The following is a 62,834-nucleotide window of genomic DNA, read 5'->3' as shown; positions in this document are numbered from 1 at the left end:
AACATCACCTCCCCAGAGATACTGCCTGGCCCACTGAGTCACTCCAGTATTTGTGTCTTTGGAATAAACCTGCATCTGCAGTTCCCTTTATTATACTTATTATATCAAATTCGCTGGCTTTCTCTCTGTCTGCATCGGAGGGGGTCATTTCTGCCCGTCGTCTACCGGTGATTTGGCCCAGGTTTTCACTCCATCACTGGGGGTGGCCTCGCCTGTTGGGAAAGTCCCACATCCCCACTCTCAGCACCACAGTATTTCCGTGATTGGTTCAGTGGTCAATCTGTTTCAGGTCAGGACTGGCTGTGTTACTCCAGCGCCAGTTGTAAATTTTTTGTAAACCGGTAAAAGCACTTAATTGTATCTACTAGGAAAATAACTGCAGATGCTGGTACGAATCGAAGGTATCACAAAATGCTGGAGTAACTCAGCAGGTCAGGCAGCATCTCTGAAGAGACGTACAAGATCTGGGTGTCCTAGTGCATCTGTCACTGAAAGGAAGCATGCATGTACAGAAGGCAGTGAAGAAAGCCAATGGAATGTTGGCCATCGTAACAAGAGGAGTTGAGTATAGGGGCAAAGAGGTCCTTCTGCAGCTGTACAGGAACAGCTGAATGGCGGGACTGTCATATGTTGAAAGCCTGGAGCGACTAGGCTTGTACACACTGGAATTTAGAAGGATGAGAGGGGATCTTATCGAAACATATAAGATTATTAAGGGGTTGGACATGTTAGACACAGGAAACATGTTCCCAATGTTGGGGGAGTCCAGAACCAGGGGCCACAGTTTAAGAATAAGGGGTAAGCTTTTTAAAACAGATGAGGAAAAACTTTTTCAGTCAGAGTTGTGAATCTGTGGAATTCTCTGCCTCAGAAGGCAGTGGAGGCCAATTCTCTGAATGCATTCAAGAGAGAGCTAGATAGAGCTCTTAAGGATAGCGGAGTCAGGGGGTATGGGGAGAAGGCAGGAACGGGGTACTGATTGGGAATGATCAGCTGTGATCACATTGAATGTGGGTGCTGGCTCGAAGGGCCTCCTCCTGCACCTATTGTCTATTGATCCGAAACGTCTCACATTCCTTCTCTCCAGAGATGCTGCCTGACCTGCTGAGTTACTCCGGCATTTTGTGATACCTTCCTTGTATCCACTGATCAGACTCTCCGGTGCGCAGTGAATCAAAGGTTATCCATGGCCGCCTCTTTACCCACAACCCGCCGCGAATCAGAAACCAGTCTGTTGAGCACGGTGCCGTCCATGCGCATGCGCCCCGCTCCTACCTGCAGCCGATCCTCCGGAGTCTTATCCGCGGGACGCATGCGCACCTTGGCCGTACCACTTCCGGGGCTCTTCGCGCCTGCGCGCTTGGTATCGCCAGCAACATAGGGCGAGTTCTGGTGCGCAGAGGTTTCTGGGTAAAAAGGGTGCCATGGAAATGAATCTGAAATCACCGGCTCAGCGTTCCCCATTGGACAATAACTTTGTCCTTCAGTGTGGAAAGTCTGCAGTCAATTTAACACAAACGATATGGTCGATTACTTGTCAATCACACTTACGAGTCTCGCTGAGTTACTCCAACATTTTGTGTCCATCTTCAATTTGAACCAGCTTCTGCAGTTCTTTCATAAACAATCTTTCCCAGAGCATTTTCAAAGATCAAGTTAGGAGGAGGGGGAGTTCAACGAGATCTGGGTGTCCTAGTGCATCAGTCAATGAAAGGAAGCATGCAGGTACAGCAGGCAGTGAAGAAAGCCAATGGAATGTTGGCCTTCGTAACAAGAGGAGTTGAGTATAGGAGCAAAGAGGTCCTTCTACAGTTGTACCGGGCCCTGGTGAGACCGCACCTGGAGTACTGTGTGCAGTTTTGGTCTCCAAATTTGAGGAAGGATATTCTTGCTATGGAGGGCGTGCAGCGTAGGTTCACTAGGTTAATTCCCGGAATGGCGGGACTGTCGTATGTTGAAAGGCTGGAGCGATTGGGCTTGTATACACTGGAATTTAGAAGGATGAGGGGGGATCTTATTAGAGGCAGGAAACATGTTCCCAATGTTGGGGGAGTCCAGAACAAGGGGCCACAGTTTAAGAATAAGGGGTAGGCCATTTAGAACGGAGATGAGGAAGAACTTTTTCAGTGTGAGAGTGGTGAAGGTGTGGAATTCTCTGCCTCAGAAGGCAGTGGAGGCCAGTTCGTTGGATGCTTTCAAGAGAGAGCTGGATAGAGCTCTTAAGGATAGCGGAGTGGGGGGGTATGGGGAGAAGGCAGGAACGGGGTACTGATTGAGTGATCAGCCATGATCGCATTGAATGGCGGTGCTGGCTCGAAGGGCTGAATGGCCTACTCCTGCACCTATTGTCTATTGTATTGTCTATTGTAATGGCTACACGTTTGTTTTTGTCAGTGTTGAACTACTATCTACCACCTTGGTGACCTTCGGACTATCGTTGATCGGACTTTGCTGGCTTTACCTTGCACTAAACGTCATTCTCTTATCATGTATCTATACACTGTAAAAAACTCGATTGTAATTATGTATTGTCTTTCTGCTGGCTGGATAGCACGCAACAAAAGCTTTAAACTGTACCTCAGTACACCTGACAATGAAAAAAAACGAACAAGCTCCCCATATCACTTGGTATCGCCTGCAATATAGGGTGAGTTCTGGGGTGCAGAGGTTTCTGAAATTACTGATCTGAAATCACAGGCTCAGCGTTCCCTAACATCTATTTGGTCCTTTAATGTGGGGAGTCTGCAGTTAATTTACCACATCTTCCAACCAAAGTCATAATTTCATAAGTGATTGGAGCATACTAATCAAGAATCTATCTATCTCTGCCGTAAAAATATTCTTTGACGGCCTCCTGAGCCTTCTGTGGCAATTAACCACCCTCCGACTAAATAAATTCCTCCTCTTAAACAAACATCCTTTAATCCACTGAGGCTGTGACCTCTGGTCCTAGACTTCCCCACTACTGGAAGCATCCTCCCCACGTCCACTCTATCCAGGCCTTGCACGAAAGAGAAAGGCTAAATAGAAGAAGAAATACAAGAACTTTCCAATGGAGCCATTAGAGGTGAAAGACTGGCAGCGAACTGATGGGCCGAATGCCCTCTGTAGGGAGATTGCATGCAGAGAGAGTCTCAGGTTTTACAACAGAATTCCTTTATTTGTCACATATCCAAGATATTAAACTCCAGTCCAGCTATTGAAGTTACTAACAACAGAAGAACGAACCCCATCTGCGCCCAGCAACCAGGGTCTTGCCCTGGGTGTGATGAACGTCAGCAGTAACCACAGAGACCAACATCAGCAGTCACCTGTGGGCTTGCAACTAGATCCAGCAAACGTAATGGTTAAACACTGAACCAAAAACTTACTTAAAATGCCCGTGCCCCCACCCAGTGTGAACGAGCTGGTGTGTCAACAGCTCAGATCATCAAGTGAATCCCTTCCCATTCACTAAACAGGGGAATGGCCTCTCCCCAGTGCGAATTCTCTGGTGGATCACCGGGTTAGATTTACCAGTGAAACACTACCCACAGTTGGGAGAGGCAAATGGTTTCACCACAGCGTGAACTCGCTGGTGAGTCATCAGGTGGGAAAACTGTGTGAATCCCTTCCCACACCCGGAGCAGATGAACGGCCTCTCCCCGGTGTGAACCCTCTGGTGCCTCATCAATGTGGACGAATGAGTAAATCGTTTCCCACATTCGGGGCAGTTGAAGGGCTTCTCCCCAGTGTGAATTCGCTGATGTGTTATCATGTTGGTCAAATGAGCGAATCCCTTGCCACAATCAGAGCAGGTGTAGGGCCTCTCCCCAGTGTGGATTCTCCGGTGTGCCTGCAACGCAGACGAGTCTATGAACCCCTTCCCACACTCGGAGCAGATGAACGGCCTCTTCCCAGTGTGAATTCTGCGGTGTCTCAGCAACGCGGATGAACGAGTGAACCCCTTCCCACACTCAGCGCAGGTGAACGGCCTCTCCCCGCTGTGAATTCTCTGGTGCGTCTGCAATGCAGACGAGTCAATGAACCCCTTCCCGCACTCGGAGCAGATGAACGGCCTCTTCCCGGTGTGAATTCTCTGGTGCGCCACTAACGCAAAGGAATGAACAAATCCCTTCCCGCACTCGGAGCAGGTGAACGGCTTCTCCCCGGTGTGAATTCTCTGGTGTCTCACTAACATATGTGATTGGGAGAATCCCTTCCCACACTCGGAGCAGGTGAACGGCCTTTCCCCCGTGTGAATTCGCTGGTGCCTCTTCAAGTGGCCCGCTTGAGTGAATCCCTTCCCACAATCGGGACAGGGAAATGGTTTCCCAACAGCGTGATCTTGCTGGTGGGGAGATTGAGTGAATCCCTGCTCACACTCAGAGCTGGTGAATAATTTATCCATGCTGTGAACTCCCCGGCGTCTCGTCAGCTCAGTGAATCCCTCCCAAGGTGCTGGTGAACTGAGCGACACGGCAGATCTGATGGGTTGAGTTTGAGATTGCCCAACGCAAATCTTCTGCCTGTTCCACCTTGAATAAAAGAGTTCACAGTAAACATTAATAGATTATGACGAGTGTGTCAGTGATAATTCAAGTTCTTTACCGTCAGTCTGAATAACACATATATACTGGATGAGTACATCAGATTTATTCCACAGTGGGGTTCTTCCCGTGAGGATCTCCAGACACAATACTAGTGTCTGAAAAGATCTCAACTGAGGAGGGGAAGAACAACATTTCCACGATTGTTTACTTTTTTTATACAGAAAGGAAAAAGGGGTGTGACAGAAAAGGAATCAATGACCAATTGCAATTCTAATACAATTCCCATGGTTACAGAGAAAACAAAATCATTAATACAGGTCACATGCTCAGAAACCAAACCATTAATATAAGTCACATGCTTTCGGGGAAACGCATCAATTTACCGAGTGGATTCAAAACTTTTCCTACTTTCTCACGCACCCATATAAGGAGATGTTATTGAGAAAGAAACTTTATCTGCACGACCTTGCTTCTTAACTGTTTTAATACACAGGCTCACACTGTCAGACAAGGGAGTAATTTAAGAACATAGAACCCCTATACTCCTCTGTCAACTCCCTATCAAATATAAAGGGACAAACACATTCCATTCCCAATGATAAAATTTCTGCCACAAGCATCCATCTTACTGCTTTCTACTGAAAATAACCATCCGTTTTATATTAGCTAAAACAACAAAAAAAACCATCTTCAACCATCTACAACAAAATATCAATATCTCTAATTAACTATATCAGCTAATAGCATAGATTCTCATCAGAAGAGGTGATTTTAGTGTCTATGGTGAGCCTTGTCACAAAGTGGTGGGTTGCGCATGGCATGCTCTTTGCACCTGGGCAGCACAGCGAATACAGCAATGGAGTGAAAGAGTTTCAGGACTGAAAGGGTTAAGTGTGAGTTTAACACGTGGGGCACATTGTTACAAGTATTGTTTAGTAATTGTAGATTTGTTTAGTCGGTGGATTGCAGCCTTGCCAACTACAGATGCGACAGCTGAGATTACGGTAGCACTTGTTTTAAAAGAGATTATACCTCGCTTGTGGCTACCTACTGTTATTAGTTCCGACTTTATCCCACTTTATCGTAAAGATTAATGAAGAGACACAGAAGCCACTATCAGTTAAACACAGGGACGAGTCCATGCTACCAGGAGACTACGCACTGATAAGGAACTGGGATTGGAAGAAATTGGGACCACGCTGGAAGGCGCTGTACCAGATGTTACTAACAACACCCACCAGCGTGAAGGTTGAAGACCACCCCCATTGGGTACATCTGACTGACTGCAAACGGATCAGAAAACCAAGAAAGGACAATGCGGTTATTGATCCTCCTTTTTGTCCTGGGGCTGGCCCTGGGGAAATAATCTGTTTCTGTCTATGAGCTATGAATTCGCCCTGCGCGGCAATGTGAGTGCATGCTGGGTGTGTACGCACATCCCACATAATGGTGGTGGAGGAACACCCCTCTTTGCAGTACCCCTTAGCAGTACTGAGATTCTGGCCTTACACTGCTTCCACAAAAGAACAGCAGGTAGCGGGTACAGCAAGAGCGGCAAAATCGAGGACAAATCCACGTTTAAAGGATGGTACATCCCCCCTTTCACACCAGGTTGGAAGGAAAATGTGACCAGGATTTTGGAAATAACACGGCTTAAATTAGAGGATCAGCCCTGTAGCCCAGTTAACACCGCCTGTCATTGTAGCACAAGAGGCAACGGGGTACGCTCAGGGAACAACACCTGCAGCGAGGTTAGTACCAAAGGCCCGCTGCATCCACTAAATGGGATGTATTTTGCGTGCGGATCCTGGGCATAGCCATGGTTGCCTGGTGTGCCGACCGGGGATGAGGAGTACCGGGAAAGATTGATTAACCCAAACCACAACTGGAGGGGATGCTGTTATCTGGCCTTTGTGGTCCCTCACATGCGAGCTTTGCAACATCTAACTGAATTGTCCACGCCCTTGAGGGCCAAGCGAAGTATATCTGAATCAGAGCCACTCTTGATGATCGCCTTCACATTCTATGGGACAGCCCGTACCCCACGGGAATTGATTAATATGGCCTCTGCAATGGAGTAACTGGCCATCGAAACTGTGGACGCCTTTACCGATAAGCAAAAGGCCCCCTCTCATCAATGGCAGCTGAAATGGTTGCACTCCGCACCATGGCCCTGGAAAATTATAGAGCCTTGGATTTCATTTTGGCCAAAAAAGGAGGGACCTGTGCTATAATAGGGCAGGAATGCTGCACTTATGTCCCCGATGAGTCCTCTAACATTACCAACCAAGCTGCCCACATATCCCAAGAAGTTAATAAAATCAGGGAAATTGGGAGCCAGATGTCATGGCTGCAATGAGCTGGTTTGGAGGTCTCTGGGGGCCCAGACTACATTACAGCTCTATTTTTCTATTTGTAATTGCATTAATATTTGTAATATAATGTATCCGACCAGTGCTACGCAGGGACTTTAATTATTATCATATAATGATAAAAGGAGGGAATGAAAGAGTTTTAGAAGGGCCTGTTTCCACACTGTATCACTCTATGACTGCATGCTGCCCGACCCTCTGAGTTACTCCAGATTTTTGTGTCTATCTCTGGAGAACATGGATAGACAATAGACAATAGGTGCAGGAGTAGGCCATTCAGCCCTTCGAGCCAGCACCGCCATTCAATGCGATCATGGCTGATCACTCTCAATCAGTACCCCGTTCCTGCCTTCTCCCCATACCCCCTCACTCCGCTATCCTTAAAAGCTCTATCCAGCTCTCTCTTGAAAGCATCCAACGAACTGGCCTCCACTGCCTTCTGAGGCAGAGAATTCCACACCTTCACCACTCTCACACTGAAAAAGTTCTTCCTCATCTCCGTTCTAAATGGCCTACCCCTTATTCTTAAACTGTGGCCCCTTGTTCTGGACTCCCCCAACATTGGGAACATGTTTCCTGCCTCTAATGTGTCCAATCCCCTAATTATCTTATATGTTTCAATAAGATCCCCCCATATCCTTCTAAATTCCAGTGTATACAAGCCCAATCGCTCCAGCCTTTCAACATACGACAGTCCCGCCATTCCGGGAATTAACTTAGTGAACCTACGCTGCACGCCCTCCATAGCAAGAACATCCTTCCTCAAATTTGGAGACCAAAACTGCACACAGTACTCCAGGTGCGGTCTCACCAGGGCCCGGTACAACTGTAGAAGGACTTCTTTGCTCCTATACTCAACTCCTCTTGTTATGAAGGCCAACATTCCATTGGCTTTCTTCACTGCCTGCTGTACCTGCATGCTTCCTTTCATTGACTGATGCATTAGGACACCCAGATCTCATTGAACTCCCCCTCCTCCTAACTTGACACCATTCAGATAATAATCTGCCTTTCTATTCTTACTTCCAAAGTGAATAACCTCACACTTATCTACATTAAACTGCCATGTATCCGCCCACTCACACAACCTGTCCAAGTCACCCTGCAGCCTTATTGCATCTTCCTCACAATTCACACTACCCCCCAGCTTAGTATCATCTGCAAATTTGCTAATGGTACTTTTAATCCCATCGTCTAAGTCATTAATGTATATCGTAAATAGCTGGGGTCCCAGCACCGAACCTTGCGGTACCCCACTGGTCACTGCCTCCCATTCTGAAAGGGACCCATTTATCCCCACTCTTTGCTTTCTGTCTGTCAACCAATTTTCAATCCATGTCAGTACCCTACCCCCAATACCATGTGCCCTAATTTTGCCCACTAATCTCCTATGTGGGACCTTGTCGAAGGCTTTCTGAAAGTCGAGGTACACCACATCCACTGACTCTCCCCTGTCAATTTTCCTAGTTACATCCTCAAAAAATTCCAGTAGATTTGTCAAGCATGATTTCCCCTTCGTAAATCCATGCTGACTCGGAATGATCCTGTTACTGCTATCCAAATGCTCAGCAATTTCGTCTTTTATAATTGACTCCAGCATCTTCCCCACCACTGATGTCAGACTAACTGGTCTATAATTACCCGTTTTCTCTCTCCCTCCTTTCTTAAAAAGCGGGATAACATTTGCTATCCTCCAATCCACAGGAACTGATCCTGAATCAATAGAACATTGAAAAATGATCTCCAATGCTTCCACTATTTCTAGAGCCACCTCCTTAAGTACCCTGGGATGCAGACCATCAGGCCCTGGGGATTTACCAGCCTTCAGTCCCATCAGTCTACCCAAAACCATTTCCTGCCTAATGTGGATTTCCTTCAGTTCCTCCATCACCCTAGGTTCTCCAGCCCCTAGAACATTTGGGAGATTGTGTGTATCTTCCTCAGTGAAGACAGATCCAAAGTAACGGTTTAACTCGTCTGCCATTTCTTTGTTCCCCATAATAAATTCCCCTGCTTCTGTCTTCAAGGCACCCACATTTGCCTTGACTATTTTTTTCCTCTACACGTACCTAAAAAAACTTTTGCTATCCTCCTTTATATTATTGGCTAGTTTACCCTCGTACCTCATCTTTTCTCCCCGTATTGCCTTTTTAGTTAACTTTTGTTGCTCTTTAAAAGAGTCCCAATCCTCTGTCTTCCCACTGGATAGGGGGTGACAATAAACAATAGGTGCAGGAGTAGGCCATTCGGCCCTTCAAGCCAGTACCACCATTCAATGTGATCATGGCTGATCAATAGACAATAGGTGCAGGAGTAGACCATTCGGCCCTTCAACCCAGCACCACCATTCAATGTGATCATGGCTGATCAATAGACAACAGGTGCAGGAGTAGGCCGTTCGGCCCTTCGAGCCAGCACCACCATTCAATGTGATCATGGCTGATCATTCTCCATCAGTACCCCGTTCCTGCCTTCTCCCCATACCCCCTGACTCCGCTATCCTTAAGAGCTCTATCTAGCTCTCTCTTGAATGCATTCAGAGAATTGGCCTCCACTGCCTTCTGAGGCAGAGAATTCCACAGATTCACAACTCTCTGACTGAAAAAGTTTTTTCTCATCTCCGTTCTAAATGGCCTACCCCTTATTCTTAAACTGGCCCCTGGTCCTGGACTCCCCCAACATTGGGAACATGTTTCCTGCCTCTAACGTGTCCAACCGCTTAATAATCTTAAACGTTTCGATAATATTCCCTCTCATCCTTCTACATTCCAGTGTATACAAGATCATTCTCCATCAGTACCCAGTTCCTGCCTTCTCCCCATACCCCCTGACTCCACTATCCTTAAGAGCAGGTGTTTCGAGTCAGGACCCTTTTTTCTGACCGGCTGCGTTACTCCAGCGCTTTATGTCCTTTTTTGTGACGCCGCATCCGCAGTTCCTTGTGTCTACTGACCAGACTATCTAGGGGGCAGGGAATCCATGTTTGCGCTTCCAAACGCGCTCTGCGGATCGGAAGTAACTCTCCGGTGTGTTACCCATGGCCGCACCGTCCCCAGGTCCCCGTGGGCCGCTCCGATTCTCCCCGCAGCCGGGGGGCCGCTCCTCAGGCCGGGCCTCGGTGCTGACTGACCCCGCGCCCGGCTCCCCACTCCTACCTGCCGCCGATCCTCCGGAGCCTTTTGTCCGCGGACCGCATGCGCGCCTTGGCCGCAGCACTTCCGGGGCTCTCCGCGCCTGCGCGCGCAACGTAGGGCGAGTTCTGGGGCGCGGAGGTTTCTGGGTAAACAGGGCGCCATGGACATGACCTGAAATCACCGGCTCAGCGTTCCCCAATGGACAGCAGCCACTTGGTTCTTGTATGTGGAGAGACCACGTATAAGCGACCTCTCTGGTCGATCACTTGTGAAAATCATTACACTTACAAGTGCCGAATATTGGAACTGTCAGACTCATAAAACAATGACAAGTTTCAACCACTCATCCTCCAGAGGGAGAGGAAACAGAGAGGAAGTACAAGAACATTCCATTGGAGTCATCCCAGGTGATCGAATGGCCTTGCTATATACATTGCATGCAAGAGTAACACACGGTTCACAATAGAACTCATTTATTTGTCAAATATCCAAGACATACAATTCTGAACAGTTATAGGATACTATAGATACTATCAGCCCGAAACGTCACCCATTCCTTCTCTCCTGAGATGCTGCCTGACCTGCTGAGTTACTCCAGCATCTTGTGAATAAATACCTTTCGATTTGTACCAGCATCTGCAGTTATTTTCTTATACTATAGATACTAACAACATCAAAACAAACTCCAACAAAACCCAGTGACCAGGGTTCAGTCCATTAAAAAAAAAATCAAAAATAATTTATTCAATTACAATAGACAATAGACAATAGACAATAGGTGCAGGAGTAGGCCATTCAGCCCTTCGAGCCAGCACCGCCATTCAATGCGATCATGGCTGATCACTATCAATCAGTACCCCGTTCCTGCCTTCTCCCCATACCCCCTCACTCCGCTATCCTTAAGAGCTCTATCCAGCTCTCTCTTGAAAGCATCCAACGAACTGGCCTCCACTGCCTTCTGAGGCAGAGAATTCCACACCTTCACCACCCTCTGACTGAAAAAGTTCTTCCTCATCTCCGTTCTAAATGGCCTACCCCTTATTCTCAAACTGTGGCCCCTTGTTCTGGACTCCCCCAACATTGGGAACATGTTATCTGCCTCTAATGTGTCCAATCCCCTAATTATCTTATATGTTTCAATAAGATCCCCCCTCATCCTTCTAAATTCCAGTGTATACAAGCCCAATCGCTCCAGCCTTTCAACATACGACAGTCCCGCCATTCCGGGAATTAATCTAGTGAACCTACGCTGCACGCCCTCCATAGCAAGAATATCCTTCCTCAAATTTGGAGACCAAAACTGCACACAGTACTCCAGGTGCGGTCTCACCAGGGCCCGGTACAACTGTAGAAGGACCTCTTTGCTCCTATACTCAACTCCTCTTGTTACGAAGGCCAACATTCCATTGGCTTTCTTCACTGCCTGCTGAACCTGCATGCTTCCTTTCATTGACTGATGCACTAGGACACCCAGATCTCGTTGAACTCCCCCTCCTCCTAACTTGACACCATTCAGATAATAATCTGCCTTTCTATTACGATACAAAATAATACTTACAAATCAAAACCGTGGTAATGCACTCACCAACATAGTACAAAATTAGCAAAATATCTAAGACACTGAATTTGCAAATAACTATAATACAATCCTTTTTGAGGATATGGCTTCAGTCCTGGGTGTGATGAACCGCAGCGGTAACTGCAGACTCCAACGACTGGTGGTCTCTTTGGCAGCTGTGCTCATCCTGGGTGGTCTCTCCGGCTGCCGCACCCGTTCTTGTTAGCAGCGACCGGCGACGGAGTCCGGACTTGACCGGCTCTGCGTCGGTGCCCGGGTCCGCTGCAGCGCGGTTGTGCGGCGCTCGGCACGAGTGCCCTGTCCAGGCGGGTTTCCGGCTCCGCGGAACGCGGCCGCGCCTCACCGCGATCCCTTCTACCGTGCGTGGCTCGCTGAGCCCCTCCACACGCCCAGGACCGGTTAACCGCCTCTCTCCGGTGTGAATCTGCCGGTGCTTCTTCAGATTGCCCGCTTGAGTGAATCCCTTGCCACAATCGGGACAGGCAAACGGTTTCTCGCCAGTGTGCACGCGCTGGTGGGTTCTTAGCTGAACAAAATGAGCAAAGCCCTTTCCACACTCTGAGCAGCTGTACGGCCTCTGCCCGGTGTGAATACTCTGGTGTCTTGCCAACGTCGATGAATGAGCAAATCCCTTCCCACACTCACTACAAGTGAACGGCCTCTCCCCGGTGTGAATTCTCTGGTGTGTCACCAATAGATATGATTGATTGAATCGCTTTCCACATTCAGAACAGGTGTACGGCCTCTGCCCGGTGTGTGTTCTGTGGTGTGTTGTCATGACAGAAAAACGAGTAAATCTCTTCCCGCACTCAGAGCAGGTGAACGGCCTCTCTCCGGTGTGAATCCTCTGGTGTATCTCTAACGCAGGTGATTCAATGAATCTCTTCCCGCACTCAGAGCAGACGAACGGCTTCTCTCCCGTGTGAATTCTGTGGTGTCTCAGCAACGCAGATGAACGAGTGAACCCCTTCCCACACTCAGTGCAAGTGAACGGCCTCTCCCCGCTGTGAATTCTCTGGTGCGCCTGCAATGCAGACGAGTCAATGAATCGCTTCCCGCACTTGGAGCAGATGAACGGCTTCTTCGCGGTGTGAATTCTCTGGTGCGCCACTAATGCAAAGGAATGAACGAATCCCTTCCCGCACTCGGAGCAGGTGAACGGCCTCTCCCCGGTGTGAATTCTCTGGTGTCTCACTAACATATTCGATTGACAGAATCGCTTCCCGCACACGGAGCAGCTGAACGGCCTCTCCCCCGTGTGAATTCGCTGGTGGCTCTTCAAGTGGCCCGCTTGAGTGAATCCCTTCCCACAATCGGGACAGGCAAATGGTTTCCCCATGGCGCGATCTTGCCGGTGGGGAGATTGAGCGAATCCCTGCTCACACTCAGAGCTGGTGAATAGTTTCTCCATGTTGTGAACTCCCTGGCGTCTCGTCAGCTCCCTTGAATCCCTCCCAAGGTGCTGGTGAGCTGAGCGACACGGCAGATCTGATGGGTTGAGTTTGAGATTCCCCAAAACAAATCTTCTGCTTGTTCCACCTTGAATAAAAGAGTTGACAATAAACATTAATAGATTAAGACGAGTGTGTCGGAAGGGGTGATTTTAGTGTCTACGGTGAGCCTTGTCACAAACAAATTTTGTTACGCAGGGCGTCCTCTTTACACCGGGAACACCTTGCGGTGAAGTGCCATCCCTCTTACCTCCCGAGAGAATTCACCTCCATCATTGCGAACATGGGCTACATCCAACCCAGGAAGACATCTATCTAGCACTGGAGGAGCTGCATGCCATGGCCAAGTCAGCAGACGCCTTTCCCGCCGTTGCAAGGGGCTTCAACAAAGCCAACCTGGAAGAAATCACTCCCTACCTAGCATCCCACACGTGTCCTGCAGCACCAGAGGAGCAAACATCCTCGACCACTACTTTGCGACTGTCAGAGATACCTATCACTCCATCTCTTGCCTTCACTCTGGGAAATCAGATCAGCCGTCACCCGCGTAAGTTCCGGAGGTCGCATGGGGTGGGGGTCGACGAGTAGGAAGAGGGACATGCAGGACCCTATCAGGACATCCAAGGTGTCCTCATTCTTTAGGGAACAGGGACATGACCATTGATGAGGCCCTCACACGTGTCTCCTCAGTACTCCGCAGCCGCGCCCTTGCTCCCCTCCTCCCCCAGTCGCAAGGAGAGTCCCCCTAGTCCTTACCTTTCACCCCATCACATACAGCACATAATCCTCCGACTTTTTCACCACCTCCCAACGGGATCCCAACACTCACCACATCTTCCCATCTCCACCCATTTCCGCAGGGACCGTTCCCTCCGCAACTCCTGGTTAACTCATCACTCCCCACCCAAACCACCCCCTCCCCAGGTACTTTTCCCTACAACCGCAGGAGATGCAACACCTGTCCCTATACCTCCTCCCTCAACTCTGTCCAGGGACATCAACAGACCTTTCAGCTGAGGGAGAGGTTCACTTCCACCTCCCCCACTCTCATCTACTGTATCCATTGTTCCAGGTGGGGACTCTTCAACATCAGCAAGACAAAACGTATAGACTAGGCGATCGTTTCACTGAACACCTTCACTCAGTCCATCTGGGCCTACCTGATCTCCTAGTTGCCAAACACTTTTACTCCCCCTCCTATTCCCACACTGACCTTTCTGCCCTGGGCCTCATCCGTTGTCAGATTGAGACCAAGTACAAATTGGAGGAACAGCACTTCATATTTCGCTTGGGCAGCTTACACCCCAGCGGTATGAACTTTGATTTCTCCAATGTCAAGTAACGCCGTCTCATCCTTCTAAATTCCAGTGTATACAATGTCACCATCAATCAACCAGGAACACACACACCACCCTGCCTGGCCACACTCTCATTTCACCCCTGCCATCGAGAAGACGGTAGAGGAGCCTGAAAACTGTAACGTCCTGTTTCAGGAGCGGCCTCTTCCCCACAACTATCAGGCTATTAAACACAACAACCTCCAAATAAGCTCCGAACTTGAAGACACCGTCCCCAGGTGGCGGGCACCGTGTGCCCGAGGGCTGCACTGATTGTCCCCGCAGCCGGGGGCCGCTCCTCGGTGCTGACTGATCCCGCGCCCGGTTCCCCGCTCCTACCTGCCGCCGATCCTCCGGAGTCTTTTGCCCGTGGACCGCATGCGCGCCGTGGCCGCACCACTTCCGGAGCTCCCCGCGCCTGCGCGCTTGGTACCGCCCGCAACATAGGGCGAGTTCTGGGACGCGGAGGTTTCTGGGAAAAGAAGCCGCCATTGGACATGACCTGAAATCACCGGCTCAGCGTTCCCTCATGTTCAGCAGCCACTTGGTCCTTGTTGCGACATCTCGCAACCGACGTTGCCGGGCGTCAAAGGTTTTGGGGAGAAGGTGGAAGCATGGGGTTAGGAGGAAGGGATAGAATGGAGGAGTAGACTTGATAGGCCAAATGGCCTCATTAGGCTCCTACATGACCTTATGAGTTGCGAAAAACATTACACTTACAAATGTCGGAAATTTGAACTAACAGACTCATGAACTAATGACCGTTTTTACCCACCCGGGATAAACAGAGGAAAAAAAACAAGAACATTCCAAAGGAGTCAACGAAGGATAAATACTGGCAGTGACCAGATGGGCCGAATGGCCTCCCGATGTATATTGCAAGTCGAGTCACAGAGGTTTTACCACAGAACTCCTTTATTTGTCACAAATCCAAGATATTATACTCCAGTCCAGTTGTAGGAAGTGCTAACAGAATAACCAAACCCACATGTGCCCAACGACCAAGGTTTCGTCCTGGTTGTGATGAACGTCAAGATTAAGCCACAGAGTATAAAACTGCAGTCGCTCGTGGAATTGCGAGACTTGTTACACACCGAACTAAAGTCTTATTTAGACTTTCTGCCGAGAGTGAACGAGCTGGTGTGCCATTACCTCAGATAATCAAGTGAATCCCTTCCCACACACTAAACAGGCGAATGCCCTCTCCCTGATGTGAATTTTCTGGTGGGTTACCAGGTTAGATTTACCAGTGAAACCCCACCCACAGTTGGAAGAGGCAAACGTTTTCTCCACAGTGTGAACTTGGTGGTAGGTCATCAGCTGAGCAAGTTGTGTAAATCTCTTCCCACACTAAGAGCAGGTTAACGGCCTCTCCCCAATGTGATATCTCCGGTGTGCCGGTAACACAGTTGGAAGAGTGAAAGCCATCCCGCACTCAAAGCTACAGTTGCCAACTATTCTCACTCCCAAATAAGGGACAAGCTGACGTCACTGCCCCGCGTGACCTCAACAAGCCAGCGGCCACATGCTCCCGCTCCACCAATGGTGGCCGCGCAGGCCACAGGGCGGGTTGCTACGCAACCTCCATTAGGTGGCGCCTGGGCCTCCGGACCTACACTGTCCAGACCTACACTGTCTGGGCCTACACTTTCCGGAACTACAGCATCCGGACCAACAGCACCCCCCCGGGCCTAATACGGGACAAGGGCGGTCCCGAATGGGACAAACCAATTTAGCCCAAAATACGGGATGTCCCGGCTAGTACGGGACAGTTGGCTACCCTACTCAAAGCACAGGAACGGCTTGTCCCCACTCTGACTTCTACGGTGAATGAATCCCTTCTCCCAATTGGGACAGACACATGATTTCTCCACATCTTGTCCTTGCTGGTGACGAGTTTGGTTTTTGCTGTGTAGGTTAGTGGAAAATTACAGGGTTGAGTGGGAAAATACTAGGTTCTGTTGAAGCTGTGATGACAAAGTTAGTCACTCATTTTGAGGAACCTGACTGCGATAGAGATCACTCGCTTGCGATTCACTGGTTCTTGAAGAACCCGACCTTTGTCTTGACACACATACTGGGTCATGATATAATTGGAGGACAAAGAAAGCGCACCAAATTGGCTTCTGCTTGCTACTGCTTATATACTTGTAGTACGCTTTTTAGTTTAGTTTAGAAATACAGCACGGAAACAGGCCCTTCGGCCAACCGGGTCTGCGCCGACCAGCGATCCCCGCACATTAACACTATCCTATACCTATTAGGGACAATTTTGACATTTACCAAACCAATTAACCTACAAACCTGCACGTCTTTGGAGTGTGGGAGGAAACCAAAAATCTTGGAGAAAACTCACGCAGGTCACGGGGAGAACGTGCAAACTCCGTAAAGACAGCACCCGTTGTCAGGATCGAAACCGGGTCTCGCGCGCTGCATTCGCTGTAAGGCAGCAAGTCTACCGCTGCGCCACCATGACTACCCTAAATGCCTGTTGTAAATCACTTACTCTGGGGAACTGCAAGAGAGTGACAGGTCGTGGACCAGAGTAAATCTGCCGGGGTGACAAATAAACTCGTTGGAGCAAGAACGGTGTGTTGGTTCAGTATATTTACTGAGGAAAGATCAAGGGGAAAATAATCCAGTTTAACATTGGTGGGAAGATTGAGTGAATCTCTGCCCACACTCAGAGAGCTGGTGAATCATGCCTCCATGCTGTGAATTCTCTGGCGTCTCATCGGCTCAGCTGACACAGCAAACCACTGCCACACGTTCAAGTGCTGGTGAACTGAAGGGCACTGCAAATCTGATGGGCCACACCGATTCTCTTCACAGCCGGTGGCCACTCCTCAGTGCTGATCGACCGGCTCTAAAAACCCGTGAACTTAGAAGAAAGTGGACCTCATAGAATATTAACATAGAACATAAAAAATAGGTGCAGGAGGAGGCTATTTGGCCTTTCGAGCCAGCACCGCCATTCATTGTGATCGTGGCAGATCATCCACAATCAGTAACCCGTACCTGCCTTCTCCTTTGATTCCTTGATTCATATCCCTTGATTCTGCTAGCCCCCAGAGCTGTATCTAACTCTCTTTTAAATTCATCCAGTGAATTGGCCCCCACTGCCTTCTGTGGCAGAGAATTCCGCAAATTCACAACGCTCTGGGTGAAAAGGTTTTTTCTCACCTCAGTTTTAAATGGCTTCCCCTTTATTCTTAGACTGTGTGGCCCCTGGTTCTGGACTCCCCCAACAAGGGGAACATTTTTCCTGCATCCAGCTTGTCCAGTCCTTTTATAATTTTATACGTTTCTATAAAATCCCCTCTCACCCGTCGAAATTCCAGTGAATACAAGTCCAGTCTTTCCAATTCCTCATATGACAGTCCCGCCACCCTGGGGATTAACCTCGTGAACCTACGCTGCACTGCCTCAATCCTCCTAGCTCACCCAAGGAACAGAAACAGTGGCAGGGAGCAGCTGTGGGAACGACCTCTCCGCCTACATTGAGTGCGTTGTAGAGAAGGAGGCAAGGACCTGAGACGCCGGGTTTGCTACAGAACTCATTTATTTATCTTTAAACGCAGACAATTAAATCCCAGCTCAGAAATGGCAATTACAATGACAATTGTAATCATGCATTGTCTTTCCGTTGACTGGTTAGCACACAACACGGGTTTTTTACTGCACCTCGGTACACGTGACAATAAACAGACACAGACACAGAACAGGTGAGCAGCCCCTACTCAGTGTAAATTCTCTGTTGGGCCCCCAGTTTACAAGTATCAGTGAAGCCCTATGCACAGGGCAGACACAAAATGCTGTAGCAATTCAGCGAGTCAGGCAGCATCTCGGGAGAGAAGGAATGGGTGACGCTTCGGGTCGAGGCCCTTCTCCCTTGACGTTTCGTTCCTTGACCCTATGCAGAGCTGGGAGAGGCAAGTGGTTTCTCCACCAGGTGAATTTGCTGGTGGGTCCTCAGGTTGGAAAATCGCGTGAATCCCTTCCCGCACTCAGAGCAGATAAACAGTCTCTCCCCGGTATGAACTTGCTCGTGTCTTTTCAGGTAGATCATCCGAGTGAACCCCTTGCCACACTCGGAGCAGACGAACGGCCTCTCCCCGGTGTGGGTCCGCTGGTGTAGCTGCAGCCGAGATACATCTAGAAATACTTTCCCGCACACAGAACAAGTGAACGGCGTTTCCGTGGTGTGAAGCCGCTCGTGTTTTTTCAGGTAGTTCAACCCGGTGAATCCCTTCCCACACTCAGAGCAGATGAACGGCCTCTCTCCAGTGTGAATTCGCTGGTGTGACCGCAGCCGATACAAATGTATAAACCCCTTCCCACACTCGGAACAAGTGAACGGCCTCTCCCCAGTGTGAATAGGCTGGTGTGTCTGCAGCTGAGATAACTGTACAAATCCCATCCCACACACGGAACAAGTGAACGGCCTCTCCCCAGTGTGAATCCGCCGATGGGTCAGCAAGCCGGAAGAATCAGTGAATCCCTTGCCACACTCAGAGCAGATGAACGGCTTCTCCCCGCTGTGAATCTGCTGGTGTCTCTGCAGCCCAGATAGGTCAGTGAATCCCTTCCCGCACACAGAGCAGGTGAACGGCCTCTCCCCGATGTGAATCCGCTGGTGTGACTGCAGGTGAGAGGACTGTATAAACCCCTTGCCACACTCATAGCAGGTGAACGGCCTCTCCCCGCTGTGAATCCGCTGGTGCTTCTGCAGCCCCGACAGCTGAGTAAATCCCTTCCCGCACTCAGAGCAGGCGAAGGGCTTCTCCCCGGTGTGAAGCTGGTAGTGTGTCCTGAGATTCGACAGTTGAACATACCCTTTCCCACACACAGAGCAGGTGAACGGCCTCTCTCCGGTGTGAATCTGCCGGTGCCTCTGCAACCCGGACAACGCAGTGAATTCCTTCCCGCACTCAGAGCAGGTGAACGGCCTCTCCCCGGAGTGAACCCGCTGGTGTCTCTTCAGGTAGCAGACTTGAGCGAATCCCTTCCCACAATCGGGACAGGCAAACGGTTTTTCCACAGCGTGATCCTGCTGGTGGGAAGATTGAGCGGGATCTTGCCCACACTCAGAGCTGCTGGACAATTTCTCCATGCTGCAAGCTCGCTGGCGTCTTGTCGGCTCAGCTGACACGGTGAACCCCTCCCACGCGCTCAGGCGCTGGTGAACCAAAGGAGTTTGAGATTCCTGAATGTCAATCCTCTGCTTGTTCTACCAGGAAAAAGAGTTTACAATAAATTAACAGGCAAAGATCAGTGTTTTCGTCTTCACCAGACCAAGTGGACCCGTTGGGCCTAAACCTCTCCTGCATTGGTGCACACCCTCTCCTCCCCCACTCCCCCCTCCCCCTCCCTTATCCTCCCCCCTCCCTCCCTCCGTAGGAGATAGATGTAAAAACTTAAAAATGTGAATAACCTTAAAAATATAACACCAATTTCAATGAAACTTCTTCCATTAGCACCAAAGGGAAGGGAGTAAGGTGGGCTTAAAATTGTCACGCTATCATGTACCGTTTCGGCTGCAGTTCAGGAACAAACAAACAAACAAACGAGAGTTTTAGTATATATATGGTGAGCAGTGCCATCTCGCCGTGACAGCGAGGCCAGCAGTAAGCTGGGGGAACAAGCCCTCGACTTCTGTCTCGGCTCAACATCAGATTCGCTGACTTTATTTGCAGCCCCGACAATGGTCCATCTGTTTTTTGGTTATTGTTAGTGTGTTTATAAAGTCCATGTTAATGTTCTCTGGTTTGTATTATGTGGGGGGGGGGGGTCAGGGGAAACTTTTTTTCATTCTCTTACCTTGCCGGAGATGCGATTGTTTTCCGGATCATATCTCCGGTCGCTTTGCGGCCTAACATCATGGAGCTGGCGGCCTTGCTCGAGACTGACTTTGAGTCCCACCGCGGGGCCGTGGACTTACCATCAGAGCGTGCGATCCCTTGCCTGGGAAATCCACAAACAGAGCTGTCCTGGCAGACCCATTGTTTCTGCCTATTCATGTCCCGCCGAATTACTTTCCACCTACCTCGACCTATCCCCCCCTGGTCTAATCCCTCCCTACTATGTCCAAGACACCTCACATGCTCTCCGTCTCGTCAACAACTTCCAGTCCCCACTCCCTCATCGTTACCATGGATGTCCAGTCACTCTACACCTCCATCCCCCACCATGAGGGTCTTAAAGCCCTCCGTTTCTCCCTTGGCCGCAGAACCAGTCAAAACTCTATCCCCTATTTCCAATTCCTCCGTCTACGCCGCATCTGCGCCCAGGATGAGGTGTTCCACACTAGGGCATCGGAGATGTCCTCATTCTTTAGGAAACGGGGGTTCCCCTCTTCCATTACAGATGAGGCTCTCACTAGGGTCTCCTCAATATCCCGCAGCTCTGCTCTTGCTCCTCCTCCCCCCATTCGTAACAAGGATAGAGTCCCCCCTGTCCTCACCTTCCACCCCATCAGCCATCGCATACAACAAATTATCTTCCAACATTTCCGCCACCTCCAATGGGATCCCACTACTGGCCACATCTTCCCATCTCCACCCCTTTCTGCTTTCCGCAGAGACCGTTCCCTCCAAAACTCCCTGGTCCACTCGTCCCTTCCCATCCAAACCACCCTCTCCCCAGGTACTTTCCCCTACAACCGCTGGAGATGCAACACCTGTCCCTTTACCTCCGCCCTCGACTCAATCCGAGGACCCAAACAGTCTTTCCAGGTGAGGCAGAGGTTCATCTGCTCCTCCTCCAATCTCATCTATTGTATCCACTGTTCCAGATGTCAACTTCTCTACATTGGCGAAACCAAGCGCTGGCTCGGCGATCGTTTCGCTGAACACCTTCGCTCAGTCCGACTCAACCAACCTGATCTCCCAGTGGCTCAGCACTTCAACTCCCCCTCCCATTCCCAACCTGACCTTTCTGTCCTGGGCGTCCTCCATTGTCAGAGTGAGGCCTAGCGCAAAGTGGTGGAACAGCACCTCATACTTCGCTTGGGCAGTTTACACCCCAGCGGTATGAACACTGACTTCTCTAACTTCAGGTAGTCCCTGCTTTCCCTCTCTACCCCCTCCCCCGTCCCAGTTCTACCACTAGTCTTCCTACATATAAAACTCTTAAACGACTGGACAGTCTAGATGCAGGAAAAGTGTTCCCCATGTTGGGCGAGTCTAGAACCAGGGGTCACAGTTTAAGAATAAGGGGTAGGCCATTTAGGAAAAACGTCTTCATCCAGGATGTTCATCAGTGGTCATCTCACACTGGTCGGAGTGAGTAGGGCAGTGATTAAATTTCGAAGTGGGCCTTTTTGACCAAGTTGAGATCTAGTTGCTCAATCCCCTTTTTAATTGACTCAACATCGGGTGTGTTGGGTGGTAACATATTCCATTCCCTTATCGTCTTTGGGTAAAGGAAATATTGGTAGCAATGTTTATTGAAATTCAGCAGAGAGGAGACCTCTTCGGCGGGTTGTCCATAGAGCTCAGAAGACTATCGTAACACAGCTACCAGCCTTGGAGGACATCTACAACACACGATGCCTGAGAAGAGCCACCAGCATTCACAAAAACTCCTCATAACAAGAGGAGTTGAGTATAGGAGCAAAGAGGTCCTACTGCAGTTGTACAGGGCCCTAGTGAGACCGCACCTGGAGTACTGTGTGCAGTTTTGGTCTCCAACTTTAAAGAAGGATATTCTTGCTGTTGAGGGTGTGCAGCGTAGGTTTACTAGGTTAATTCCCGGAAAGGCGGGTCTGTCGTATGTTGAAAGACTGGAGCGACTAGGCTTGTATACACTGGAATTTAGAAGGAAAAGAGGGGATCTTATCAAAACATATAAGATTATTAAGGGGTTGGACACGTTAGAGGCAGGAAACATGTTCCCAATTTTGGGGGAGTCCAGAACCAGGGGCCACAGTTTAAGAATAAGGGGTAGGCCATTTAGAACAGAGATGAGGAAAAACTTTTTCAGTCAGAGTTGTAAATCTGTGGAATTCTGTGCCTCAGAAGGCAGTGGAGGCCAATTCTCTGAATGCATTCAAGAGAGAGCTAGATCGAGCTCTTAAGGATAGTGGACTCAGGGGTATGGGGAGAAGGCAGGAACGGGGTACTGATTGTGAATGATCAGCCATGACCACATTGATTGGTAATGCTGGTTCCAAGGGCCGAATGGCCTACTCCTGCACCTATTGTCTATTGTCACCCCAGTCAAAATTCTACCATCTGGCAGACGCTACAAGGCCTTCTACGTTCGCACCTCCAGACTCAGGAACAGCTTCATCCCTAGGGCCATAGTTGCTATGAACCGGTCCTGCTGAGCCGGATAGTCACATCGCACAGCGAACCGGCACAGACCTACTTGAACTTTATACTGTCTTAAAACTGTATCTAATTTTGTTTCACTGGGTTGTATAAATTTATACTGATTAGCTAATTAATTTATTGCATCGTATGGAAGACGCATTCCCAATCTCGTTGTACCCCTGTACAATGACGATAAAGATATATAGGATTGTATTGTATTGTATTGCTGATATTGTAGGGACCGGTATATTGTCTTGTTCCATCGCACCTCCTCCTGCACCTATTGTCTTTGTTTCTATCCCGCGTCCGGCTCCCCGCTCCCACCGTGTCCCCCGAGGCCCGCACCGACTGTTCCCGCAGCCGGGGGGCCGCTCCTCGGTGCTGACTGATCCCGCGCCCGGCTCCCCGCTCCTACCTGCCGCCGATCCTCCGGAGTCTTTTGTCCGCCGGACCGCATGCGCGCCTTGGCCGCACCCACTTCCGGGGGCTCTCCGCGCCTGCGCGCTTGGTAGCGCCTAAAAACATAGGGCGAGTTCTAGGGCGCGGCGGTTTCTGGGTAAAGAGGTCGCCATTGGATATGACCTGAAATCACCGGTTCAGCGTTTCCCAATGGACAAAAACAACGTTGTCCTTTTGTGTGGAGAGTCCGTAGTCAATTTAACACAGCAACTTCGCACAAACGATACGGTCGATTACTCGTCAAAATCATTACACTTACGTGTCCAAAAATTCGAACTGTCAAAAACTCATGAACCAAATGTGTAGAAAGGACAGCTGGATAGACACAAAATGTTGGAGAAACCCATCGGGACAGGCAGCACCTCTGGAGAGAAGGAATGAGTGACGTTTCGGGTCGAGACCCTTCTTCAGACTGATGTCAGGGGAGTAGGCGGGACAAAAATCGAATGTAGTCAGAGACAGTAAGACTGGTGGGAGAACTGGGAAGGGGATGGATATTTGTCGACAATAATAGTAACTTATTAACTTTATTTATATGCTGTAACTGTAATTCTTTTTGTGCACAACCTGCAGGCATTGCCACTTTCATTTCACTGCACATCGTGTATGTGTATGTGACAAATAAATTTGACTTGACTTGATTTGAGAGAGGGAAAACAAGAGCTATTTGAAATTAGAAAGGTTAATGTTCGTCCTGCTGGGGTGTAAGCTACCCAGGCGAAATATGAGGTGCTGTTCCTCTAACTTGCGCTGGGCTTCACTCTGACAATGGAGGAGGCCCAGGACAGACAGGTCACATTCAGAATGGGAGGGGGAGTTAGCTGAGCAACCGCTTGCGCTTGGTCTCGCCGATGTACAGAAGTTGACACCTGGAACAGCGGATACAGTAGACTTACACCTGGTACAGCGGATACAGTAGATCATGAACCAAGTACCGTTTTTATCTGAAGATGGGTCTTGAGCCGAAACATCACCAATTCCTTCTCTCCAGAGATGCTGCCTGTCCCACTGAGTTACTCCAGCATTTTGTGTGAGTCTGAAGAAGGGTCTCGATCCGAAACATCACCCATTCCTTCTCTCCAGAGGAACAGCCTGTCCCCGCTGCGTTACTCCAGCATTTTGTGTCTACCATTTTCACCTTCCCAGAGTAAACAGTGAAAAAAGCATTCAATAATTTACCAGGGGAGAAAGTGTCAGAGTCCAGATAGGCTGAATGGCCCTGGATACATTGCACGCAGCGACACAGACATGGTTTATAGCAGATCTAATTTATTTGTTACAGATCCCAGATATTAAATTCCAGGCCAGTCCTTACAGCAGATGAAACCCCAACTGTACCTAATGACCAGGGTCTTGTCCTGGGTGTGATGAGCAACTGTAGTAACTGCAGAGCCCAACGCCAGGAGCCACCTGTGGACTTGCAACTGGATCCAGCAACTGGTTAAAGAGTGAAGAAACATCTTGTTTAAACCTTCCCCCCAGTGTGAACTCGCTGATGAGTCACCAGGTTGGAAGACTGGGTGAATCTTTTCCCACACACAGAACAGGTGAATGGCTTCTCCCTAGTGTGAATCCGCTGGTGTGACCTGAGGTGCGATAATTGAATGAACCTCTTCCCACACTCAGAGCAAGTGAACGGCCTCTCCCCGGTGTGAATCCGCTGGTGTGCCTGTAGGTGAGATAATTGAATAAATCCCTTTCCACACTCAGAACAGCTGAAAGGCCTCTCCCCAGTGTGAATCCGTTGGTGTGACTGTAGTTGAGATAACTGAATGAATGCCTTCCCACACTCAAAGCAGGGGAATGGCCTCTCGCCGGTGTGAACACGCTGGTGTGACTGCAGCTGAGATAACTGAATGAATCCCTTCCCACACTCAATGCAGGTGAATGGCCTCTCGCCGGTGTGAACACGCTGATGTGACTGCAGCTGAGATAACTGAATGAATCTTTTCCGGCACACTGAACAGGTGAATGGTCTCTCCCCGGTGTGAATCCGCTGGTGTATTAGCAGCCAGGATGTTTGAGTGAACCCCTTCCCACACTCAGAGCAGATGAATAATTTTTCCATGCCGTGAATTCCCTGGCATCTCACCCGGCAGACGACACACAGTGGCGCAGCGGTAGAGTTGTTGCCTTGGAGCGAATGCAGCACCGGAGACCCGGGTTTGATCCGACTTCGGGTGCTGTCTGTTCGGAGTTTGTACGTTTTCCCCCCGACTGCGTGGGTTTTCTCCGAGATCTTCGGTTTCCTCCCACACTCCAAAGATGTACAGCTTGGTAGGTTAATTGGCTTGGTAAATGTAAAAATTGTCCCTAGTGGGTAAAGGATAGTGTTAATGTGCGGGGATCGCTGGTCAGCGTGGACCCAGTGGGCCGAAAGGGCATGTTTCCACGCTGTAACTCTAAACTAAACTAAAAATGACACAGTGAATCCCTCCTACACTTGGAGTTAAATGACCGACCTTCAGAGGGGATGCACTGTTGTGTTCTTAGGCAACTGGATCAAGAGTGTGATCCAAATTTGTATTACAAATGAAAAATATCTGTTCACTTTGTCAATGACTTGAAGGTGCTGACAAAGTTTCACCCAATCACACTGCCACATTGTACGGGTGCTTAGTTTCTCTGCATCGTGACCAGCTTGTTACCTTCAACTGTGTTACAGGGCGAAGCTCCCTCCACAGTCGGTCGTCTCAACACACTCACTCAAGGATGGGAGAATCACTGCCCACGAGGTTACTGAACAGTATGTAATCCCTTTATTGAAATAAAGGAAACATGCATCCCCTCTTCCATAATACAAGGATCGGTGACATTCAGGACCGAAGAACTGAACAACACTACTGCAGATCAAATGTGACGTTGAGCTTGAGATTCACACTTACAAATTCTCCGCTTTTACCACCCTACAAAACAAGTTATAAAGGATACTAATTGGTTAAGGACAGTGTTTCAGAGGAAACCATTTTAGTCCCTACGGTGAGTCTACAAAAGTTAGATGCAAAGTGCGACAGTAACTCAGCGGACCAGACAGCATCTCTGGAGGAAAAAGATTGGTGGTGTTTCAGGTCGGTACCATTCTTGAGAATGAAAGCATGGGGTGGGGGTTGGGTGGTGTGAAGAGCTGGAGGTGAGAAAAGTCTAGGATCAATCAGGGCCGGCCACAGATGACCTCAGGCAGGGTGGTGCCTGGTAAACCCATTGTTGGCAGGGGAAGGTGTGATCTCGAGAAGGAAACAATGTGGAGAACTGTGGAACCGCCAAAACGCCTAGGATGTAGGAAGGGGGCAAGAGGGATAGGGAGTGTAAGCATAAGTTACTTAAAATAAGAGAATTCAATGGGCGGCACGGTAGCGCAGCGGTAGAGTTGCTGCTTTACAGCGAATGCAGCGCCTGAGACTCAGGTTCGATCCTGACTACGGGTGCTGCACTGTAAGGAGTTTGTACGTTCTCCCCGTGACCTGCGTGGGTTTTCTCCGAGATCTTCGGTTTCCTCCCACACTCCAAAGACGTACAGGTATGTAGGTTAATTGGCTGGGTAAATGTAAAAATTGTCCCTAGTGGGTGTAGGATAGTGTTAATGTACGGGGATCGCTGGGCGGCACGGACATGGAGGGCCGAAAAGGCCTGTTTCCGGCTGTATATATATGATATGATATGATAATATTCACAGCGCTGGGTTCTGCAAATCAGATGCGAGTCGTGCAATTTGAGTGCAGCCTCACTCAAGCAGTGGAAGGTAACGAGTATGTGATGATACGCTCGTTAAAAAAAGGACACGAAGCGAAGTTGTGTTTGCCCATGGCCGTCTCGATACCCACAACCGCCCGCGAGCTAGAAACTGGTCTATCCGTCACCGTGCAATCGATGCCGCCTGGTCCGTCCGCCACTGACGGGCGGGAAACTCCGCGGGGCCCGGTTGCGGAGGAAGGACCGGCATCGTCTCCAGGTGGCGGGCCACCGTGTCCCCGAGGGCCGCACCGATTCTCCCCTTAGCCCGGGCCTCGGTGCTGTCTGATCCCGCGCCCGGCTCCCCGCTCCTACCTGCCGCCGATCCTTCGGAGCCTTTTGCCGGCGGACCGCATGCGCGTCTTGGCCGCTCCACTTCCGGAGCTCTCCGCGCCTGCGCGCTTGGCATCGACTGCAACATAGGGTGAGTTCTGGGACGCGGAGCTTTTTGGGTAAAGCGGGCGCCATCGACATGACCTGAAATCACCGGCTCAACGTTCCGAAATGGTCAGCAGCCACTTTGTTCTAGCATGTGGAGAATAGTGACCTCTCAAGTCAAGTCGAGTTCATTTGTCAGAGGCACATACAAGATGTGCAGTGAAATGAAAGTTCACCCACAGTCCAGCAATAGAGCAATAAAAAGAAGCAATTTTACACACAATCACAACCAACACAACACAAAAAAAAAGAGAAACATCCATCACAGTGAGTCTCCTCCAGTCACCTCCTCACTGTGATGGAAGGCCAGAATGTATTTTCTCTTCCCCTGCCGTCTTCTTCCGCGGTCAGGCTGTTGAAGTTGCCACGTTCCAGGGCAGGACTGTGAAAGGTCCGCAGCGGGCTGACCCAAGCCCCCTGATCCGGGGCGGGTGAAGACGCTGCCGCTGTACGTCTGGGCGGTTGGAACCGATGTGTTCTTTTAGTTGTGAACATTACAAAACAAGTGTCGAAATTCAGACTTATGAACCAATAACCGTTTTACCCACAGGTAAAAGACTAACAGGAACATTCCAAAGGAGTCAACAGAGGAGAAAGACTGGCAAAAGGCCTCCCAAGGTATATTGTATGCAGAGAGTCACAGAATTTTAACAACTGAACTTTATTTGTTACATATCCAAGATATTAAAGTCCAGCACGGTTATATGAAGAGCTAACAACATAAGAACAAACCCCAAATTAGCCCTCGTTGTGATGAACATCAGGATTAACCACAGAGTCGCTTGAGGACTTGCGAGAGATGTTAAACACCAGGCCAAAATCTTATTTAAACCTTTTCTGAGTGTGAACAAGCTGATGTGGCATTACCTCAGTGAAACTCTTCCCACACACTAAACAGGTGAAGGCCCTCTCCCTGATGTGAATTATCTGGTGTGCCATTAATACAGATGACTGAGTGAATTCCCAGTCAAACTCCACCCAAACTCAAACCACCAAACGTGCCCAGTGAACAGTATTCAGTCCTAGATGTGATGAGTAGCAGCAGACACCGCAGACTCCAACACCAGCAAACACTTGTGGACTTGCAACCAGATTCAGCAACAATGAACAGAGCTTAGTTAAACAGCAAGCAGATGTAGCAACTGCGATGGCTAACCCCCCAGTGTGAACTCACCCATGGATCACTAGGTTGGAAGACTGAGTGAATCTCGTCCCACATACAGAACAGATGAACGGTCTCTACTCAGTGTGATTTTGCTGGTTGGTCACTAGGTCATCAGTGTTGACCTTCCCACAGTTGGGAGAGGCAAATGGTTTCCTCACAGCGTGAACTCGCTGGTGAGTCTTCAGCTGGGAAGACTGAATAAATCTCTTCCCACACTCAGAGCAGGTGAACGGCCTCTCCCCGGTGTGAATTCTCTGATGTCTCTGTAATGCTGCTAAGTTAGTAAACCCCTTCCCACACACAGAACAAATGAACGGCCTCTCCCCAGTGTGAATTCGCTGGTGTACTTGTAGCCCATATAATTTACCAAACCCCTTGTCACACACAGAGCAAATGAACGGCTTCTCCCCAGTGTGAATCCGCTGGTGTGACAGTAGGTGAGATGGCTGTATAAATCCCTTCCCACACTCAGAGCAGGTGAACGGCCTCTCTCCGCTGTGCATCTGCTGGTGTCTCTGTAGCCCAGATACGTCAATAAATCCCTTCCCACACTCAGAACAAGTGAACGGCTTCTCCCCAGTGTGAATCCGCTGGTGCGACTGTAGGTGAGATGACTGCATAAATCCCTTCCCACACTCAGAGCAGGTGAATGGCCTCTCCTTGGTGTGAATCCGCTGGTGTTTCTGCAGCCCGCATAATTGGGTAAATCCCTTCCCACACTCAGAGCAGATGAACGGCTTCTCCCCGGTGTGAATTTGATAGTGTGTCCTGAGGCCTGCCAGTTGAACAAACCCCTTCCCACACTCAGAACAGGTGAACAACCTCTCCCCGGAATGAATCAGCTGATGTGTCAGTAGCCCAGATGATGCAGTAAATCCCTTCCCACAAACAGAGCAGGCGAAGGGTTTCTCCCCTGTGTGAATTAACTGGTGTTTCTTCAGGTTGCCGGCTTGAGGGAACCCCTTCCCACACTCAGAACAGATGAACGGCCTCTCTCCAGTGTGAATCCGCAGGTGTGACTGTAGGTGAGATGACTGCATAAATCCCTTCCCACACTCAGAGCAGGTGAATGGCTTCTCCCCTGTGTGAATTCTCTGGTGTTTCTTTAGTTTGCAGGCCTGAGAGAATCCCTTCCCACAATCGGGACAGGGAAATAGTTTATCCTTAGCGTGAACTTGCTGTTGGTGTCTCTTCAGGTTGTTTGCTTGAGTGAATCCCTTCCCACAATTGGGACAGGCAAATGGTTTCTCCACGGCGTGATCTTGCTGGTGGGAAGATTGAGTGAATTTCAGCTCACTCTCAGAGCTGGTGAATAATGTCTCCATGCTGTGGAATCTATGGTGCCTCGGCAGCTCAGTTGACACAGTGAATCCCTCCAACGTGTTCAGGTGCTGGTTAACTGAAGGAGTTTGAGATTCCCGAGCATCAATTCTCAGCTTGTTCTATCCTGTGAAAAAAGGTTTACACTAAATTAACAGGCAAAGATCAGTGTTTCAGACAGTGATTTTAGTCTCCATGGTGAGCTGAGACATGAAACCGTGACAACGAGGCTGAAAGTAAACCGGCCAAGTGCTGAAATAATTCAGTGGGTCAGGCAGCATTTCTCGGGAATGTGGATAGGTGATACTTTGATTCAGGGCCCTTCTTCTGATTGGACTAGGTGAATAATTTTGTAAACCAGCACCTGTAGTTTCTTGCATCTACTGATCAGACTCCTTGGTGGACAGAGACCCATGCTTGCGTTTCCAAACACGCTCAGCGGTTTAGCAGCAAAGTGCTGGTATCTTATTCATGGCCGCTCTTTTACCTACAACCCCCCGCGAGCCAGAAACAGGTCTATCCATCATACGGTTGCGCCGACAGCCGCCAGCACCTCCACTGACTAGAGGGAGAGGAGGAAGGACCGGCACCGTCCCCCCCACCAGAATCAGTCCGGAGAAGGGCCCCAACCCGAAACCTGCCCCCGACCCACTGAGTTGCGTCGATCGTTGGAATAAACTTGCATCTGCGCTTCCTTTGTATTATATTTATTATATCAAATCCCGGTGACCCAGCGGTAGAGCTACTGCCTTCCAGCGGTAGAGTTGCTACCTTACACCGCATTCAGCGCCGGAGACTCGGGTTCGACCCCGACTAAGGGTTTCTTTCCACACATCAAAGACGTGCAGGTTTGCAGATTAATTGACTTGGTGCAAATGTACACAAACTGTGTCGGGTCGTGTTAACGTGCGGGGATCTTTCGAGTCGGGACCCTTTTTTTCTGACCGGCTGCGTTACTCCAGCGCTTTGTGTCCTTTTTTGTGAAGCCGCATCCGTAGTTTCCTGTGTCTACTGACCAGACTACCGTCCCCAGGTGGCGGGCCACCGTGTCCCCGAGGGCCGCACCGATTGTCCCCGCTTCCGGACAGCCGCTCCTCGGTGCTGAATGATCCCGCGCCCGGCTCCCCGCTCCTACCTGCCGCCGATCCTCCGGAGTCTTTAGTCCGCGGAACGCATGCGCGCCTTGACCTCACCTCATCCGGCGCTCTCCGCGTCTGCGCTCTTGGTATCGCCTGCAACATACGGCGAGTTCTGGGTCACGAAGGTTTCTGGGTAAAGAGGGCGCCATGGACATGACCTGAAATCACCGGCTCAGCGTTCCCCAATGGATAAGATCCACTTTGTCCTTTTGGGTGGAGAGTCTGCAGTCGATTTAACACAACGACCTCTCTGGTCGATCACTTGTGGAAATCACTACACTTACAAGTGCCGAATATTTGAACTCGTGCAGCATTGACAGGTGTCATCCCCCCCCACCCTTCCCGGAGGAAATACAAGATCATTTTATTGGAGTCATCCCAGGTGGCCGAATATGGGGGCGTGGCTGCGTTCTGCATCTGCGGCTCACCGGCAGTCTCTCTGTCCTTTTTTTGTTTTTGTCTTTGTTATCGTTTAAATGTTTCCTTTGATTTATTTTTTACTCTGTATATGTGGGGGGTGGTGGGAACCTTTTTTTCCAATCTCCTCCTCAACGGAGATGAGACCTTTACCGTGTTGTGTCTCCGTTCGTGCTACGGCCTAACACCGTGGAGTCGGCGGCCTCCAGCTGGGATCGACCTTGAAGACTCCGGTCGCAGGGCCTGGACTTACCATCTCGGAGGCTTCGGCCGTGGGCCCTGCAGACCGCAACATCGGGAGCTCGCAGGTCCCTGGCTGGCGACCGGCTTTCGGGAGCTTCAGCCGTAGCAGCTTCGACCGCCCGAAGCGCGAGGTTTGATCGACCCGCTCGCAGGCCCCTCATCGACTTGCGTGGCCTTGCCGCGGCACTTTCCATCGCCCGGTGGGGGCTCAGGACCTTCATCGGCCTGCTCGGCTCGGCCCTGGGACTTTCCATCGCCCGGTGGGGGCTTCAAAAGTCGGGAGCCTCAATCGCCTCGTGGCACCACGGGAGAAGAATGAGGAGGAGATAAGACTTTTCTTTGCCTTTCATCACAGTGAGGGTGTGCCTGGAGCAATCACTGTGATGGCTGTTTGTGTTAAAAATTGTAATTGTGTGTCTTGTGTTCTTTATTGTCTACTGCCGGACCCTGACGTGAGAGGACGCTGGCGCTGTTTGTTCGCCGCTTCTCCGTCAGGATAGTTTGTCTGTTTGTTTTTATGTCTTGACTGTTTTTGTAAAGCGTCTTTGAGCATTTGGAAAAACGTTATAAAAAATAAATGTTTATTATTATTATTATTATATACTTTGCATGCAAGAGAAACACAGGGTTCACAACAGACCTAATTTATTTGTCACATATCCAAGACATAAAATTCCAAACAGTAAAAGGATGCTATAGATACTCACAACATCAAAACAAACTCCAACAGTGGCCAGTGACCAGGTTTAAAAAATCAAAAATAATCTATTCGACTACGATACAAAATAATACTTAAAAATCAAAACCGTGGTAACGCACCCACCACTACAATACAAATTTACCAAATTATCTAAGACACTGAATTTTCAAATAACTATAATACAATCCTTGTGCGCAGTGGCAGAGTTGCTGCCTTACAGCGAATGTAGCGCCGGAGACCTGGGTTCGATCCCGACCACAGGTGCTCCCTGTACGGAGTTTGTACGTTCTCCCCATGACCTGCGTGGGTGTTCTCCGAGATCTTTGGTTTCCTCCCACACTCCAAAGACTGGCGGGTTTGTAGGCTAATTGGCTTGGTAAATGTAAAAACTGTCCCTAGTGGGTATAGGATAGTGTTAATGTGCGGGGATCGCTGGTCGGCGCGGACCAGGTGGGCCACAAAGGGCCTGTTTCTGCACTGTTACTCTAAACTAAAAACTAAACCAAACTAATTGAGAATATGGGCTCAGTCCTGGGTGTGATGAACAGCAGTGGTAACTGCAGACTCCAACGACAGGTGGTCTCTTTGGCTGCCGTGCTCGTCCTGGGTGGTCTCTCTGGCTGCCGCGCCCGTCTTTGTTCGTGGCGACCGGCGACGGGGTCCGGACTTGACCGGCTCTGCATCGGTGCCCGGGTCTGCTGCAGTGCGGCTGTGCGGCGCCCGGCGCGAGCTCCCTGCCCAGGCGGGTTTCCGTCTCTGCGGGACGCGCCCCCGCCTCACCACGATCCCTTCTACCGTGCGCGGCTCGCTGAGCCCCTCCACACACCCAGAACCGGTTAACGGCCTCTCCCCGGTGTGAATTTGCCGGTGCTTCTTCAGATTGCCCGCTTGAGTGAATCTCTTGCCACAATCAGGACAGGCAAACGGTTTCTCTCCAGTGTGCACGCGCTGGTGGATTCTCAGCTGATCAAAGTGAGCAAAGCCCTTCCCACACTCAGAGCAGCTGTATGGCCTCTGCCCGGTGTGAATACTCTGGTGTCTTGCCAACGTCGATGAATGAGCGAATCCCTTCCCACACTCACTACAGGTGAATGGCCTCTCCCCAGTGTGAACTCTCTGGTGTGTCACCAACAGATACGATTGATTGAATCCCTTCCCACACTCAGTACAGGTGAACGGCCTCTCACCGGTGTGAGTTCTCTGGTGTGTTGTCATGACAGAGAAACGAGTAAATCTTTTCCCACACTCAGAGCAGGTGAACGGCCTCTCTCCGGTGTGAATCCTCTGGTGTATCTCTAACGCAGCTGATTCAATGAATCTCTTCCCGCACTCAGAGCAGATGAACGGCTTCTCCCCCGTGTGAATTCTCTGGTGGATCAGCAACTGAGACGATCCAATGAACCCCTTCCCGCACTCGAGGCAGGCGAACGGCCTCTCGCCGCTGTGAATTTGCCGGTGCCTCTTCAGTTGGCACGACTGAGTGAATCCCTTCCCACAATCTGGACAGGTGAGCGGTTTCTCCGCGGCGTGAACCCGCTCGTGACTCCTCAGGTTGCGAGAATGTGTGAATCCCTTCCCACACTCAGAGCAGGTGAACGGCCTCTTGTCGGTCTGAACTCGCGAACGTGTTGGCAGCCGCTGCCCGGTGTGAATCTGCTGGTGCCACGTCAGCTGGCTTGCTCGAGAGAATCCCTTCCCACAATCGGGACAGGCAAACGGTTTCTCCACAGCGTGAACCTGCTGGTGTCTCTTCAGGTGAGAAGATTGGTTGAATCCCTTCCCACACTCGGAGCAGACGAAGGGCCTCTCCCCGGTGTGAGTTCTCCGGTGGATCTGCAACGCAGACGAACGAAAAAACCCCTTCCCACATTCAGCACAGGTGAGTGGCCTCTCCTTGGTGTGAATAAGCTGGTGCCTCTTCAGGTTGACTGCCTGATTGAATCCCTTCCCGCAAGCCGGACAGGGAAATGGTTTCTTCACAGCGTGAACTTGCCGGTGGGTCACCAGGTGGGAGGCTTGGTTGAACCCCTTCCCACACTCAGAGCAGATGAACGGCCTCTCGCCGGTGTGAATTCGCTGGTGCATCAACAACGAAAATGAACGAGCGAATCCCTTTCCACACACGGAGCAGACAAACGGCCTCTCCCCAGTGTGGATTTGTTGGTGCCTCCTCAGGCTGTCCGCTTCAGGGAATCCCTTCCCACAATCGGGACAGGCAAGTGGTTTGTCCACAGCGTGAACCTGCTGGTGGGTCACCAGGTGGGAAGCTTGGTTGAACCCCTTCCCACACTCAGAGCAGGTGAACGGCCTCTCCCTGGTGTGAATTCTCTGGTGCGTCAGCAATGAAAATGAACGCATGAACCCCTTGCCACACTCAGAGCAGACGTATGGCCTCTCCCCGGTGTGAGTCCTCCGGTGTACCTGTAACGCAGATAAACGAAAGAACCCCTTCCCACACTCAGAGCAGGTGAGTGGCCTCACCCCGGCATGAATTCGCTTGTGCCTCTTCAGGCTGTGTATTTGAGTGAATCCCTTCCCACAATCGGGGCAGGTAAATGGCTTCTCCACAGTGTTAACTTGCTGTTGGGTCACTAGGTGGGAAGATTGTTTTAATCCGTGCTCACACTCAGAGCTGGCGAGTAATTTCTCCATTCTGTGAACTCTCTGGCGTCTGGTCGGATCAACTGACACAGCGAATTCCTCCCATGCGTTCAGGTGCCGGTGAAATGAATGAATTTGAGATTCCCGGACATCAATCCTCTGCTTCTTCTACCCTGGAAAAAGCGTTTACCGTAAATTAGATTTCAAGATCAATTTATTATCACATGTACCAATTAACGTACAGTGAAATTTAAGTTACCATACAGCCATAGTAAGTGAAAAGCAACAAGACCGCATGCACATAAAATTTAACATAAACATCCACCACAGCAGATTCCATATTCCTCACTGAGCTGGAAGGTTCAATCAACTTCCTCTTTGTTCACTTCGGGCTGTATGACCATCCGCAGTCGCCTCTGTCTAAGCCCTCGCGTCGGGATGATCGAGACTCCCCGCGTCGGGACGGATTGAAACACTCTCCGCGGCATGGAGCTCCAGAGTCGGCCTCTTCTTACCTGAGACCGTGGGCTTCACGATGTTAAAGTCCACAGGCCCCACAGTTGGAGCTCTCCACAGTCAAACCCCGGACAGGTAAACGATTAACAGGTAAAGATCAGTGTTTCAGACAACTTCTATATCTGAATTGAAATGTGAAATCACACTGACAGTGAGCCTGAAAGTAAGGTGGAGAAACAAGCCCCCGTCTTCTGTCTGGGCTCAACAGCAAATTGGCTGACTTTTGCCAGTATGAATATTGACTTCTTTATCTTCAAGTCACCCTTGCTTTTCCCTCTTTCAACAACCCGCCCCCTTCCTTGTCTCTGACCAGTCTGACTGTCCCCGATTACATTTTATCTATGTTTGCTTTGTTGTGACCTACTCCTAGCTAACAATGATCTATTCTACATTTTCCTAGATCTCCATCACCTTTGCCTTGTTCACACACCTTACACTTCCTCATCTCCATATCTCCCTCTCCCCTGACTCTCAGCCTGAAGGACGGTCTCGACCCAAAATGTCACACCTTTCCTTCTATCCAGAGATGATGTCTGTCCAGCTGAGTTCCATCAGCATTTTGTGTCCAGCTGCCAAATTTCTTTCTGTCTGCACCACAGCGGTCCATTTCAGCCACTCCTCCATCCGGGATTTGGACCAGGTTTTCACTCCTCACCTGTTGGGCAAGTCCCATGTCCCCACAATGAGCAACACGGTGTATCTGTGGCTGGTCTAGTGGACATTCTGGTCCTTGGTGGCCCTGTTCCAGTGTAGATTGTCAGTGGTGAACGGCAATGTCATTGAACGTCACAGGTAGAGTTGAAAGGCTGGAGCAATTAGTCTTGTATACACTGGAATTTAGAAGAATGAGGGGGGATCTTATTGAAACATATAAGATAATTATGGGATTGGACACATTAGAGGCAGGAAACATGTTCCCAATGTTGGGGGAGACCAGAACAAGGGGCCACAGTTTCAGAATAAGGGGTAGGCCATTTAGAACGGAGATGAGGAAGAACTTTTTCAGTCAGAGAGTGGTGAAGGTGTGGCATTCTCTGCCTCAGAGGGCAGTGGAGGCCAGTTCGTTGGATGCTTTCAAGAGAGAGCTGGATAGAGCTCTTAAGGATAGCGGAGTGAGGGGGTATGGGGAGAAGGCAGGAACGGGGTACTGATTGAGAGTGATCAGCCATGATCGCATTGAATGGCGGTGCTGGCTCGAAGGGCTGAATGGCCTCCTCCTGCACCTATTGTCTATTGTCTAGAGACCCATCAGACTATCTTTAATCGGACTTTACCTTGCACTGAACGTTATTCCCTCCCTCCTGTTCCTCTCTACACTGTGGTCGGCCTGATTGTAATCATCTACAGACACAAAAAGCTGGAGTAACTCAGCGGGTCAGGCAGCATCTCTGGAGAGAAGGAGCGGGTGACATTTCGGGTCGAGACCCTTCCTACAGACTCATGGGTGGGTGGGGAAGGTGCGCGGGTCGTGGTCCGGGTCGGGACGCTTCCTCTCACCGCTCTGTCCGTGCATTCGATGCGCTCCCACCGTGTCCCCGAGGGCCGCACCGATTGTCCCCGCAGCCGAGGGGGCCGCGCCCAGCTCGCCGCTCCTCCCTGCCGCTGATCCTCCGGACTCTTTTGTCCGCGGACCGCATGGCCGCACCACTTCCGGGGCTCTCTGCGCCTGCGCGCTTTGTATCGCCTGCAACATAGGGCGAGTTCTGGGGCGCTGAGGTTTCGGGGTAAAGAGGACGCCATGGACATGGCCTGAAATCAACGGATCAGCGTTCCCCAAAGGGCAGCAGCCACTTGGTCCTTGTATGTGGAGAGCCTGGTCGATCACTTGTGAAAATCATTACACTTACAAGTGCCTCAGAAGGCAGTGGAGGCCAATTCTCTGAATGCATTCAAGAGAGAGCTAGATAGAGCTCTTAAGGATAGCGGAGTCAGGGGGTATGGGGAGAAGGCAGGAACGGGGTACTGATTGAGAATGATCAGCCATGATCACATTGAAGGGTGGTGCTGGCTCGAAGGGCCGAATGGCCTACTCCTGCACCTATTGTCTATTGCCGAATATTGAAACTGTCAGACTCATGAACCAAATACAAGTTTCACCCACTCACCCTCCCCGGACTAAACAGAGGGAGTACTAGAACATTCCATTGGAATCATCAGGGAAGCCGGGAAGCATTGTGAGAGTCATGTTTTTACTACTTCTCCAGTGCTTTTAACACCATTCGGCCTGCACTATTAGGGAGCTGGTGTCTGTTCAGTGAGAAGATTGTTTGCATCCTGTCCTACTCTCTGAACAGACGAACGGTCTCTCCCCAGTGTGAATTCTCCAGTGTATTTGTAATGCAGATGAATGAGTGAATCCCTTCCCACAGTGCAGGTGAGTGGCCTCTCCTTCGTTGTGAATAAGCTGGTGTTTCTCCAGGCTGTCTGCCTGAGTTTATCCCTTCCCACAATCGCGGCAGGGAAATGTTTCTTTCACAGCATGAACTTGCTAGTGGGTCACCAGTTGGAAAGCTCGGTTGAATCTCTTCTCACACTCAGAGCGGGTGAACGGTCTTTCCCCGGTATGAATTCTCTGGTGTACCTGTAACGCAGATGATTCAACGAATCTCTTCCCACAATGGGGACAGGCAAACGGTTTCTCCACAGCATGAACTTGCTGCTGGGTCACCAGGTGTGAAGATTGAGTGAATCCCTGCTCACACTCAGAGCTGGTGAGTAATTTTTCCATGCTGTGAACTCACTGGTATCTCGTACAGGTGCTGGATAAAATGTATGTGTTTGAGATTCCCGAACATCAATCCTCTGCTTGTTCTACCCTGGAAAAATAGTTTACAATAAATTAACAGGTAAAGACCAATGTATCAGACAAGGTAATTAATTTTGTCTCTACGGTGAAATACGACATCAACACTGTGACAGAGAGGCTGAGAGTACACTGGGGGAATAAACCATCATCTTCTATCTGGGCTCAATATCAAGTTCGCTGACTTTCTTTCTGTCTTCTTTAGAGTGGGCCATTTCTGCCACTCCTCCACCTGTGATTTGGGCCAGGTTTTCACTCCTCACCTGTTGGGCAAGTCCCACGTCCCCATTGTGAGCAACACGGTGTTTCCCTGGCTGGTCTGATGGACATTCTGCTCACGGGTCACCCATCCTGCGAGAGATTAATGGTGGTGAACTGAACGTTATTCGCTCTTCCCTGTTCCTCCACACTGTGGTTGGCCTGACATGTTTGGACACCAAATGAATGAATGAATGAATAAATTTATTGGCCAAGTATGTACACATACAAGGAATGTGCCTTGGTGCTCCACTCACAAGCAACAACATGAACACCCAGTAAACAATTAAGAATAAAGCAGAAAACATTAAGAATACAACATTTTAGTTTAAACATGTGAATGAAATAAACCAGAGCAAAAAGAGACTATGGACTTTTGGTTATTGAGTAGAGCTACTGCTCGCGGGAAAAAAACTGTTTTTATGTCTGGCTGTGGCGGCTTTGACAGCCAGGAGTCGCCTTCCAGAGGGAAGTGCTTCAAAGAGTTTGTGGCCAGGGTGAGAGGGGTCAGAGATGATCTTGCCCGCTCGCTTCCTGGCCCTTGCAGTGTACAGTTCGTTGATGGGGGGGAAGGTTGCCCCCCCCTCTGACCCTCTCCCCTACAGGGTGTCCAAACATGAGGATGGCAGGTGAGAAGTGCAGCCAGAAGGCAAGGAGCAGCCCCTTTAGATATTGGAACAGGGGCTGCAGCCTCACACACTCCATGTACACGTGGTACACAGACTCTTCCAGCCTGCAAATGTGGCGGGCAGCTGGCGAGTCTGTGAACCGCGAGAGAAACAGGTTGCAGGGGACTCCTCGGTGCAATACCCTCCTCCCCGATGGAGACGGGCAGAATCCCTGCATGGAGGGACCCCCGATGCTCTCCACATTGACAGGGTCGCTGCTTCACAGCGCCAGAGACCCAGGTTCACTCCCCTCCTGTGGTGCTCTCTGTGTGGAGTTTGCACAATCTCCCCGTGACCTTGTTGGTTTCCTCCGCATGCTCCTGTTTCCTCCCATATGCCAAAGAGGTACGTGCAGGTTTGTAGATTAATATGCCTCCATAATTCCCCCTGGCATGTGAGTGTTGTTGTGTTCGACAAACCACCGGGTTCAGACAACAGAGATTGATTCACCAAGCAATTTATTACACTCAGGTGTCCCTGCACGCGCTCACAAACCCTGAGTACGCAGCAGAGCAAGCCGCTGGATGTACCTGTCCTCGATCACCTGGCACCGTTCGCAACACAGTCCAAAGCTCTCTTGACCAAAAGGGCGCCTGAAACCATCCTTTATGGGATTTTATATCAGAGCAGAACATGCCACTGCCTGGGGTTACCAACTGTCCCGTATTAGCTGGGGCATCCCGTATTTTGGGCTAAATTGTTTTGTCCTGTACGGGACCCCCCTTGTCCCATATTAGGCCCAAGGAGGGGGGCTGTGGGCCCAGACGCTGTAGGCCCAAACACTGTAGGCCCGGACACTGTAGGTCCAGACGCCGTAGGCCCGGACTGTGTAGGTCCAGACACTGTAGTAGGAAAAAAAAATGCAGATGCTGGTTAAAATCTGTGTCTACCTTCCGGACAGTGTAGGCCTGGAGGCCCAGGCGCCGCCTGACGGAGGCAGCGTAGCAACCCGCCTCCCGGCCTGGGCGGCTACCATTGGTTAAGAAGGAGAACGTGGCCGCTGGCTGGGTGGGGTCACATGGGGCGCCGGGCGGTGACATCACCATGTCCCTTATTTGGGAGTGAGAAAGTTGGCAACTGCACTCTCGACCGAAGGGCACCCGGCACCATCCTTTATGGCATTTTGTATCAGAGCAGACCGCGCCACGGCCCCCTCTCCGAGCCCATCAGGAGCCCCCCTAGTCTGCAACGTTTCTCCGCTACCAGCGGCAGAGGGCACGGGTGGTCTACACAACTGTCGCTGTCGTGTAGGGAAGAAACTGCAGATGCTGGTTAAACTCAAAGGTAGACACAAAATGCTGGAGTAACTCAGCGGGTCAGGCAGCATCTCGGGAGAGAAGGAATGGGTGACGTTACAGGTCGAGACCCTTCTTCAGACTGATGCCAGGGAGGGGGGCGGGACAAAGATAGAATGTAGTCGGAGACAGGAAGACTAGTGGGAGAACGGGGAAGGGGATAGAGAGGGAAAGCTGCGACTATCTGAAGTTAGAGAAGTCAATGTTCATACCGCTGGGGTGTAGGCTGCCCAAGGAAAATAGGAGGTGCTGTTCCTCCAATTTGCGCTGGGCCTCACTCCGGCAATGGAGGAGGCCCAGGACAGAAAGGTCAGACTGGGAGTGGGAGGGTTGAAGTGCTGAGCCACCGGGAGATCAAGTAGGTTAAGACCGACTGAGCGGAGGTGTTCAGCGAAACGATCGCCGAGCCTGCGCCTGGTCTCGCCGATGTAGAGAAGTTGACACCTGGAAAAGCAGATACAGTAGATCCTGCTGTCTTGCTTTCCTCACCAATGCTATGCTTTCCCAGGGAATTCCGAGACACCCTGACCACAGCTGCAAGGTCAATTATCGGAGATAACGCGTCTGAATCTTGTTTACGATGCGCTTTGGAATGCAGAGCTGCTGATTTAGTTAATAACTCCATGTTGCGTTTACTACAGCTGAAATTGTCTGCTTAACCCTTACACCACACTCCACCCCTTGGAGTCATCAGCCAACATTAACAGCCAGGCAACATGTTACCGAGTGTGCAAACAATAATCATCAAAAGTTCAGTATAATAATTCTATCTCTAGGAATGTGTGGCGATTATGTGTTAAACTAACTATTCATGCCATAATGGCGTGAGTTGTTACAAAATCACGAGAGGAGCAGATCGGGTAGACGCACAGAGTCTCTTGCCCAGAGTAGGGGAATCGAGGACCAGAGGCTCAAGGTGAAGGGGGAAAAGATTTCATAGGAATCCGAGGGGTAACTTTTTCACACAGAGGGTGGTGGGTGTGTGGAACAAGCTACCAGAGGAGGGAGTTGAGGCAGGGACCAGCCCATCGTTTTAAGAAACAGTTGGACAGGTACATGGATAGGACAGGTTTAGACCATAGACAATAGGTGCAGGAGTAGGCCATTCAGCCCTTCGAGCCAGCACTGCCATTCAATGCGATCATGGCTGATCACTCTCAATCAGTACCCCGTTCCTGCCTTCTCCCCATACCCCCTCACTCCGCTATCCTTAAGACCTCTATCCAGCTCTCTCTTGAAAGCATCCAACGAACTGGCATCCACTGCCTTCTGAGGCAGAGAATGCCACACCTTCACCACTCTCTGACTGAAAAAGTTCTTCCTCATCTCCGTTCTAAGTGGCCTACCCATTATTCTTAAACTGTGGCCCCTTGTTCTGGACTCCCCCAACATTGGGAACATGGTTCCTGCCTCTAATGTGTTTGGAAGGATATGGACCAAGGTCAGGCAAGTGGGACTAGTGTAGCTGGGACATTGTTGGCCGGTGTGGGCGAGTTGGGCCGAAGGGCCTGTTTCCGCACTGTATCACTCTATGACTCTATGTGTTCGATCAGACACTGAGCTAGTCTCAGTATTTCTATGAAAGCAAAGCTTATTTTAACGACCACGCAGGCAAATTCATGATTTACTGGTCCCTTTGAATCAGCCCAAGCATGCAAAGTGGTGTTTTAAACATTATTTCACCTCACATTAACCCATATACAACCCAGGTCATGGAATTCGGCCCTCAGCTCCATACCACCCCACCACCGTCTTGGCACACCTCACGCGGCAGTAGGTGAGCACACAGTTGCAGAATATTATGCCCCCAACCTCCAAACTATAAGTATGTATGTAGCGTCCAGTTTAGTTTGTGTTGGAAGGAACTGCAGATGCTGTTTAAACCAAAGATAGACACAAAAAGCTGGAGTAACTCAGCGGGACGGGCAGCATCTCTGGAGATAAGGAATGGGTGACGCTTCGGGTCGAGACCCCACTATCTGAAGAAGGGTCTCGACCCGAAACATCACCCATTCCTCCTCTCCGGAGATGCTGCCTGTCCTGCTGGGTTACTCCAGCTTTTTGTGTCTGTGTAGTTTATTTTATTTGTCATGTGTACCGAGGTACACGGAAAAGCTTTTGTGTCGTGCCAACTAGTCAGCAGAGAGACAATACATGATTACAATCATTGGGCAGCCTCGGTGGCGCAGCGGTAGAGTTGCTGCCTCAGCTCCCGAGGCCCGGGTTCGATCCTGACTATGGGTGCTCTCTGTACAGAGTTTGTACCTTCTCCCCGTGACCGCATGGGTTTGCTACGAGATCTTCGGTTTCCTCCCACACTCCAAAGACGAGCAGGTATGTAGGTTAATTGGCTAGGTGTAAGTGTAAATTGTCGCTGGTTTGTGTTGTGTTAATGTGCAGGGATCTCTGGTCGGTGCGGACACGGTGGGCCGAAGGGCCTGTTTCCGCGCTGTATCTCTAAACTAAACGAAACTCAATCAATTTACAGTGTGTAGATACAGGATAAAGGAACAACGTTTAGTGCAAGGTAAAGCCAGCAAAGTCCAATCAAGGATAGTCCGAGGGTCACCAGAGAGGTAGATGGCAGTTCAGCACAGCTCTCTGGTTGCGGTAGGATGATTTAATGATTTGATAACAGCTGGGAAAGAAACTGTCCCCGAATCTGGTGGTGTGCGTTTCCACACTACTGTACCTTCTGCCCCATGAGAGAGGGGAGAAGAGGGAGTGGCCGGGGTGAGACTGGTCCTTGATGATGCTGCTGGCCTTGCCGAGGCAGCGTGAGGTGTACATGGTGTACATGGAAACAGTGCCCGTAGTCGGGATCGAACCCGGGTCTCCGGCGCTGCATTCGCTGTGAGGCAGCAACTCTACCGTTGCCTGATGGGTGAGCCGATAGCTCAAATATTCAAGTGAGTCCCAACCATCGCACTGAACAGGTGAATGCCCTCTCCCCAAGTGGGTATTCTCTGGTGGGTTAGTGAATCCCTTCCCACACTCAAGAGCAGGTGAACGGCCTCTCCCCGGTGCGAACGAGCTGGTGCCTCTTCAGGCTGCCCGCTTGAGCGTATCACTTCCCACAATTGGGCACGGCGTGAACTTGCTTGCGTTTCTTCAGGCGAGAGGGTTGGTTGAATCCCTTCCCCCACTCCGTAGCAGGTGAACGGCCTCTCCCCGGTGTGAATCTGCTGGTGTGCCTGTAACGCGGACGTCACGCGGATTCCCTTCCCCCACGCGGAACACGACGAGCGGACGCACCTTGAGTCGGCACGATCGAGTGAACCTCTTCCCGCGATCCGGACAGGGTGAGAGGTTGGCGCGGTAAATGGCCTCGCCCGTGAACCCTCATTGCGTGAGAACGCGCGACCACCCCCCACACTCGGAGCAGGTGAACGGCCTCTCCCCGGTCTGAACCCACGGACCTGTCGCTCACCTCTCCGGAGTCAACCTGCTGGTGCCACTTCGGCCGCCCAGCTCGAAGGAAACGCTTCCCGCCGACGGGACAGGCAAAAACGGCTTCTCCACCGCGTGAACTCGCCGGTGACTCTTCAGGTGAGAAGATTGGCTGAACCCCTTGCCGCACTCAGAGCAGACGAACGGCCGCTCCACGTTGTGGGTTCTCCGGTGTATCTGCAACGCGGACGAAGAAATGAGACCTTTCCCGCACTGGGGGCAGGTGAACGGCCTCTCCCCGGTGTGAGTTCTCCGGTGGATCTGCAGCTGAGACGACGCGTTGAACCCCTTCCCACAGTCAGAACAGGTGAACGGCTTCTCCCCAGTGTGAGTTCGCAGGTGTACCAGCAACATGGACGATCCACAGAACCCCTTGCCACACTCTGGGCAGGTGAACGGCTTCTGCCCGCTGTGAAGATGCTGGTGTTTCTTCAGTTGGCACGATTGAGTGAATATCTTCCCACAATCTGCAAAGCCGAACGGTTTCTCCCCGACGTGAAGCTGCTTGTGAACGCTCAGCGTGTCGGAACGCGTGAATCCCTTCCCGCAATCGGGGCAGGTAAACGGTTTCTCCCCGACGTGAACTTGCTGGAGAATCCTCAGTGCGTAAGAACACGAGAACCCCTTCCTGCACTCAGGGCAGATGAACGGCCTCTCCCCGGTGTGAGTTCGCTGGTGTCTCAGCAACGCGGATGAACAAATGAAGCCCTTCCCGCACTGAGAGCAGATGAACGGCCTCTCCCCAGTGTGAATTCTCCGGTGCGCCTCCAGATGAGATGACCCGATGAACCCCTTGCCACACTCTGGGCAGGTGAACGGCCTCCCCCCAGCGTGAACGTGCAGGTGCCTCTTCAGCTGGCACGGCTGAGCGAATCCCTTCCAGCAATCGGGGCAGGTAAACAGTTTCTCCCCGACGTGAACTTGCTGGTGAATCCTCAGTATGTAGGCACGCGTGAATCCCTTCCCACACTCAGGGCAGACGAACGGCCTCCCCTTAGTGTGAATCTGCTGGTGCCCCTTTAGCTGGCTAGCTTGAGAGAATCCCTTCCCACAATGGGGGCAGGCAAACGGTTTCTCCACAGCGTTAACTTGCTGCTGGGTCACCAGGTGTGAAGATTGAGTGAATCCCTGGCCACACTCAGAGCTGGTGAGTAATTTTTCCATGCTGTGAACTCACTGGCATCTCGTCAGATTAACTGATACAGTGAATCCCTCCCACGCGTTCAGGTGCTGGTGAAATGAATGAGTTTCAGATTCCTTTACATCGATCCTCTGCTTGTTCTACCCTGGAAAAAGAGTTTACAATAAATTAACAGGTAAAGACTAGTGTTACAGACGAGGTAATTTTTGTCTCTGCGGTGAAATACGTCACACTGTGACAGAGAGGCTGAAAGTAAATTGGGGGAACAAGCGCCTCATTTTCTGTCTGGGCTCAACATCAAGTTCACCAACTTAATTTCTGCCTTCGTTAGAGTGGGCCATTTCTGCCACTCCTTCTCCTGGAATTTGGCCCAGGTTTTCACTCCTCGCCTGTTGGACAAGTCCCAGGTTCCCACTGTGAGCAACACGGTGTTTCACTGGTCACCCACCCCCAGAGGATTGATGGTGATAAACATGACGATGGCAATGCCATGGGGTGCCACAGGGAGAGGACCCTTGGACTATCTTTAAACGGACCTTATCTTGCACTGAACGTCATTCCTTCTCTCCTGTTCCTCTGAGACTGTGGTCGGTCTGATTGTAATCGTGAGTGGCAAGGGTGTGGGGTAAAAATTGTGTGATTTGTATAAGCAGTATTGAATGTACGTGTAGCCTCCGGACGGAGTTTTGTAAGGATCATGCATTGTATATATTTATTTATCGAATAAAGTCTATTTTGATTTTTTTTTAAAAATCACGTGAAGACACAAACTAGATCTCCTCGACTTGGTCAAAAATTCAAGTCAATTTTATTTGTAGATATCACATTTAAAAACAACCCACGTTGACCAAAGTGCTGTACATCAGTTCAGGTACTAAGAATCACTTCAAAATTTAATCACTACACTACTCACTCCGACCTGTGCGAGATAACCATTTATCTCGGGCCGCTCCTCAGGCCGGGACTCGGTGTTGACTGACCCCGTGCCCGGCACCCCGCTCCTACCTGCCGCCGATCCTCCGGAGTCCCTTTGGCCGCACCACTTCCGGGGGGCTCTCCGCGCCTGGTATCGCCTGCAACATAGGGCGAGTTCTGGGCCTCTCCCCAGTGTGAATTCGCTGGTGTACTTGTAGCCCGTGTAATTTACCAAACCCCTTGTCACACACAGAACAAGTGAATGGCTTCTCCCCAGTGTGAAACCGCTGGTGTGACTGTAGGTGAGATGACTGCATAAATCCCTTCCCACATTCAGACCAGGTGAACGGCCTCTCCCCGGTGTGAATCCACTGGTGTGTCTGTAGCCCAGATGATGCAGTAAATACCTTCCCACGCACAGAGCAGGTGAATGGCTTCTCCACTGTGTAAATTCTCTAGTGCCTCTTCAGTTTGTAGGTCTGAGAGAATCCCTTCCCACAATCGGGACAGGGAAATGGTTTCTCTCCAGCGTGAATATGCTGTTGGTGTCTCTTCAGATTGTTTGCTTGAGTGAATTCCTTCCAACAATCAGGACAAGGAAATGGATTCTCCACAGCGTGATCTTGCTGCTGGGAAGATTGAGTGAATCCCAGCTCACTCTCAGAGCTAATGAATAATGCCTCCATGCTGCGGAATTTATGGAGCCTCATCGGCTCAGTTGACACAGTGAATCCCTCCCACACCTTCAGGTGCTGGTTAACTGAAGGAGTTTGAGATTCCCGAACATCAATTCTCTGCTTGTTCTATCCTGCAAAAAAAAAGATTACAGGTAAAGATCAGTGTTTCAGATGAGGTGATTTTAGTCTCCATCTTCCTCTTCTTCTTGCGTTTGAGGCAGCAGAAGTTATGAAGCTGCTTGTACTTCTGCAGTGTTTGTTGTCGTTCGCCTGACTGAGGTCAGTTGACAGGGCTCACCACGGGGAGGTCAACAACACGAGTCTCCATGATGAACTAAGACGTCAAACCGTGACAGCGAGGCTGAAAGTAAACTGGCCAAGTGCTGATATACCTCAGTGGGTCAGGCAGCATCCCTCAGGAACGTGGATAGGTAATACTTTGATTCAGGGCCCTTCAGATCTGATGCTTTACGATAACACGATGTGAATATTTTTGTAAACCAGCACCCGTAGTTTCTTGCATCTACTGATCAGACTCCATGGTGGGTAGGAACCCCTGCTTGTGTTTCCAAATACGTTCAGCGGTTCGGCAGCAAAGCGCTCGTGTGTTCCCCATGGCCGCCCTTTTACCCACAACCCCCCACCAAACTCGAAACAGGTCTATCCATCAAGGTGCAATCGATGCGCATGCGTTCACATGCTGCCAGCACCTACACTGACCGGAGGGAGAGGGGGAAGGACCGGCACCCTCCCCCCATCAGAATCAGTCCCAACCCGAAACATGCTCCCCGACCCACTGAGTTGCGTCGATCTTTGGAATAAACTTGCATCTGTGCTTCCTTTGTATTATATCAAATCGCGGTAGAGCTACTGCCTTCCAGCGGTAGAGTTGCTACCTTACACCGCATTCAGCGCCGGAGACTCAGGTTCGACCCCGACTGAGGGTTTCTTCCCACACACCAAAGACGTACAGGTTTGCAGGTTAATTGACTTGGTGCAAATGTACACAAACTATTTGTGGGTCGTGTTAACGTGCGGGGATCTTTCGAGTCGGGACCCTTTTTTTCTGACCGGCTGCGTTACTCCAGCGCTTTGTGTCCTTTTTTGTGAAGCCGCATCCGTAGTTCCCTGTGTCTACTGACCAGACTATCTAGGGGGCAGGGAATCCATGTTTGCGCTTCCAAACGCGCTCTGCGGATCGGAAGTAACTCTCCGGTGTGTTACCCACGGCCGCACCGTCCCCAGGTGGCGGGCCACCGTGTCCCCGAGGGCCGGCTCCCCGCTCCTACCTGCCGCCGATCCTCCGGAGTCTTTAGTCCGCGGACCGCATGCGCGCCTTGACCTCACCACATCCGGCGCTCACCGCGCCTGCGCTCTTGGTATCGCCTGCAACATAGGGCGAGTTCTGGGTCGCGAATGTTTCTGGGTAAAGAGAGCGCCATGGACATAACCTGAAATCACCGGCTCAGCGTTCCCCAATGGATAAGATCCACTTTGTCCTTTTGGGTGGAATCTGCAGTCGATTTAACACAACGACCTCTCTGGTCGATCATAGAAGCCTGCACCGCCATTCAATATGATCATGGCTGATCATCCAGCTCAGTAACCTGTATGTGCCTTCTCTCCATACCCCTTGATCCCTTTAGCAAAAAGGGCCACATCTAACTCCCTCTTAAATATAGCCAATGAACTGGCCTCAACTACCTTCTGTGGCAGAGAATTCCACAGACTCACCACTCTTTGAGTGAAGAAATGTTTTCTCATCTCGGTCCTAAAAGACTTCCCCCTTATCCTTAAGATGTGACCCCTGGTTCTGGACTCCCCCAACATCGGGAACAATCTTCCCGCATCTAGCCTCTCCAACCCCTTAAGAATTTTATATGTTTCTATAAGATCCCCCCTCAGTCTTCTAAATTCCAGCGAGTACAAGCCTAGTCTATCCAGTCTTTCTTCATATGAAAGTCCCGCCATCCCAGGGATCAATCTAGTGAACCTTCTCTGTACTCCCTCTAAGGCAAGAACGTCTTTCCTCTGATTAGGAGACCAAAACTGCACACAATACTCCAGGTGCGGTCTCACCAAGGCCCTGTACAACTGCAGTAGAACCTCCCTGCTCCTAAACTCAAATCCTCTTGCTATGAATGCCAACATACCATTCGCTTTCTTCACTGCCTGCTGCACCTGCACGCTTGCTTTCAATGACTGGTGCACCATGACACCCAGGTCACGTTGCATCTCCCCTTCTCCTAATCGTTCACCATTCAGGTAATACTCTGCTTTCCTGTTCTTGCCGCCAAAGTGGATAACCTCACATTTATCCACATTATATTGCATCTGCCATGCATTTGCCCACTCGCCTAATCTATCCAAGTCACTCTGCAGCCTCCTAGCATCCTCCTCGCAACTAACACTGCCACCCAGCTTCGAGTCATTCGCAAACTTAGAGATGTTGCATTCAATTCCCTCGTCCAAATCGTTAATATACACTGTAAATAACTGGGGTCCCAGCACTGAGCCTTGCGATACCCCACTAGTCACTGCCTGCCATTCCGAAAAGGACCCGTTTATTCCTACTCTTTGTTTCCTGTCCGCCAACCAATTTTCTATCCACCTTAACACTGAACCCTCAATACCGTGTGCTTTAAGTTTGTACACCAATCTCCTATGTGGGACCTTGTCGAAGGCCTTCTGAAAGTCCAGATATAACACATCGACCCTACTAGTTACATCCTCGAAAAATTCTATAAGATTCGTCAGACATGATTTGCCTTTTGTAAATCCATGCTGACTTTGTCCGATGATTTCACCACTTTCCAAATGTGATGCTATCACATCTTTAATAACTGACTCTAGCATTTTCCCCACTACCGATGTTAGGCTAACTGGTCTATAATTCCCCGTTTTCTCTCTCCCTCCCTTTTTCAAAAGTGGGGTTACATTAGCTAACCTCCAGTCCTCAGGAACTACTCCAGAATCTAAGGAGTTTTGAAAAATTATCACTAATGCATCCACTATTTCTGAGGCTACTTCCGTAAGCACTCTGGGATGCAGCCTATCTGGCCCTGGGGATTTATCTGCCTTTAATCCATTTAATTTACCTAACACCACTTCCCGACTAACCTGGATTTCCCTCAGTTCCTCCATCTCATTAGAGCCCCGGTCCCCCGCTATTTCCGGCAGACGGTTTATGTCTTCCTTAGTGGAAATCACTACACTTACAAGTGCCGAATATTTGAACTCATGCAGCATTGACAGGTGTCATCCCCCCCCCCCCCCCCCACCCTCCCCGGAGCGAACAGAGGAGAGGAAATACAAGATCATTTTATTGGAGTCATCCCAGGTGGCCAAATATACATTGCATGCAAGAGAACCACAGGGTTCACAACAGACCTAATTTATTTGTCACATATCCAAGACATAAAATTCCAAACAGTAAAAGGATGCTATAGATACTCACAACATCAAAACAAACTCCAACAGTGGCCAGTGACCAGGTTTAAAAAAACAAAAATAATCTATTCGACTACGATACAAAATAATACTTACAAATCAAAACCGTGGTAACGCACCCACCACCACAATACAAATGTACCAAATTATCTAAGACACTGAATTTTCAAATAACTATAATACAATCCTTGTGCGCCTTACAGCGAATGTAGCGCCGGAGACCTGGGTTCGATCCCGACCACAGGTGCTGCCTGTACGGAGTTTGTACGTTCTCCCCATGACCTGCGTGGGTGTTCTCCGAGATCTTTGGTTTCCCCCCACACTCCAAAGACTGGCGGGTTTGTAGGCTAATTGGCTTGGTAAATGTAAAAACTGTCCCTAGTGAGTATATGATAGTGTTAATGTGCGGGGATCGCTGGTCGGCGCGGACCAGGTGGGCCAAAAAGGGCGTTTCTGCACTGTTTCTCTAAACTAAAAACTAAACCAAACTAATTGAGAATATGGGCTCAGTCCTGGATGTGATGAACAGCAGTGGTAACTGCAGACTCCAACGACAGGTGGTCTCTTTGGCAGCCGTGCGCGTCCTGGGTGGTCTATCTGGCTGCCGCGCCCGTCTTTGTTCGTGGCGACCGGACTTGACCGGCTCTGCATCTGTGACCGGGTCTGCTGCAGCAAGGCTGTGCGGCGCCCGGCGCGAGCTCCCTGCCCAGGCGGGTTTCCGTCTCTGCGGGACGCGCCCCCGCCTCACCGCGATCCCTTCTACCGTGCGCGGCTCGCTGAACGCCTCCACTCACCCAGAACCGGTTAACGGCCTCTCCTCAGTGTGAATTTGCCAGTGCTTCTTCAGATTGCCCGCTTGAGTGAATCTCTTGCCACAATCAGGACAGGCAAACGGTTTCTCTCCAGTGTGCACGCACTGGTGGATTCTCAGCTGATCAAAGTGAGCAAAGCCCTTCGCACACTCAGAGCAGCTGTACGGCCTCTGCCCGGTGTGAATACTCTGGTGTCTTGCCAACGTCGATGAATGAGCGAATCCCTTCCCACACTCACTACAGGTGAATGGCCTCTCCCCAGTGTGAACTCTCTGGTGTGTTGTCATGACAGAGAAACGAGTAAATCTCTTCCCGCACTCAGAGCAGGTGAACGGCCTCTCTCCGGTGTGAATCCTCTGGTGTATCTCTAACGCAGCTGATTCAATGAATCTCTTCCCGCACTCAGAGCAGACGAACGGCTTCTCCCCCGTGTGAATTCTCTGGTGGATAAGCAACTGAGACGATCCAATGAACCCCTTTCCGCACTCGAGGCAGGCGAACGGCCTCTGGCCGGTGTGAATCTGCTGGTGCCACGTCAGCTGGGTCGCTCGAGAGAATTCCTTCCCACAATCGGGACAGGCATACGGTTTCTCCACAGCGTGAACTTGCCGGTGGTGTCTCTTCAGGTGAGAAGATTGGTTGAATCCCTTCCCACACTCGTAGCAGACGAAGGGCCTCTCCCCGGTGTGAGTTCTCCGGTGGATCTGCAACGCAGACGAATGAAAAAAACCCTTCCCACATTCAGCGCAGGTGTGTGGCCTCTCCTTGGTGTGAATAAGCTGGTGCTTCTCCAGGTTGACTGCCTGAGTGAATCCCTTCCCGCAAGCCGGACAGGGAAATGGTTTCTTCACAGCGTGAACTTGCCGGTGGGTCACCAGGTGGGAGGCTTGTTTGAACCCCTTCCCACACTCAGAGCAGATGAACGGCCTCGCGCCGGTGTGAATTCGCTGGTGCATCAACAATGAAAATGAACGAGCGAATCCCTTTCCACACACGGAGCAGACAAACGGCCTCTCCCCAGTGTGGATTTGTTGGTGCCTCCACAGGCTGTCCGCTTCAGGGAATCCCTTCCCACAATCGGGACAGGCAAGTGGTTTGTCCACAGCGTGAAGTTGCTGGTGGGTCACTAGGTGGGAAGCTTGGTTGAACCCCTTCCCACACTCAGAGCAGGTGAGTGGCCTCACCCCGGCATGAATTCGCTTGTGCCTCTTCAGGCTATGTATTTGAGTGAATACCTTCCCACAATCGGGGCAGGTAAATGGCTTCTCCACGGCGTGAACTTGCCGTTGGGTCACGAGGTGGGAAGATTGTTTTAATCCGTGCTCACACTCAGAGCCGGCGAGTAATTTCTCCATGCTGTGAACTCTCTGGCCTCTGGTCGGATCAACTGACACAGCAAATCCCTTCCACGCGTTCAGGTGCCGGTGAAATGAATGAGTTTGAGATTCCCGGACATCAATCCTCTGCTTCTTCTACCCTGGAAAAAGAGTTTAGAGTAAATTAGATTTCAAGATCAATTTATTATCACATGTACCAATTAAGGTGCAGTGAAATTTGAGTTACCATACAGCCATAGTAAGTGAAAAGCAACAAGACCGCATCCACATAAAATTTAACATAAACATCCACCACAGCAGATTCCATATTCCTCACTGAGATGGAAAGTAATAAGGTTCAATCATCTTTCTCTTTGTTCACTTCAGGGCTGTATGACCATCCGCAGTCATACCCAGGACAGGTAAACGATTATCAGGTAAAGATCAGTGTTTCAGACAACTTCTATATCTGAAGTGAACTGTGACATCACACTGTGACAGTGAGCCTGAAAGTAAGGTGGAGGAACAAGCCCCCATTTTCTGTCTGGGCTCTACAGTAAATTGGCTGACTTTTGCCAGTATGAATATTGACTTCTTTATCTTCAAGTCACCCTTGCTTTTCCCTCTTTCAACAACCCGCCCCCTTCCCTGTTCTCTGACCAGTCTGACTGTCCCCGATTACATTTTATCTATGTTTGCTTTGTTGTGACCTACTCCTAGCTAACAATGATCTATTGTACATTTTCCTAGATCTCCATTACCTTTGCCTCGTTCACACACCTTACACTTCCTCATCTCCATATCTCCCTCTCCCCTGACTCTTAGCCTGAAGGACGGTCTCGACCCAAAATGTCACACCTTTCCTTCTATCCAGAGATAGACAATAGACAATAGACAATAGGTGCAGGAGTAGGCCATTCAGCCCTTCGAGGCAGCACCGCCATTCAATGCGATCATGGCTGATCACTCTCAATCAGTACCCCGTTCCTGCCTTCTCCCCATACCCCCTCACTCCGCTATCCTTAAGAGCTCTATCCAGCTCTCTCTTGAAAGCATCCAACGAACTGGCCTCCACTGCCTTCTGAGGCAGAGAATTCCACACCTTCACCACCCTCTGACTGAAAAAGTTCTTCCTCATCTCCGTTCTAAATGGGTCATCTCCGTTCTGTCCAGCTGAGTTCCTCCAGCATTTTGTGTCCAGCTGCCAAATTTATTTCTGTCTGCACCACAGCGGTCCATTTCAGCCACTCCTCCATCCGTGATTTGGCCCAGGTTTTCACTCCTCACCTGTTGGGCAAGTCCCATGTCCCCACAATGAGCAACACGGTGTATCTGTGGCTGGTCTAATGGACATTCTGGTCCTTGGTGGCCCTGTCCCAGTGTGGATTGTCGGTGGTGAACATGACAACGGCAATGTCATTGAACGTCACAGGTAGAGACCCATCAGACTATCTTTAATCGGACTTTACCTTGCACTGAACGTTATTCCCTCCCTCCTGTTCCTCTCTACACTGTGGTCGACCTGATTGTAATCATCTACAGACACAAAAAGATGGAGTAACTAAGCGGGTCAGGCAGCATCTCTGGGGCGAAGGAATAGGGTGAAGTTCAGTCTGAAGAAGGGCATCCATTCCTGTATAGGAAGGAACTGCAGATGGTGTTTAAACCGAAGATAATTTAACACAAATTGCTGGAGTAACTCAGCGGGTCAGGCCAGGTCCGTCTTAACGCATGGGCCTGGTGGGCACTTGCCCGGGGCCCCACGAGCATAGGGGCCCCATGCTGATCTGTGTATGTTAAGTGACTTGCAATAAATAAATACTACTTTAAAAATGCTTTTTTCGCAAATTTTCCATCGCTAAGTGTTTTTTTTGCAACATTTTCCATCCCTGAGTGCCTCTCACAGCGATCTGTTTCGCAACAATTAGCTCCCTAAGTGCTTTACTTTTCCATCCCTAAGTGCTTCTCACAGCGATCTGTTTCGCAACAATTAGCTCCCTAAGTGCTTTGCTTTTCCATCCCTAAGTGCTTCTCACAGCGATCTGTAAGTGCTTTTCGCCACAATGTAGCACCCTGTCCATCGCTAAGTGCTTTTCGCCGGCACGACAGGGGGGGCTGGTAGGGAAAGGGGGTGGGGGAGAGTAACGGTGGGGGCGACGGGGTGGGTGGGAGGAGGAGGAGGGGCCCCAGTACACTGCTTTGCCCGGGGCCCATAATGCTGTAAAGACGGCCCTGGGTCAGGCAGCATCTCTGGAGAGAAGGAGCGGGTGACATTTCGGGTCGAGACCCTTCCGACAGACTCATGGGTGGGTGGGGAAGGTGCGCGGGTCGTGGTCCGGGTCGGGACGCTTCCTCTCACCGCTCTGTCCGTGCATTCAATGCGCTCCCACCGTGTCCCCGAGGGCCGCACCGATTGTCCCCGCAGCCGGGGGGCCGCTCCTCGGTGCTAACTGACCCCCGCGCCCGGCTCCCCGCTCCTCCCTGCCGCCGATCCCCCGGAGTCTTTTGTCCGCGGACCGCATGGCCGCACCACTTCTGGGGCTCTCTGCGCCTGCGCGCTTGGTATCGCCTGCAACATAGGGCGAGTTCTGGGGCGCGGAGCTTTCTGGGTAAAGAGGGCGCCATGGACATGAGCTGAAATTACCGGATCAGCGTCCCCTAAAGGGCAGCAGCCACTTGGTCCTTGTATGTGGAGAGCCTGGTCGATCACTTGTGAAAATCATTACACTTACAAGCGCCTCAAAAGGCAGTGGAGGCCAATTCTCTGAATGCATTCAAGAGAGAGCTAGATAGAGCTCTTAAGGATAGCGGAGTCAGTGGGTATGGGGAGAAGGCAGGAACGGGGTACTGATTGAGAATGATCAGCCATGATGACATTGAATGGTGGTGCTGGCTCGAAGGGCCGAATGGCCTACTCCTCCCCCTATTGTCTATTGCCGAATATTGAAACTGTCAGACTCATGAACCAAATACAAGTTTCACCCACTCACCCTCCCCGGACTAAACAGAGGAAGAGGGAGTACTAGAATATTCCATTGGAGTCATCAGGGAAGCCGGGAAGCATTGTGAGAGTCATGTTTTTACTACTTCTCCAGTGCTTTTAACACCATTCGGCCTGCACTACTAGGGCGCTGGTGTCTGTTCAGTGAGAAGATTGTTTGCATCCTGTCCTACACTCTGAACAGACGAACGGCCTCTCCCCAGTGTGAATTATCCAGTGTATTTGTAACGCAGATGAATGAGTGAATCCTTTCCCACACTCAGTGCAGGTGAGTGGCCTCTCCTTCGTTGTGAATAAGCTGGTGTTTCTCCAGGCTGTCTGCCTGAGTTTATCCCTTCCCACAATCGGGGCAGGGAAATGTTTATTTCACAGCATGAACTTGCTAATGGATCACCAGTTGGAAAGCTCGGTTGAATCCCTTCTCACACTCAGAGACGGTGAACGGCCTCTCCCCGGTGTGAATTCTCTGGTGTACCTGTAACGCAGATGATTCAATGAATCTCTTCCCACAATGGGGACAGGCAAACGGTTTCTCCACAGCGTGAACTTGCTGCTGGGTCACCAGGTGTGAAGATTGAGTGAATCCCTGCTCACACTCAGAGCTGGTGAGTAATTTTTCCATGCTGTGAACTCACTGGTATCTCGTACAGGTGCTGGATAAAATATATGTGTTTGAGATTCCCGAACATCAATCCTCTGCTTGTTCTACCCTGGAAAAAGAGTTTACAATAAATTAACAGGTAAAGACCAATGTATCAGACAAGGTAATTAATTTTGTCTCTACGGTGAAATACGACATCAACACTGTGACATAGAGGCTGAGAGTAAATTGGGGGAACAAGCTCTCATCTTCTATCTGGACTCAACATCAAGTTCACCGACTTTCTTTCTGTATTCTTTAGAGTGGGCCATTTCTGCCACTCCTCCACCTGTGATTTGGGCCAGGTTTTCACTCCTCACCTGTTGGGCAAGTCCCACGTCCCCATTGTGAGCAACACGGTGTTTCCGTGGCTGGTCTGATGGACATTCTGCTCACGGGTCACCCACCCTGCGAGAGATTAATGGTGGTGAACTGAACGTTATTCCCTCTTCCCTGTTCCTCTACACTGTGGTTTGCCTGATTGTAATCATGTTTGGACACCAAATGAATGAATAAATGAATAAATTTATTGGCCAAGTATGTACACATACAAAGAATGTGCCTTGGTGCTCCACTCGTAAGTAACAACATGAACACCCAGTAAACAATGAAGAATAAAGCAGAAAACATTAAAAATACAACATTTTAGTTTAAACATGTGAATGAAATAAACCAGAGCGAAAAGAGACTACGGACTTTTGGTTATTGAGTAGAGCTACTACTAGCGGGGAAAAAACTGTTTTTATGTCTGTGGCGGCTTTGACAGTCCGGAGTCGCCTTCCAGAGGGTAGAGCTTCAAAGAGTTTGGGTGGCCAGGGTGAGAGGGGTCAGAGTTGATCTTGCCCGCTCGCTTCCTGGCCCTTGCAGTGCACAGTTCGTCGATGGGGGGGAAGGTTGCCCCCCCCCCTCCGACCCTCTCCCCTACAGGGTGTCCAAAGATGAGGATGGCAGGTGAGAAGTGCAGCCAGAAGGCAAGTAGCAGCCCCTTTAGATATTGGAACAGGGGGCTGCAGCCTCACACACTCCATGTACACGTGGTACACAGACCCTTCCAGCCTACAAAAGTGGCGGGTGGCTGGCGAGTCTGTGAACCGCGAGAGAAACAGGATGCAGGGGACTCCTCGGTGCAATACCCTCCTCCCCGATGGGCAGAATCCCTGCGTAGAGGGACCCCTGATGTTCTCCACAATGGCAGGGTCCGCTGCCTGACAGTACCAGAGACCCAGGTTCACTCCCCTCCTGTGGTGCTCTCTGCGTGGAGTTTGCACAATCTCCCCGTGACCTTGTTGGTTTCCTCCGCATGCTCCTGTTTCCTCCCACATCCCAAAGAGGTACGTGCAGGTTTGTAGATTAATATGCCTCCGTAATTCCCCCTGGCATGTGAGTATTTTTGTGTTCGACAAATCACTGGGTTCAGACAACAGAGTTTGATTTACCAAGCAATTTATTACATTGCTAAATAAGGCACATAAACTCAGGTGTCTCTGCACGCGCTCACAAACCCTGAGTACGCAGCAGAGCACGCTGCTGGATGTTCCTGTCCTCGATCACCTGGCACCGTTCGCAACACAGTCCAAAGCTGGGGCTCTCTTGACCGAAAGGGCGCCTGACACCATCCTTTATGGCATTTCATATCAGACCATGCCACTGCCTGGGGTTACCAACTGTCCCGAATTAGCTGGGGCATCCCGTATTTTGGGCTAAATTGGTTTGTCCTGTACGGGACCGCCCTTGTCCCGTATTAGGCAATGTCCATACCGCTGAGATGCAGGCTGCCTAAGCGAAATAGGAGGTGCTGTTCTTCCAATTTGCGCTGGGCCTCACTCTGGCAATAGAGGAGGTCAGATTGGGAGTGGGAGTGGGGGGGGGGGGGGGGGGGGGTTTGAAGTGCTGAGCCACCGGGAGATCAAGTAGGTTAAGACCGACTGAGCGGAGGTGTTCAGCGAAACGATCGCCAAGCCTGCGCCTGGTCTCGCCGATGTAGAGAAGTTGACACCTGGAAAAGCAGATACAGTAGATCCTGCTGTCTTGCTTTCCTCACCAATGCTATGCTTTCCCAGGGAATTCCGAGACACCCTGACCACAGCTGCAAGGTCAATTCTCGGAGATAACGCGTCTGAATCTTGTTTGCGAGGCGCTTTGGAATGCAGAGCTGCTGATTTAGTTAATAACTCCATGTTGCGTTTACTACAGCTGAAATTGTCTGCTTAACCCTTACACCACACTCCACCCCTTGGAGTCATTCACCTGTTCAGTGCGAGCGAGGGGTGGGACTCACTTGAATATTTGAGCTATCGGCTCACCCATCAGGTAGCGCACTAACACTATCCTACACAAACCAGGGACATTTTATACATTTACCCCAGTGTGAACCCTCAGTGCTTGAGAACGCGCGACCCCCCCCACACTCGGAGCAGGTGAACGGCCTCTTCCCGGTCTGAACCCGCGGACCTGTCGGTCACCTCTCCCCGGAGTCAACCTGCTGTTGCCACTTCGGCCGCCCAGCTCGAAGGAATCGCTTCCCGCCGACGGGACAGGCAAACGGCTTCTCCACCGCGTGAACTCGCCGGTGACTCTTCAGGTGAGAAGATTGGCTGAACCCCTTGCCGCATTCAGAACAGACGAACGGCCGCTCCACGTTGTGGGTTCTCCGGTGTATCTGCAACGCGGACGAAGAAATGAGACCTTTCCCGCACTCGGGGCAGGTGAACGGCCTCTCCCCGGTGTGAGTTCCCCGGTGGATCTGCAGCTGAGACGACACATTAAACCCCTTCCCACAGGGAACAAGCGCCTCATTTTCTGTCTGGGCTCAACATCAAGTTCACCAATTTAATTTCTGCCTTCGTTAAGAGTGGGCCGTTTCTGCCACTCCTTCACCTGGAATTTGGCCCAGGTTTTCACTCCTCCCCTGGTGGACAAGTCCCAGGTACCCACTGTGAGCAACACGGTGTTTCACTGGCTGGTCCAGTGAACATTCTGCTCACTGGTCACCCACCCCCAGAGGATTGATGGTGATAAACATGACGATGGCAATGCCATGGGGTGCCACAGGGAGAGGACCCTCGGACTATCTTTAAACGGACCTTATCTTGCACTGAACGTCATTCCTTCTCTCCTGAAGGGTCTCGACCCGAAACGTCACCCATTCCTTCTCTCCCGAGATGCTGCCTGACCTGCTGAGTTACTCCAGCTTTTTGAGAATAATTCCTTCTCTCCTGTTCCTCTGAGACTGTGGTCGGCCTGATTGTAATCGTGAGTGGCAAGGGTTTGGGGTAAAAATTGTGTGATTTGTGTAAGCAGTATTGAATGTACGTGTAGCCTCCGGACGGAGTTTTGTAAGGATCATGCATTGTATATATTTATTTCTCGAATAAAGCCTATTTTGATTTTTTTTTTAAAATCACGTGAAGACACAAAATAGATCTCCTCGACTTGGTCAAAAATTCAAGTCAATTTTATTTGTAGATATCACATTTAAAAACAACCCACGTCGACCAAAGTGCTCCTCAGGCCGGGACTCGGTGTTGACTGACCCCGTGCCCGGCACCCCGCTCCTACCTGCCGCAGATCCTCCGGAGTCTTTTGTCCGCGGACCGTAAGCGTCCCTTTGGCCGCACCACTTCCGGGGGGCTCTCGCGCCTGCGCGCTTGGTATCGCCTGCAACATAGGGCGAGTTCTGGGGCGCGGAGGTTTCTGGGTAAAGAGGGCGCCATGGACATGGACCTGAAATCACCAGCTCAGCGTTCCCCAGTAGACAACAGACACTTGGTCCTTGTATCTGGAGAACAGTGACCTCCCGCAAACGACGTAGTCGTTTAGTTTTGAAAACTATTACGTTTACAAGTGTCGCAATTCAGACTTATGAACCAATAACCGTTTTACCTTCCCCGAATAAACAGGTAAAAGACGAACAAGTACATTCCAAAGAAGATAACAGAGGAGAAAGACTGAGTGATCAGATGCGCCAAATGACCTGCCTAGGTATATTGTTTGCAGAGAGAGTCACAGAGGTTTTACAACAGAACTTTATTTGCTACATATCCAAGATATTAAAATCCAGCCCGGTTATATGAAGTACTAACAACATAAGAATAAACTCTAAATGTAACCCAAATTAGCCCTGGTTGTGATGAACATCAGGAATAACCACAGAGACAAAAAATGCAGTCGCTTGTGGACTTGCGAGAGGTGTTAAACACTGAACCAAGATCTGAGTTAAACCTTCTCCGAGTGTGAACGAGCTGGTGTGCCATTATCTCAGTGAAACCCTTCCCGCACACTAAACTGGTGAATGTCCTCTCCTTGATGTGAATTCTATGGTGGGTCACCAGGTTAGATTTACCAGTGAAACCCGACCCTCAGCAGGGAGAAGCAAATGTTTTCCACACAGCATGAATTCGTTGTTGGATCTTCAGCTGAGCAAGTTGTATGAATCTCTTCTCACACTAAGAGTAGATGAGTGGCCTCTCCCCAGTGGGAATTCTCTGGTGTGTGAGTAACGCAGATGACTGAGTGAATTCTCAGTCAAAATCCACCCAAACTCAAACCCCCAATGGTGCCCAGTGAACAGTATTCAGTCCTAGATGTGATGAGCAGCAGCAGATACCGCAGACTCCAACACCAGTAGACACTTGTGGACTTGCAGCCAGATTCAGCAACTGTGAACAGCAAACAGATTCAGCAACTGTGATGGTTAAACTCCACCCCTCCCCTCCCCTCCCCCCAGTGTAAACTCACTCATGGGTTACTCGGTTGGAAGACTGAGTGAAACACTTCCCACACACAGAACAGGTGAACGGCCTCTACTCAGTGTGAATTTGCTGGTTGGTCACCAGGTCATCAGTGTTGACCTGCCCACAGTTGGGAGAGGCAAATGGTTTCCTCACAGTGTGAAGTCGCTGGTGGGTCTTCAGCTGGGAAGACTGAATGAATCTCTTCCCACACTCAGAGCAGGTGAACGGCCTCTCCCCGGTGTGAATTCTCTGGTGTCTCTGTAATGCACCTATGTTAGTAAACCCCTTCCCACACAGAACAAATGAACGGCCTCTCCCCAGTGTGAATTCGCTGGTGTACTTGTAGCCCGTGTAATTTACCAAACCCCTTGTCACACACAGAACAAGTGAACGGCTTCTCCCCAGTGTGAAACCGCTGGTGTGACTGTAGGTGAGATGACTGCATAAATCCCTTCCCACATTCAGACCAGGTGAACGGCCTCTCCCCGGTGTGAATCCACTGGTGTGTCTGTAGCCCAGATGATGCAGTAAATCCCTTCTCCACTGAAAGTAAACTGGCCAAGTGCTGATATACCTCAGTGGGTCAGGCAGCATCCCTCAGGAACGTGGATAGGTGATACTTTGATTCAGGGCCCTTCAGATCTGATGCTTTACGATAACACGATGTGAATATTTTTGTAAACCAGCACCCGTAGTTTCTTGCATCTACTGATCAGACTCCTTGGTGGGCAGGAACCCCTGCTTGTGTTTCCAAATGCGTTCAGCGGTTCAGCAGCAAAGCGCTCGTGTGTTCCCCATGGCCGCCCTTTTACCCACAACCCCCCACCAAACTAGAAACAGGTCTATCCATCACGGTGCAATCGATGCGCATGCGTCCACATGCTGCCAGCACCTACACTGACCGGAGGGAGAAGGACCGGCACCCTCCCCCCATCAGAATCAGTCCCAACCCGAAACATGCTCCCCGACCCACTGAGTTGCGTTCGATCTTTGGAATAAACTTGCATCTGCGCTTCCTTTGTATTATATTTATTATATCAAATCCCGGTAGAGCTACTGCCTTCCAGCGGTAGAGTTGCTACCTTACACCGCATTCAGCGCCGGAGACTCGGATTCCACCCCCACTGAGGGTTTCTTCCCACACACCAAAGACGTACAGGTGTGCAGGTTAATTGACTTGGTGCAAATGTACACAAACTGTGTGTCGGGTCGTGTTAACGTGCGGCGATCTTTCGAGTCAGGACCCTTTTTTTCTGACCGGCTGCGTTACTCCAGCGCTTTGTGTCCTTTTTTGTGAAGCCGTATCCGTAGTTCCCTGTGTCTACTGACCAGACTATCTAGGGGGCAGGGAATCCATGTTTGCGCTTCCAAACGCGCTCTGCGGATCGGAAGTAACTCTCCGGTGTGTTACCCACGGCCGCACCGTCCCCAGGTGGCGGGCCACCGTGTCCCCGAGGGCCGGCTCCTTGCTCCTACCTGCCGCCGATGCTCCGGAGTCTTTAGTCCGCGGACCGCATGCGCGCCTTGACCTCACCACATCCTGTGCTCTTCGCGCCTGCGCTTCTAGGTATCGCCTGCAACATCGGGCGAATTCTGGGACGCGAAGGTTTCTGGGTAAAGAGAGCGCCATGGACATGACCTGAAATCACCGGCTCAGCGTTCCCCAATGGATAAGATCCACTTTGTCCTTTTGGGTGGAGAGTCTGCAGTCGATTTAACACAACGACCTCTCTGATCATAGAAACATAGAAAATAGGTGCAGGAGTAGGCCATTCGGCCCTTCGAGCCTGCACCACCATTCAATATGATCATGGCTGATCATCCAGCTCAGTAACCTGTACCTGCCTTCTCTCCATACCCCCTGATCCCTTTAGCAAAAAGGGCCACATCTAACTCCCTCTTAAATATAACCAATGAACTGGCCTCAACTACTTTCTGTGGCAGAGAATTCCACAGACTCACCACTCTCTGTGTGAAGAAATATTTTCTCATCTCGGTCCTAAAAGACTTCCCCCTTATCCTTAAGTTGTGAACCCTGGTTCTGGACTCCCCCAACATCGGGAACAATCTTCCCGCATCTAGCCTCTCTAACCCCTTAAGAATTTTATATGTTTCTATAAGATCCCCCCTCAGTCTTCTAAATTCCAGCAAGTACAAGCCTAGTCTTGGGGGCGTGGCTGTGTTCTGCAGCTGCGGCTCACCGGCAGTCTCTCTGTTTTTTTTGTTGT

General features: G+C 50.4%; 5 protein-coding genes and 1 pseudogene across 8 annotated transcripts; all 6 read right to left on the bottom strand.

The window, feature by feature from the left end:
- Window positions 1–3,161: 3,161 nt before the first annotated feature.
- On the bottom strand, window positions 3,162–10,069 carry LOC144601123 (uncharacterized). The gene is made up of 2 exons (XM_078413076.1): window positions 9,858–10,069; window positions 3,162–4,517 (listed from the first exon to the last, which is right to left on the bottom strand). Exon 2 carries the CDS (start codon window positions 4,388–4,390, stop codon window positions 3,527–3,529), a length of 864 nt encoding a protein of 287 aa, XP_078269202.1. The 5' UTR covers window positions 4,391–4,517; window positions 9,858–10,069; the 3' UTR covers window positions 3,162–3,526.
- A 1,352-nt stretch (window positions 10,070–11,421) lies between these two features.
- On the bottom strand, window positions 11,422–27,223 carry LOC144601426 (uncharacterized). Its single transcript, XM_078413525.1, has 9 exons — window positions 27,037–27,223; window positions 24,651–25,492; window positions 24,518–24,603; window positions 23,136–23,235; window positions 18,325–19,635; window positions 18,146–18,195; window positions 14,607–14,877; window positions 13,581–13,704; window positions 11,422–13,156 (listed from the first exon to the last, which is right to left on the bottom strand). Exons 2-9 carry the CDS (start codon window positions 25,245–25,247, stop codon window positions 11,706–11,708), a joined length of 3,990 nt encoding a protein of 1,329 aa, XP_078269651.1. The 5' UTR covers window positions 25,248–25,492; window positions 27,037–27,223; the 3' UTR covers window positions 11,422–11,705.
- An 824-nt stretch (window positions 27,224–28,047) lies between these two features.
- Window positions 28,048–30,924, bottom strand: LOC144601106 (uncharacterized). The gene is made up of 2 exons (XM_078413048.1): window positions 30,848–30,924; window positions 28,048–29,958 (listed from the first exon to the last, which is right to left on the bottom strand). The coding sequence occupies exon 2, from the start codon at window positions 29,834–29,836 to the stop codon at window positions 28,586–28,588; it is 1,251 nt and encodes a 416-aa protein (XP_078269174.1). The 5' UTR covers window positions 29,837–29,958; window positions 30,848–30,924; the 3' UTR covers window positions 28,048–28,585.
- A 1,347-nt stretch (window positions 30,925–32,271) lies between these two features.
- LOC144601088 (uncharacterized) lies at window positions 32,272–37,060 on the bottom strand. 3 transcript variants are annotated; one of them, XM_078413020.1, is made up of 2 exons: window positions 36,945–37,055; window positions 32,272–35,104 (listed from the first exon to the last, which is right to left on the bottom strand). In XM_078413020.1, the coding sequence occupies exon 2, from the start codon at window positions 34,980–34,982 to the stop codon at window positions 32,856–32,858; it is 2,127 nt and encodes a 708-aa protein (XP_078269146.1). In that variant the 5' UTR covers window positions 34,983–35,104; window positions 36,945–37,055; the 3' UTR covers window positions 32,272–32,855. The 3 variants fall into 3 exon arrangements, 2 of the variants coding, with proteins under 2 accessions (XP_078269146.1, XP_078269147.1); XM_078413021.1 differs by having other exon boundaries at window positions 32,272–35,099; window positions 36,945–37,054; XR_013548237.1 differs by lacking the exon at window positions 32,272–35,104 and adding an exon at window positions 35,763–36,277 and having other exon boundaries at window positions 36,945–37,060.
- Window positions 37,061–42,491: 5,431 nt separating this feature from the next.
- Window positions 42,492–54,700, bottom strand: LOC144601424 (uncharacterized). The gene is made up of 3 exons (XM_078413523.1): window positions 54,592–54,700; window positions 50,898–52,393; window positions 42,492–45,094 (listed from the first exon to the last, which is right to left on the bottom strand). The coding sequence occupies exons 2-3, from the start codon at window positions 52,269–52,271 to the stop codon at window positions 43,898–43,900; spliced, it is 2,571 nt and encodes an 856-aa protein (XP_078269649.1). The 5' UTR covers window positions 52,272–52,393; window positions 54,592–54,700; the 3' UTR covers window positions 42,492–43,897.
- Window positions 45,081–47,930, bottom strand: LOC144601130 (uncharacterized; annotated as a pseudogene). The gene is made up of 2 exons (XR_013548245.1): window positions 46,068–47,930; window positions 45,081–45,207 (listed from the first exon to the last, which is right to left on the bottom strand). The product of XR_013548245.1 is annotated as an uncharacterized LOC144601130 (transcript).
- Window positions 54,701–62,834: the final 8,134 nt, after the last annotated feature.

Source organism: Rhinoraja longicauda, chromosome 16, assembly GCF_053455715.1.
Source record: "Rhinoraja longicauda isolate Sanriku21f chromosome 16, sRhiLon1.1, whole genome shotgun sequence".
NCBI classification, from domain to species: Eukaryota; Metazoa; Chordata; class Chondrichthyes; order Rajiformes; family Arhynchobatidae; genus Rhinoraja; species Rhinoraja longicauda.
The sequence above is the reverse complement of the archived record's forward strand: the minus strand, read 5'-3'. Positions and strand labels throughout refer to the sequence as shown.

Bases quoted from the DNA above. Each gene is read 5' to 3' on its own strand.
- LOC144601088 (XM_078413020.1), bottom strand. From the start codon at position 34,982: ATGGAGAAATTACTCGCCAGCTCTGAGTGTGAGCACGGATTAAAACAA.
- LOC144601123 (XM_078413076.1), bottom strand. From the start codon at position 4,390: ATGGATAAATTATTCACCAGCTCTGAGTGTGAGCAGGGATTCACTCAA.
- LOC144601106 (XM_078413048.1), bottom strand. From the start codon at position 29,836: ATGGAGACATTATTCACCAGCTCTGAGAGTGAGCTGAAATTCACTCAA.
- LOC144601426 (XM_078413525.1), bottom strand. From the start codon at position 25,247: ATGGAAAAATTATTCATCTGCTCTGAGTGTGGGAAGGGGTTCACTCAA. The intron at 19,636-23,135 runs GTAGGAGCGGGG...TTTTCCTGGTAG, and splicing joins CTCCGGAGGATCGGCGGCAG to AACAAGCAGAGGATTGACAT. The intron at 13,157-13,580 runs GCAAGAGATGGA...CTTTTATTCAAG, and splicing joins TCTGATTTCCCAGAGTGAAG to GTGGAACAAGCAGAAGATTT.
- LOC144601424 (XM_078413523.1), bottom strand. From the start codon at position 52,271: ATGGAGAAATTACTCGCCGGCTCTGAGTGTGAGCACGGATTAAAACAA. The intron at 45,095-50,897 runs TGAGTGGAGGCG...AGATGCCAGTGA, and splicing joins GGCCGTTAACCGGTTCTGGG to GTTCACAGCATGGAAAAATT.